The sequence below is a fragment of the Choloepus didactylus genome, chromosome 8, assembly GCF_015220235.1.
Source record: "Choloepus didactylus isolate mChoDid1 chromosome 8, mChoDid1.pri, whole genome shotgun sequence".
NCBI classification, from domain to species: domain Eukaryota; kingdom Metazoa; phylum Chordata; class Mammalia; order Pilosa; family Megalonychidae; genus Choloepus; species Choloepus didactylus.
This window is the reverse complement of record NC_051314.1, coordinates 55,526,901-55,594,496: the sequence shown is the minus strand read 5'-3', so window position 1 is coordinate 55,594,496 and position 67,596 is coordinate 55,526,901. Positions and strand designations below refer to the sequence as shown.

The 67,596-nt window shown below is 38.4% G+C and overlaps 1 protein-coding gene across 3 annotated transcripts; it reads left to right on the top strand.

The window, feature by feature from the left end:
* Nucleotides 1-8,615: 8,615 nt before the first annotated feature.
* Nucleotides 8,616-38,905, top strand: GLIPR1L2 (GLIPR1 like 2). Of its 3 annotated transcripts, XM_037845274.1 has the most exons (6): nucleotides 8,616-8,859; nucleotides 21,015-21,260; nucleotides 22,563-22,666; nucleotides 26,904-26,989; nucleotides 37,690-37,716; nucleotides 37,799-38,905. In XM_037845274.1, the coding sequence occupies exons 1-6, from the start codon at nucleotides 8,626-8,628 to the stop codon at nucleotides 38,125-38,127; spliced, it is 1,026 nt and encodes a 341-aa protein (XP_037701202.1). In that variant the 5' UTR covers nucleotides 8,616-8,625; the 3' UTR covers nucleotides 38,128-38,905. The 3 variants fall into 3 exon arrangements, with proteins under 3 accessions (XP_037701202.1, XP_037701203.1, XP_037701204.1); XM_037845275.1 differs by lacking the exon at nucleotides 37,690-37,716; XM_037845276.1 differs by lacking the exon at nucleotides 37,690-37,716 and having other exon boundaries at nucleotides 37,927-38,109.
* Nucleotides 38,906-67,596: the final 28,691 nt, after the last annotated feature.

Sequence of the window (67,596 nt, the reverse complement as noted above, 5' to 3'; positions counted from 1 at the left end):
CCTGATACTGAATACAGCCTCCTCCTGAGACCTAGGCCCATCTGGTCTTGGAAAATATGATTGGGGTAATCAAGGAAACCAGATGCCTAGACAAGAAAATTTATGAGTCACATTAGGGAAAACAAAGATATGACCCAAAGGAACAAACTTACACTTCAACTGAGATACAGGAATTGAAACAATTATTAAACAAATCTCCTAAATCATTTTAAAAATCAAATCAATGGGTTGAGGGAAGAAATGGCAAAAGAGATGAAGGATATAAAGAAGACATTGGGCAAACATAAGGAAGAACTGGAAAGTTTGAAAAAACAATTGACAACTTATGGGGATGAAAGGCAAAATACAAGACATGAAAAACACAATGGAGACATACAACAGCAGATTTCAAGAGGCAGAAGAAAGGATTCATGAACTGGAGGACAGGACAGCAGAAATCCTATACACAAAAGAACAGATAAGGAAAAGAAGAGAAAAATATGAGCAGGGTCTCAGGGAACTGAAAGACAACATAAAGCACATGAATATACATGTCACAGCATCCCAGAAGGAGAAGAGAATGGAAAAGGGGTAGAAAAAATAATGGAGGAAATAATCACTGAAAATTTCCCATCTCTTATGAAAGACATAAAATTACAGATCCAAGAAGCACAGCATACCCCAGACAATAGATCTGAGTAGACTGACTCCAAGTCACATGGTAATCATATTATCAAATATCAAAGACAAAGAGTATTTTTAAAGCAGCAAGAGAAAAGCGATCCATCACATACAAAGGGAGTTCAATAAGACTATGTGCAGATTTCTCAATAGAAACCACAGGGCAAGAAGGCAGTGGTATGATATATTTAAGATATGGAAAGAGAAAAACTTGCAACCAAGAATTTTATATCCAGCAAAACTGTCCTTCAAAAATGAGGGAGAGTTTAAAATATTTTAAGACATACAGACACTGAGAGAGTCTGTGGACAAAATACCTGCTCTATAAGAAAAACTAAAGGGAGCACTACAGGCAGATAGGAAAAGACAAGAGAGGGGTTTGGAGAAGAGTGCAGAAATGAAGACAATCAGTAAGGGTAAAAAGAGAGACAGAGGAAAAAATAAAAATAAAGTAAGATATGATGTACAAAATCCAAAAGACAAAATGTAGACAGTAGACATTATGTTGAGTGAAATTAGCCAGAAACAAAAGGACAGATACTGTATGGTCTCACTAATATGGACTAAGATTGATGAGTGAAGTTTGTGAGTTGAGAACACAGGTTATCAGGAGATAGAAAGAGGTTAGAGATCAGTCATTTGATGCTGAAGTAATATAGAGGTTCAACAGGATTGATTATATAGATCCAGAAATGGAATGGATAGCATAATAGTGTGTGACGGTAACACAATATTCTAAGTACTCTGAACAAAGATGAGTGTGAGTATGGTTGAAAGAGGAAGGCTAAGGGCAGGTATGACACCAGATGGAAAGATAGAAGATGAAGACTGGTATTGTATAATGCAGCAAAACCTAGAGTATTTAATGATGGTGATTAAATGTACAAATGTTTTCAATTGAGGGAGAACAAATTAATGTCAACACTGCAAGGTGTTGAAAATTGGACAGCATAGGGGAAAAATACAATCAATGCAACTCGAGTCTATAGTTAATGGTAACGTTAGATGCTTCCATTAATTATAACAAAGGCAATATACCAAAGCTAAATGTCTATAAGAGGTGGGTATAAGGGAGTGACACAGGATTTTGGTGGTGGTGATGTTCTCTGACCTTTTCATGGTATTTTATTTTTATTTTTCTTCTATCTTTTGCATTTTTCATTTATTTTCTCCTTTTCCTCTTTCTTTGGAGAAGAGATGGAAATGTCCTCATATACATTGTAGTGGTGAATGCATGATTATGTGATTATACTGGGAATCATTGATTCTTTACTTAGGGTGGATTGTATGGTATGTGAATAAAACAGTTAAAAAATAAACAGAGGGATGCAAGTGCTAGAAAAAATGTGGATAGAGGGATACTTATTCCCTGCTGGTAGGGAAGTAGAATGGTGCAGCCCAGCTGGAGGGCAGTGTGGTGGTTCCACAGGAAGCTAATGCTGGAGCTGCCATATGGTCCTGCAACCCTGTTACTGGGTATAAACCTGGAAGAACTGAGAGTAGGGACATGAGTGGACATTGCACAACTGGTGTCTATGGCAGCCATATTCAATGATTCACAATGGATGGAGGTGACCTAAGGGTACATCGACTGATAAATGGAATGGTAAACTGTGGTGTATACATACAGTGGAACACAGAGCAGCAGCAAAAAGAAATGAAGTCATGAAGTGTTCACCTATGTGAATGGAGCTTGAGGACAGTATGTCAAGTGAAATAAGCCGGAATCAAAGAGACAAACATTATAATGCCTCACTAATATGGACTAACTATAGTGTGAAAACTCTGAGAATTGAATCTAAGAACATAGGTTATCAGGGGAGGGCTTATGGTAAAGCTTCCTAGATTATAAACTCTTACAGCAGTCACATCTATTCATGAGTTGTAATGGTTATTTTTAAATTCTGAGATGATGAGCTGTTTGTGTTAAGCTGGTCAGTCCCTGGAACTTCAGGTATATGTGTGATGCCTGATTTCAGCAGCTATGAATGTCAGCATTACCCCATAAAGCAAATGTTAAAAAGCTGAAAAACAGATCAGACTTCAGAGCTATGAACAAAATGGACTTGACTTGAACTAAGGTAAACCAGACTAAAGGGAAAAGAATGATATTGACTGTGTTTTAAAACCTCAACTTCTGTGTAAGACCAAAGGAAGAGGTGTCTATTTGGTGCAAAATCTATACTTTCTGTAGCACACTATATAATTTAACTGGTATGGTCAGTTTATTCAAACACAGTAATTACATGGAACCTTGAATAGTGGGTGAGATCTGGTTGGTTTGTACAGATTAGCATGAAGCCCTGATACATCGCAGAGTAATTTGGGCAGAGAATAAAATGTATTTGCAAAGCCCCCTTGAAGGTCTGGGGAAAAATGTGGAAAAATTAACTTCCCCACCAGAGGAATTCCTGATATTCTCACAAGCATATCATATCTCACTACCATTGTGGTGGGCCAGGTCCTCAATCTTGGGGCTTGCCCTCATGAAACTTATTGCTGCAAAGGAGATGCTAAGCCTACTTATAATCTTGCCTAAGAGTCACCCCCAGAGAACCTCTTTTATTGCTCAAATGTGGCCTGTCTCTCTCTAAGCCCACTGGGCTGGTAAACCCACTGCCCTCCCCCTACGTGGAACATGACTCCCAGGGGTAGAAATCTCCTTGGCAACATGGGACAGGATTCCCAGGGATGAGCCTGGACCTGGCATCATGGAATTGAGAAAACCACCCTGACCAAAAGGGGGAAGAAAAATTAAAATAAAGTTTCAGTGACTAAGGGATCTCAAATGAGGGTTATTCATATGCATTATATAGATATCCCTTTTTAGTTTTTAGTGTACTAGAATAGCTAGAAGGGAATACCTGAAACTGCTGAACTGCAATCCAGTATCCTTGATTCTTGAAGATGATCAATAATTACATAGCTTATATGGTGTGAATGTGTAATTGTGAAAACCTTGTGACTCACACTCCCTTTATCTAGTGTATGGACAAATGAGTAGAAAAAAGGGGGATAGAAAGTAAATGAATAATGGGGGGTGGGAGAAGTATAAGATGTTTTGGGTATTCTTTTTACTTTTATTTTTATTTTCTTATTTTTTAGAGTAATGAAAATGTTCAAAAAATTGATTGTGGTGATGAATGCACAACTATATGATGATACTGTGAACAATTGATTGTACACTTTGGATGACTGTATGGCATGTGAATATATCTCAATAAAATTGCATTAAAAAATAAATGAAAAAAAAAAGATAGCCTGGTGAATGGCTTCCTTTGGTGAAAAGATCCCAAGTTATGGCTGCATATGTATAACTATAGTAAATTTATATAAGAGTAATATATATTTAGGAGTCAAAATTTCATATAAACATTTCCAGATTTATATTCAGTTTTATGGCTTTGACTTTAGGATAGAGACAGATTGCATCTTGGAATCTGGTTATAGGGAGTCCATTATGTTTATATTTGAAAAGAATATATGCAGCATGAATATTCCACTACTGGTTTTTGGCTCTTTTTTATCAGGCAGGTGTGTCAGTTGCCTGTTCATCAACTTCACCCATTTTTCCAATGGTGCTGTTCATTTCCTTGGGATTTTTTTTTCTTTTTTTTATTGTGGAATATAACATATATACAAAAAGTGATACCTTTCAAAGTAGAGCAAATTGCAAAGAATATTATGGGTTATGTCAGTTATTTCTAATAACTAGCTATTCTAATACCCTAACAACTAAGAAAAAATTATATAAAGAGTCAGTACTCATAATCCTTTATTAAATGCTATCTTGTCTGTTGCTACCCCTTCCTCTCATTTAGTCACTTTCTCAAACTTCAGGGATGTCTAGGCAGTGACCACCCTAACTTGTTCATGTTGAAAAGGGGTGTCAACATTATGGGAAAGGGGGACGCATCTGGTTGATGTTCCTGAAAAAGCTGTTGCCTCTGGGTTTTGGGACTTATCTGGCATAGGAACACTCTGGAGGATTTAAGTTTCTGAAGAATAAACTTAGTGAGTGAAACTTTTATAGAGTTTCAGATAGGGACCAGAGTATTCTTTAGGGTCTTTGGGATTACTGTTGATTTGGGCTTGTCATATGGTGGTCATTTGGCATATCTAGGTGAAGCTTGCATAGGCATAACCTTCGGGACAGCCTCTTGACTCTATTTGAAGTCTCTTAGCCACTGAAACCTTATTTTGTTGTCTTTCTTTCCCCCCTTTTGATCAAAAAGGCATTCTCAATCCCTTGATGCCAGGGTCAGGCTCATTCCTGGGATCCATGTCCCATCTTGCCAGGGAGACTCACTCACCTGGGAATTCTCTAGGAGTTTTAATGGATCTTAACACATCAGATATTTTAATCCTTTGACATTTATCTAGACAATTTCTTTCTCAGTGTTCCCTTATTTAAATTTTAATGTAGTAAAGTCAATATTTCCATTTTTTAATGTTAGCTTTTGTTTGAGGTATTATTTTGCTTTTCTCTTGTAGTGCTTCTCATGCACCATTATCAAAATTTAATAACTGAATTATGGACAACATCTATCAAGTATGGACTGATGGGAAAGAGGGGAGGATAGGAAAAAGAGTCAAAGAACTCAGCAAAAATCTATCCAATATAATCTGTAAAGAGAACAAAATAATTCCAGAGTCTTCAGCCTTATTGCAGGATCGTTTCATTCAGTTTACAGAAAAATGCTAGCTTTTATGAAAATAAGAAAGAGTGTGGAATTATTCTTTTTTCTTAAAATGTCAAAGAAATCCCACTGAAGTTGTACAGAATGGTGATACAAAATTGAGGACTTAAAGAAGTCCAAATTCAACTGAGATAAGCAAAAGGTTTAAAGTCTATTTCCTAAAATTGTTGGAAATGGGTATTCAAAACATAAATAACCAAGAGAATTTTAGTGCAATAATTCTTAATAATTCAATTATATTTCATTTTCTACATTGCTTGTAAAGAAATAAAAAATTGTGTCAATATCTGCTAACAATTCCATTGTCTTTAGGAAACTTAACGCACTAAATTGTTTCAATATTTTCAAAATTAAGAAAGTTAAAACATCTTTGAATAGCCAGAAAATTCAAAGGTCAAAGGTACAAGCTATAAAAATTATTAACATGCAAAAGGCAGAAACCAGTAGGTAAGTGGATAAACAAAATATGACATGTACATACAATGGAATATTGTTCAACATTAAAAGAAAGAAATTCTGATAATGCTACAACATGGATGAAACTCGCAAGCCTTATGCTAAATGAAATAAGCCAGACACAAAAGAACAAATTTTGTATGATTCCACTTATATAAAGTATCTAGAATAGGTAAATTCCAAGAGACAGAAAGTAGATTAGAGGTTATCAGGGGCTGGGGGAGGGGGGTATGGGGAGTTATTGCTTAATGGGTATAGAGTTTCTGTTTAGGGAGATGAAAAATTTTGGAAATACTGGTGATGGTTGCACAACATTGTAAATTTAATTAAATGCCACTGAGTAGTACACTTAAAAATGGTTAACTTGCCAAATTATGTTATAAATATTTAATCAAATTTTTAAAAATAACATTTATTACTCATAATTGTTTAATGATTCATCTGTATCCCCTTTAAGAGTTTTGCATGGGCTTGCTGTCATATGTTCAGAAGAAAGAGCAATAGATAATGGAGGATAGGGAGGGAGGGAGGAAAAGAAATAGTGATGTGACAGCACGTTAAAGTTGGTAGATTGAGCTATTGGGGGAAGGCGGTCAGGGTATGATGGAATTCTGTGTATGGGGTTAGTATCGTTTTTGCAACTGTTCCTATAACTTTGAATTTATTTCAAAATAAAAAAAAAAAGAAAAGAACATAGGCTTTTGTGGGGGTACATAACAGATTCAAACCAACACACATGTTAACACAAACAACATATTTTTATAAAAAGTAACTCATTTCCAAAATTAAAAAGTAAGAGTAAAAAAAAAAAAAACAAAACCTTAAGCTAAAAAATAGAAGTGGGGGACTGATGGGTAGGTCATGCCTTCCCTCCCAGGTATCTTCCTGGGTGATGCCTTCTTAAGTATGCCAATTTGTCTAGACCCATCCTTCCCAGAAGGAGGTGTGTGTTAAGAGGGGAGACTTTTTGAAAAGAGAAGGTCTGCAACTCGTAATTGCAACTATATTTACAAAAAAGGAAGTCAAATGTAAAAGTTCATTATAAGATATGTTCAACATTATCTTATGTGGAAATATGGGAAAATCCTCCCTTAGATATTTGTTTACTGTAAAATTTTAAAATATTTTCACACTTATGTCTGGAAAGAGCTGACTTAATTTCTCTCTATGTTAATTGCACATAATATGCTATTTCTTTATAACTGGTTTAGCATATGAATATGTCATGTTTCTATTAATGACAGGACTAGTTACACGGACAACGTTTCATGTGTGTTTCTCTTGTAAACTTGCAACCAGCAGCTGATAACCTCTTACGGAGCAAAACCAGAGCATTTATGTATTATATAATGTGCATAGAAGATGATATGGACAAGATTCAGAAATACAACCATTCCCATTTTATGGATCCAGGATATGGCAGATATCATATTTTGCTATAGTCTTTGCCAAAATTGGATAAAAGATAGATTTAATGAGACAAATGAAAAGTTATTTAACATAATACATTTCAGAACCCAAATATTGTTACATTTTTTGTTTATTCCCTAGAACTTGTTCCAGATTCAGGGATATTTTTAAAATATCCCTTAGTGGTTTTACTAAACTGTTCTAGATTATGTTGTTATTTTAATTTTTAACTGTGGAGTAAAAAGAGATGGATACAAAGTGGCAGATGCAAAGAACTACCATTAAAAGTTAATCTCTTATTTACTTTTACAATTAAAAGATTATTAAAATATTTTAAAAAAAGAATATAGGAATGAATGAAACCATTCTGCTTTTCAACTGTGTGCATCAAAAGTACTTTAAAAAACACATTTCTTTAAAAAAAATTTTTTTTGGCCAACTAGTTACAATGCTTTCTTTGTAGTAAAATTCTGTGCCAATATCAAGGATTGTGAATATCTCTTCAATGCTATTGAGCACATTATATGCAAATAAATGTGTACCCCAAAACAAATTCGTGCTTTGAATACTTTACATAGAACTTAAATGCTTCAAAGCAAGTTTTCCTTGAGCAAAATGTTTAGAAGAGACCAGGGGCAAAAATCTGCTAGGACACTGGCTATTTTTGACTGAAAGAAAGAAAGAAAAAGAAAAAGAAAAAAAATAAGGTTATTTTTCTACTATGAAAGCAGACAATATGTCAAAGGAGAATATGAATATTGATATTCCAGACAATCTAATAAAGGGATGATGATAGAAGAAATTGAAGAATTTTAACTTTATGAGAGTTTGATGATCCCTACTCTACGTCCTTAAATTCTGAGCTTTTCCACTCTTCCATTTATTTTGTTGTTTCCCACAAAGTTTCATTAATACAGCGATAGAAAAATCTCAACTAATGAAGCCCCCCTTAAAGAGGATATTTCCTTGTTATGTAGAAAATAATGGACATATGCCACATCAAATTCCCAATTCAAAAAGTTAATATGGGAAAAAAAATTGAATTTTATCAGTATTTCAGAAGAGTGATCATTACTCAGCAATTAGCATTTGCTGATATTTCATTTATGAACGATGGCATATCGTTTGGTGTCAGAAATCAACTCTGTATAATATTTGGCTACATTCGCTAACTGAAAAGCCTACAGTCGTTATTTAACTCAAGTTTCTCCTTAGGTAGTTCGACAAGCGTTTAAGAACCTTCCCTGCCCCGAAACGCAAGGTTTGTCTCACCCCTCCCCTTCGCCCCCAACACTTTCCCATGAAGTGAGGGCGTGTCTCGCGTACACCGCCAGGTAGATTGGCAGGTAACCGGGACGGGCCGGCGCATGCGTACTGACCAGACCACGGTGGGTCGCCCATGGAGGCCTCAAGGTCAGTCTCGGCTCAGTGGAGCGCGGAGCCGCTATTCCTGGCGCCAGGGGGTGTTTTGAAGCTGTGGCTTTGTGAGCTCTGTCTATTACTGCTGGGTTCTGGTTTGAATGCCCGATTTTTGCCACGCGAAGAGGATGTAGAGTTTATTAATGAGTACGTGAACCTCCACAACGAGCTCCGGGGCAACGTCGTCCCTCGAGGGTCTAATTTGCGTTTCATGGTGAGCCCGGAAGGCAGTTGCCTGAACCTCCCACTACCCTTGTCACTCCACTGGGACAGGCTGAGCTACTACCTTGAGGCTTAAAGATGGCAGAGAACCACACTTTCAGTCTGGGTTTTATAAAAACTGCATGTAACGTTTCCAAACTCAAGAAATAAAATGTTGCCATGATTTTGCACAGAACCCGGGACTAGGATGAGGATAGCGATGCACTTGCCTGGGATGCTAAATTTAAGGGGGCGCCAAAAAAAAAAAAAAAAGCAACAAAAAACTGAGTAATCAAGAAAATAGTACTTTAATGCAATATTTTTTAAAAATAAAAATAAATGCAAAACTATCCAAATTTTAAATAAAGAGCGGATCTTTGGGCCTACATTTAGGGGGAAGCAAGTGAGTAGCTCACTGTCTTGGTCGTACAAATGCAACATATACTTTTTTTTTTAAGCTTGAAGTTTTTTCATCATGGGCTTTTTCACATTAATTTTGGCTTTTAACGTATTGCATTAAAATGTTATTTAGCTTTATTATTGAGCTTTTTGGTGCTCCCCCTCTCCCTCCAGATTTTCCTCCTGAATGGGTGCCTCACTTGCCTCTAGTCCTGGCCTTGATTTTGCATTCCTTTACAATGTTGTTCTTGGTTCTTTCCTCATCCCCTCCTGCCACCCCCCAATTCCATTTAACATCACATGAACTGTTCCCTTGTTGTTACAGAGTCTTCATAATTATCATCTAAAATGACTGCAAAATCCACAGAGTAAGTAAGTAACTTCTTATTAGGCAGTTAGGACCTTCCAGATAACATTATAAATTATACTGCAAGGGATAGCTTCCTAGACATATGATTTCTTAGACATATTGTGTTTTTTTTTCTTTTGGATTACTTCCTTAAGAACAGTTCCAGAGATGGGATCGTTCAATTAAGGGTATGATATTTTTTTATTCATTAGATATGTAACAATTACTTTGCTAAAATAATGTGCCAAATTAAGCAAATAGCAGCAGTGTGCAATGTTCTGCTTTTACCACATTTTCACAGGCTTGGGCATTTTCAAATCTTTGCTAAAATTAATAAATTATAAAATGTTATTTTGTTTCAGTGTTAATTTTTTAAATGTAATTTTGATTGGACACTTTCCATATGTTTACATTTTGGTTCTTTCATGTTTAGTTTCTTTGCCTTTTTTCTTTAATATTTTCTCTTCAAGTTTATATAAGTTCTTATAGAAATGTACTACCTGTTAGTCCAATATGCTGAAATTATTTTTTTCCATGCCCATCTTTTACCTTTTGAATTAATTTTTAGAATTTGGGAATATTTGAATTTTAACTATATATTTGTGTTTATATTTCTGTTTCTTCCTGTTTGAAGATTAGTCTCCCTCTTGAAAATGCATAAGCCCACAATACTTGTTAATACAACTTAGCATAGGTTTCATAGTTCTAATCTCTAAAAATGTAAAATATTTCAAACACATAGATGAATGTAGAAAATAATATAACAGGTATCTGTGTGCTCAGATTCTATATTTTAAAATAAGAAGATTTTTTAAAGGAATAGTGTTTTGAGTATAGCTGAAAGCCTCACCCTAAACTTTTAACATTCTCTTCTTTCTAAAGTTGGTGTGTATTTTTCCCATGTATGTTATGTTTACTAGTACATAAATAGTAACTGTACATAATATAGTCTATTGCAATAGTACAGTCTACTGAGAACTTTTTCTTTACAAGTTTGGAAATCATACACTTGATTTTTATTGTTTTATTAGTTATTCTTAACATTTTAATATAGTGCATATTAAAAAGTCCAAAATTAATCAGTCTTTAACCTCCTTCCAAATATTAGAAAGATCTTAGAACCCTTAAATTTTGAATGCTTCCCTCCCATATCCATGCTGTTGTTGTCTACTGCTTTAGTTCTCTATCTTGTTAAAAAAAAAATTTAGTCTTGTTATTTTACTTTTATTATTTATGCTTATTTAGATTTGTGAACACTCTACCAATTTCCTTGACTACCATTGCTTCTTGTATCTCACTCCTTTTTGGATTCAGTTTCTTTTTTCCTGAAGTATGTCCCTTAATAACTCTTTCATCGAAGGTCTGTGAATCATAAACTGACTGTCTATATCTAAAATCATCTTTATTTTACACTCATCTTGAGTGATTTTGTTGTTTCTCTCATTACTATCTTCTGGCTTCCACTATGGCTTTTGAGATTTCTGCCATGAGTTGAATTTAGAGGTTCCTCAAGAACTGTGCCTGGACCGACAGCATCACCATCACCTGTAAACTTGTTATAAGAGAAAGTTCTCAGGCCTCACCGCAGACCTCCTTATGAGAATCCCTGGGGTGGCACCCAGCAATCTTTATTTGGCAGCCAGCAAGACCTCCACATGATTCTGAAGTGCACTAAAGTTTGACAGCCACTGGTGTCATTGTTACTTTTTAAAAGAACAACAGTTTTTACTTTCCAGTTTCCTTAACGATTTTCTTCTTGCTGTTCTGTAGTTTTACCATGCTGGGTCTATGAATGTGTTTATTTTTGTTTGTTCTATTCAGGACTTGTTCTTGAATCTGTATATTCATGCCTGTTGTTCAGTCTGAAATTTTTTAACATTATGTCATAGAATGTTGTCTCTTTCTCATCCTCTTTACTCTTCCTTTCTTAAGCTCCTATTAGATGTATGCTGGACTTTCTCATTCTTCTCCTTTTTGGTTCTTACTGTTTCCCCCTTATATTCATCTCATTATGTCTCTGTTCTTCATTCTAAGTCATTGTTTCAGAAGTGTCTTTCAATTTTCTCTTCAGTTTTTTGTATTAAATTTATCTAGCCCTTTGAGTTTTTAATTTCTAACAGAATGTTCTGTCTGATTTGTATTTATTATTCCCATTTTTACCCAGGGCCCTGTTCTTTTCTTATGATTTCTATTCCTACTTTCATATCTTTAATCATTTTAAACATCATTTAATATTTTCATAAAATATTTTTAGTATTGCGTTATTTAATTTCTTTAGGTGCTAATTCTCGTGTTTATTTTATGTACTGATATTCTGTCATGTTTATAAGTTTTTAGCATGTGATCATCTTCAGCAGAGATGCTGTGTGTATAGGAGAGAGTTCATGTTGTCCAAGTTGTGGAAGAATAAGTATTGCTTCAGAGTGGTTTTTCATTAGCTTTTCCTTGGTACCTCTCCTAGAATCAGTTTTTATATTGGGTATTCTTGGCTTATGCAGATCGAATATATCTGGTCTCCACCTGTACGCATAGTACGTGTTGAGGACTTAGATGTCTCAAGACTTTTATTTTCCACCTTACTTTTTGTCACTTCCTTGGGCCAGTGAGCAGAATGTTCTAGTCTCCTTCATTTAAGATGGAGCCAGGATCCTAATTTTTTACGGAGACCTCGTTCCCTGAACCTGCCTCATGTGGCTCTATGGCCACATCTTCTAGTCCCGTATTGGTGGGACTTATATCTGGACTGAACATCTCCTCTCTTCAGATTGGGCTTATGAGTTTACCATTCTGACTTTTAACTTCCCTCTTCATCTCTGTCTACTGAATATTACCTTTCTTTCCCTAGAGGATTTTGAAATTTTTTATTGTCTGTATGTTCGATTATATGAAATTACTGTTATTCAACCATTTTGACTTAGAAAACGTAAGATTTTTCAACTTCAATATTTTATTCAGCATTTCTATAAGTTTTCAGTATTAGAGTAATGTATCTTACTTTAGTCCTCTATGTTGCTGGAATCATCTTATCTTATTGAATATTAGGAACATAGAGTCCATCCCTTCTTTTTATGGACTCGCTTGATGATAGATGAATCCTATTTCTAACCTGACATGGTAGTGCACCTCAAGGGCTCAAGAATTGGACCTTGGCTTCCCCTATGTATCGGAAAGTGGTTTGTGGTTTAGTATATAATAACAATGTTTACCTTTTAACATTACAAAAAAAGCTTCTTCCTTTTGTTTTTAACATTACAGTTAAAGTTACCATCCTGTTTAATAGCCTCCTCATTCATATTTCCCTTTCTCTAACCCCCAGAAGCTACGAATTTCATGAATTTGATATGAGTCATTGAAATCCAGTTCTCAAATTTTTGAGTACATATATGACCAAAAATATAGTACTGTTGTTGGGGTTGTTTTTTATATTTCCATAAAGGGCATCTTGTAGTATGTATCATTTTCTTGTGTTTATTTTTTATTCAAAACTATGCATTTGAGATTTATTTAAGTTGGCACATTTAATCTAGTCCATTCAACTGCTGTGTTATTTTATCCCACAAATATACCATATTTTTAAATCTATTCCCTTATTTATGGGCATTTTGCTTGTTTAAAACAAATATATGAATAAAATAAAAATAGCCAGGAAAATTCTGAAAAATTAGAGTAACCAGCCCTATCAGATTTTATAGCATCTTATAAAGCCTCAGTATTTAAAACAATATAGTATTTGTATGTGAAAAACAGAGAAGTAGGAACATACAGAATTCAGAAAAAACCCAGCTATATAAGGGAATTTAGAATATGATAAAGGTAGTACCTTAAATCAATGGAATAAAAGGTAGACTTTTTGACAAAATGGTTTTTGGAAATCTGGATATTCATTTGAAAAAAGATAATGTTGGATACATTCCTCACTCACACACCAGGTATAAATTCCAAATCGGACCAGGGGTCCCCATAGGCTGGCCAACAAAATTATGGTTGAACTTTGTGGATTGTAAAAGTCTAATAGATGAGATATGAAATCATAGGCTGGTTTTAATTTTTTCCCCTCTTGCTTGAGCAAGGTTGAGCATCATTTCATGTGAATAAGGGTCTGTTCATGTCCATTCTTTCTGTATTAGGGTTTTAGTCTTTCTCCCCTTTACTTTATAAAACAGAGGCATTATCTGTGTTATGAATTGCAGTTATTATAGCCAATTTGTTATATTTCTTTTCTTTTTTTCTTTTAACTATAGTTTCTAGTTTGCATTGATTGCATTTTCCCCAGTATCACCCCATTTTTAACACCTTGCAAGGTTGACATTCATTTGTTCTCCCTCATGTAAAAACATATTTGTATGTTTTATCAAAATTGTTGAGCACTCTACATTTCACTGAGTTATACAGTCCCAGGCTTTATCTTTCCTCTTTCCTTCTGGTGTCCCACATGCTTCCAACCCTCCTCTTTCAACCATACTCACAATCATCTTTGTTCAGTGTACTTACATTGTTGTGCTACTGTTCTAGTTTGCTAGTGCTGCCAGAATGCAAAACACCAGAGACAGATTGGCTTTTATAAAAGGGGGTTTATTTGGTTACACACTTACAATCTTCAGGCCATAAAGTGTCCAAGGTAATGCATCAGCAATCGGGTACCTTCACTGGAGGATGGCCAATGGTGTCCGGAAAACCTCTGTTAGCTGGGAAGGCACGTGGCTGGCGTCTGCTCCAAGTTCTAGTTTCAAATGACTTTCACCCAGAATGTTCCTCTCTAGGCTTCAGCTCCTCAAAAATGTCACTCTTAGTTGCTCTTGGGGAGTTTGTCCTCTCTTAGCCTCTCCAGAGCGAAAGTCTGCTTTCCAAGGCCGTCTCCACAGTGTGTCTGTAAGCTGAAGCTCCTCTCTCAGTTCTAGTGCATTCTTAAAAGTGTCCCTCTTGGCTGTAGCTCCTCTTGAAAATGTCACTCTCAGCTGCACTGAGTTCCTTCTGTTTGTCAGCTCATTTATATGGCTCCACTGATCAAGGCCCACCCTGAATGGGTGGGGCCACACCTCCATGGAAATATCTCATCAGAGTTATCACCTACAGTTGGATGGGGCACATTTCCATGCAAACAACCTAATCCAAATGTTCCAACTTAATCCCCACTAATGTGTCTGCCCCACAAGATTGCATCAAAGAATATGGCTTTTTCTGGAGGACACAATACATTCAAACTGGCACAGCTACCATCACCCAAAACTAGCTTACAAACCTCTCACTCCTGTCTTTTCCTTTCTGTCTGCAGTGCTTCCTTTAGTATTTCCTATAGAGCAGGTATCTTGTTCACTAACTCTCTCATTGTCTGTCAAAGAATGTTTTAAACTCTTCCTCATTTTTGAAGGACAGTTTTGCTGGATATAGGATTCTTCATTGTTGGTTTTTCTCTTTCAGTACCTTAAACATATCACACCACTTCCTTCTTGCCTCCATGGTTTCTACTGAGAAATCCACACGTAGTCTTATCAAGCTTCCTTTCTGTGTGATGGATCGCTTTTCTCTTGCTGCTTTCAGGGTTCTCTCTTTGTCTTTGATGTTTGATAATCTGATTATTAAGTGTCTCTATTCTGTTTGGGGTACACTGTGCTTCTCGAATCTATAATTTTATGTCTTTCATAAGAGATGGGAAATTTTCATTGATTATGTCCTCTATTATTGCTTCTGCCCCTTTTCCCTTCTCTTCGCCTTCTGGGACTCAGACAACATGTACATTGATTTGCTTCATGTTGTCATTCAGTTCCCTGAGATGTTGCTTATATTTTTCCATTCTTTTCCCTATCTGTTCTTTTGTGTGCAGTATTTCAGGTGTCTTGTTCTCCAGTTCCTGAGTGTTTTCTTCTGCCTCTTGAAATCTGCTGTTGCATGTCTCCATTGTGTTTCTCATCTCTTGTGTTGTGCCTTTCATTTCCATAGATTCTGCCAGTTGTTTTTTCGATCTTTTGATTTCTACCTTATGTTCGCCCAGTGTTTTCTTTATATCCTTCATGTCTTTTGCCATATCTTCCCTGAACTCATTGACTTGGCTTTTGAATTGATTTAGCATATTTCTTTGGAAATCTTTAATTGATGGTTTCATTAAAGTGAAACGATATCTCAATGCTATCTTTTTTTAAATTCATTTTTATTGAGATATATTCACATACCATGCAGTCATACAAACCAAAGCGTATATTCCGTTGTTTACAGTACCATTATATAGTTGTGCATTCACCACCAAAATTAATTTTTGACACTTTCATTACCACACACACAAAAACAATAAGAATAAAAACCAAAGTGAAAAAGAACACCACAGTAAAAAAGAACACTGGGTGCCTCCCCCCCCCCCCATTTTTCTACTCCTCCATCCATAAACTGGACAAAGGGGAGTGTGGTCCATATGGCTTTCCCAATAACATTGTCACCCCTCATAAGCTACATTTTTATGCAATCATCTACAAGATTCATGGGTTCTGGGTTGTAGTTTGATAGTTTCAGGTATTCACTGCTAGTATTCCAATTTATTATAACCTAAAAAGTGTTGTCTATATTGTGCATAAGAGTGCCCACCAAGTGACCTTTCCGCTCTTTTTGGAATCTCTGCCACTGAAGCCTATTTCATTTCCTTTCACATCCCCCTTTTGGTCAAGAAGATGTTCTACATCCCACGATTTTGGGTCTAGATTCCTCCCTGGGAGTCATATTCCACATTGCCAGGGAGATTCACTCCCCTGGGTGTCAGATCCCATGTGGGGTGAGGGCAGTGATTTCACCTGCCAGGTTGGCTTAGCTAGAGAGAGAGAGGGCCACATCTGAGCAACAAAAAGACATTTGGGATGAGGCTCTTAGGCACAATTAGAGGCAGGCCTAGCCTCTCCTTTGCAGCAACTGTCTTGCCAAGGGCAGGTCCTGTGGTAGAGGGCTCAGCCCATCAAACCACCCATCCCTATGTCTGTGAGCACATCAGCAAACATTGACGTGGGGGAGCCCAACACCCCTGCATTCTCTACCAGTTCCTCAAGGTGGCTCTGCATATTTTTTTTCATTTTTTTTAATTAACTCTTTTTTCTTTAAATTAACTATATCAAAAAAATATTTTTTAAAAAGATAAACGATGAAAAAAATTTCAAACCAACTATAACAAGGGAGTAAGAAAAAGACAACTAACCTAAAATAACTACTTTACTTCCAACATATTCCTACTCTACCCCAAGAAAATAACATAATGTAGCAACATTTCTGTGAACTTGTTCCTACCATACCCATCAGAAATTACCAAACCATAGTCATTCCTGGGCATTCGCAAAATGTTAAATTTACCCATGATAGCTTATCTGTTCTTATAGGGTTATTGTTCCCCCTTCGTTAATTGCTCTCTATTGCTAGTTCCCCTACATTCTACATTGTAAATCATTTATTTTAGGAGTGTGTTGTTTAACCTCCAGGTGTTTGTGAATTTTCTAAGTCTCTGATGGTTATTGACTTCTAATTGTATTCCATTGTGGTCAGCGAATGTGCTTTGAATAATTTCAGATTTTTTTTTTTTAATTTTTTGAGACTTGTTTTATGTCCCAGCATATGGTATATTCTGGAGAAAGTTCCATGATCACTAGAGAAGAATGTGTATCCTGGTGATTTGGGATGTGATGTTCTATATATATATCTGTTAAATGAAATTCATTTATCAGATTGTTTAGGTTTTCGTTTTCCTTACTGGTCTTCTGTCTGGTTGATCTATCTATAGGGGAGAGTGATGTGTTGAAGTCTCCCACATTATTGTGGAAACATCCATTGCTTCCTTTAGTTTTGCCATTGTTTGTCTCATGTATTTTGTGGCACCGTGGTTGGGTGCATAAACATTTATGATTGTTATTTCTTCTTGGTGAATTGCCCCTTTTATTAGTATGTAGTGCCCTTCTTTGTCTCTCATTACATCCTTGCATTTAAAGTCTATTTTATCTGAGATTGATATTGCTACTCCTGCTTTCTTTTGACTGTAGCTTGGAGTGAAATATTTTTCCATCCTTTCGCTTTCAATTCCTTTGTGTCCCTGTGTCTAAGATGAGTCTCTTTCATGCAACATATTGATGGTTCATATTTTTTGATCCATTCTGCCAATCTATATCTTTTAATTGGGGAGTTTAATCCATTTACATTCAATGCTATTACTGTGAAAGAATTTCTTGAGTCAGCATCCTATCCTTTGGTTTATGTTTGTCAGATATATTTTTTCCCTTTCTCTCTTAATGTCCTTTAATGAACCAATATTGAATCTCTTTAGTACTGAACCTTTCTCCATCTCTCTCTCTCTCCTTTCTTTGTTTCTCTGTCGGTAGGGCTCCCTTCAGTATCTGAAGTAGGGCAGGACTTTTATTAGCAAAATCTCTCAGCATTTGTTTGTCTGTGAAAAATTTAAGCTCTCCCTCAAATTTGAAGGAGAGCTTTGCTGGATAAAGTATTCTTGGTTGGAAATTTTTCTCTCTCAGAATTTTAAATATGTCATGCCACTGCCTTCTCGCCTCCATGGTGGCCACTGAGTAGTCACTACTTAGTGTTATGTTGTTTCCTTTGTATGTGGTGAGTTGCTTTTTTCTTGCTGCTTTCAGAACTTGCTCCTTCTCTTCAGTATTTGACAGTCTGATCAGAATATGTCTTGGAGTGAGTTTATTTGGATTTATTCTATTTGGAGTTCACTGGGCATTTATGCTTTGTGTATTTATATTGTGTAGAAGGTTTGGGAAGTTTTCCCCAACAATTTTTTGGAATACACTTTCTAGACCTTTACCCTTCTCTTCCGCTTCTGGGACACCAATGAGTTTTATATTTGGACATTTTATTTTATCTATCATATCACTGAGGTCAATTTCGATTTTTTTTATTTTTTTCCCCATTCTTTTGTTCTTTCATTTTCTGTTCTGTGGTTCTCGAGGTCACTGATTCATTGTTCAGCTTCCTCTAGTCTTGTACTATGAGTATCCAGAATCTTTTTAATTTGGTCAACAGTTTCTTTTATTTCTGTAAGATCAGCTATTTTTTTATTTACTCTCGCAATTTCTTCTTTAAGCTCTTCTAGGGTCTTCTTCATGTCCTTTATATCCTGTGCCATGCTCTTGTTGTTTGTCTTTAGTTCTTTGATTAATTGCCCCAAGTACTGTGTCTCCTCTGATCTTTTGATTTGGGTGTTTGGGTTTCGGTTATCCATATGTCTGGTTTTATCATATGCTTTAAAATTTTCTGTTGTTTTTGGCCTCTTGGCATTTGCTTTACTTGATAGGGTTCTTTTAGGATATGTGGGATTATTCAAAGACGAATCTCTGATTTGTCAGATCTACAGCTTTGTGGCGTACGCTTTCTCTAACTAACCAGCCAGTGGTGTCCGCGAGTCACCTATTCCCCTCAGTTCTCCCTAACTTTGTCTTTGTGGTGTGTGGGGGTCTGATTCTTGTGAGGTCCAATTGGTGCACCAAGTTTGGGTGTGTTGTTGGTGCTGTCCGCTCTGAATGTGGGTCGTGTGTCTGAGCGGTTAGGGAGGGAGGGCAGCTTTAACAATCAAACCTCCCAGGTGTTCCTGGAGATTTAAGGCTGTTGCAAGAGTCTAAACCTTCATTTCAGTCTCACCACGGATTGTTTCTGCCACTGACCCACAAGTCCTTGGTACTGGCGTATGGTCCCTGGGATTTCCGAGTGGGTCCCTCTTCCAAGCCATGCCCTTCTAGGGCCTCTGCTGAGGGAAGGTTGTGTGACGTTACAAGTGCATGCCATCCCTCAAGGGAAGTTCTGGGCCATCAGGCAGAGTAGGAGCATTCCCAGCCTGCTGAAAGGATGGCTGAATGGGGCGTGTTAATTTCTCCCTTTTCGCACAGCTCTGCCTTCCCATCTCTGGGACAATTAGCTGCGGGTGCACAACAGACTAGTGTCCAAGCCTGATATTGTGGTGTGTATGTGTGTTGCTGGAAGCACTTCCTGTCACACTGGGTATTTTGGTGTGGCTCTGGGCTGTGGCTCTGGTGCCGGGCAGGAGCATTCCCAGCCCGCTGGGAAGATGGCTGCAAGGGGCGTGGTTTTTTTTCCCCTTTTGGATCACCTCTGCCTGCCTTGCTCTGAGACAGTTAGCAACAGGTGTGCAAAAGGCTATCTTCCACGCCAGATATTGAAGCATTTGCACAGCCTGTTCCTGTTACGCTTCGCTGTGCAGTTCTCGCTGCCGTATCTGCAGCCGCTTTTGGGTTTTTATAAAAAAGAACTGGTCTGCCTCCAAATGCCAATCCTTGGTTTCCCCACACTGCAGCGTGGCTGCTGGATATTCAGTGGCTTACTCACTCATTTCAGAATGCAGACTCCCGGTTTCACCAAGTGCACAGTCCCTGTGGATTTAGCAGACCTTGTCCAGCTGCTGCATCACTGGAACTGGTGTTCTGGGTCACTTTCTGGCTTTTATCTAGTGTTTTTCACGGAGGTGTTTTTTTGCCCTGTCTCTCCTAGCCACCATCTTAGGTTCTCTCCTTTATAATCACCTTTAATTTCCATATTTCTACCAAATGTTTCCTCAAGACAGCCTGGGCTTTTACATATCAAGTGCTTCAGAATTCTTCCAGCCTCTTTCCATTAACCAATTTGAAAAATTCAATCCATAACAAGATATCTCTTTAGCATATTGAATTGAAAACCATTTGTTAATTTTTCTCTGTGTATTGTTTTTGTTCCTGTCCTTATTTAAGCAATGAACTTAATGAGCTTCTAAATGATGATCAAAGTTCACATTTCTGAATATTTCCAGATAGCTAACCAGAGAGAAGCACCTTTTGATATTTTCTAAAATTTGGGGAAACTTTGATCAGATTTTACATATGCCTCTTTTATAACATTTATTGACTACCATGATATTTATTAACATTTATCAACTACATAATATGTTATTAAAGATTTTTTATGTATAAAATTTCCTAGGTTATTCTCTTAACCATAAACTCTTGGAGGACAAAATTTATGGGTGATTTTTCATTGTATTCCTTGCAATGCATTATTTTGCATATAATCAGTGCTAAATAAATAGTGCTTAAATGAATAATATTTTAAATTATATCACTACATATAAAAAGACAGTGGATTAAAAATATGTATTTCTAATTCTGAACAGACTATATTGTGATTATTTCAATAATTTTTATCATCTAACATTTAGATATTTTAGCTACAAAATATTTGCATAATCTTTTGTCACAAGAAATCATTTCATTTATGATTACCTCAAAAAATTTTCTTCCACAGAAATTCCAGAAAGAAAGCCCTTAAGTACAAAGTTACAATTCTGTTTTTCTTAAATCTAATGTGAGAATGCAAGGACAATAATTTAGAGCACACCCACAAAATTATTATTATTATTATATTGTTCGCTTTGCTTTTTACATTTTTTTCAGACTTGGGATGTAGCTCTGTCACGGACTGCTAGAGCATGGGGGAAGAAATGTGTGTATTCACCTAATATTTATTTGGAAGATATACAAATGTCCCATCCTAAATTTCATGGTATTGGTGAAAATATGTGGGTCGGCCCTGAAAATGAATTTACTGCAAGTATTGCTATCAGAAGTTGGTATGCAGAGAGGCAGTTCTATAGTTATGAGAATGACACTTGCTCTGGAGACTGTTCTCATTATATTCAGGTATCTAATTTTTATGTTGTTAATTAAATAGACTCCTTCATTGCTTTACTATCTAGTTTTTATTGATTTTTTCAAATTTATAAATAAACTCCATTTGTGAAATCATTACATATAATAGAATGAAAATTCCAGTCAGTCATAGATCTTCAAAAAGCCTGTAATTCCATCTATTATGTGAGCCATACAATTAAAGCCTCCTTTTAAATATAGTAAACTTAATCTCCATATCCAGAGATGAAAGGTGCTTTTCTCACCCTGGAAAAGGAACCAGCAAATAAAAATTATTTTTTAATTATTGACCATAAACGTAAGTAAAATTGTTAATTTTTTGCACAGATTAATAGATATGCTGCTATCTAGCATGAAAACACTTTAAATGCAATTTAATTATATTATTTCCCCACATCATGTTCTAACAATCCACCCTCACACTTCATACTCCAGGTGTACTGAACCACTTACCACTTGTTATTTCACGTATCACATTGTTTTATAATCATCTATTTATATATTTGATACTACATTGAGGGCAGTTATCACTAAGGTTTGAGATAAAGAAAAAAAGCAAAATGGAAATGGTTCCTCTCTCTTCCATAGAGAGATTAACGAAAAGCAAACACTTTTTTATCCACTTAGAAGTATTAGAAATATTAAAGCCAAATGGAGAATGCAGGAATGTCTTTAATTAGTCCCATCTTTTCACTCCAATTCAAGACCTGTTTTCCCTTTTATACAAACTCTTTTTTATTTCTTTTTTTTTTTTTGAAGTACAGAGTCCATTTTTTTTTTAATAATGGAATTTCCTCAAAAAGGAAAGATAAATGCTGACAGCATTCAATTACTTTCTACTCTTGTATCTCTTTTCCTTCCCTTCTATACTCTTACTGTCCCTTTTTTTCTCCCTTCTCTCCACAGCTTCCATTTTTCCAAAACATTTTCTTCTCTGCTTTTCTCTTTTCCTCCCTGCCTATGACCTAGAACTTTCAGGTTCAACCAGAGGTTCAAAATTGATTCACCAAGTGTTACTTTCTTTGACTCTGAAGCATAACTCTAGAACAGTGTTTTTCAAACTATTTTTCCTTGAAACATAGTCTTGGTAGAACCTATTGAAGTGTTTTTCTAAATGCAGTTTTGGAAATTCTGCCCTAAATTCATAACTCAATACTGATATCTAAATGAAGAATGGTACATAATCCTTGAGTTCCTTGGATTCTTTGTGGATGGAATGTATTATTAATTGTGATATGACAGAGTAAATGTTCAGAATTAAATTTTATGTTTTCTTTGAAAATTTTATTTCAGATTGTTTGGAACACCTCTTACAAAATTGGTTGTGCAGTTACTCCATGTGCAAGAATTGGATATATTAGAAATGCAGCAATTTTCATATGTAACTATGCACCAGGGTAAGTTACTTCAATTAATAAAAGAATATTAAAAATTGGGAATTTTTTACTGTTTAAGTTGTCCTAACTTTCAATACATTCTTCTAACATTTTTGTGAACCATTAAAGTAATAATCAAATATAAGGTATTGATTAAAGAATTTATAATGGAATATTCTTAAATTCTTTAATGAATCACAACTTGGGCATATTGATTTTACTTATGGAATATCCAAGTATTTCCTTCTAAAAAAATCTTAACTTTAGTACATTACCTATATTTTATAATATCTAGTCTAATTAACATAGATTATTTTCCACAATAGCTTATTCCCATATTTATAAAAATAGTCAATAGAAAATAAGACTAGATATGTTGAAATTTATGTCAGAAGAATTGTTTCAGGAGTACATCAGTTTTGTAACATGACGGACAGTGTTAACTGACCACCTCTAGCAGGTTACATTATTAATGGGAGATTAGCCTTAGATGGAAGGAGAAGTAATTCTTCAGTTGTTTTAGAAAAGAAGGAAAGTGTGGGTAGAAATGCTTGTCATATTTAGTGACAAAAAATTTCAAGCTCCAATCTAGTCCTTTATTTTTCTCTGTGCAGTAGGACAGATTATATCCTGAGAATAAAACACAGGTTTTGACAGGTGTATGTGAAGTAATATAGTGCAAGAGAGTTTCAGGTTTTGACTAGAGAATGTGTGAAACAATGGACCTGTGCTAGATAAAGAAGAAAGAACAGGATGGATAGGAAGAAGTTGGGAGAGAAAAGAGACTTAAGGTACCATTGAAATTAATGAATGAACAAGTGTGGCAGGAGAAAATAAGTAACCTGGAAGGATAGGAGATTGTAGTCAGTGAATGGAATGTCTGATTTTTTAAGTTCAGAGGTGGAGCAGTTTTAGCAAATGAGAAGATCCAGAGTAGGGCCTCAAGAATGGTTGACGATTATAGAGTATTGGAAAGTTTTATGACAGTGAGGACATCCGGTAACAGAGAGGCCAAATTATTGGATGAATCATCCATATGAATGTTGTAATCATCTAGGTCCCAGAGTCTAAGAAAATGGCAAAATTTGAGCTTGAAATGGAGCCAGTGAGCCAGGTGCCAAAGGTCTTCAGTGAATAAGGAGTGTGATCAGGAGGTAGATGATTATTTTAAGGGGGATTAGAGGTTGGTACAGCTAAATAATATGGACCTCAAAGGAGTTTTATCAGCGGTCCCAGACCTTTAGGAGAAGGATGTGAAAGTGAAGGGAGGAGACCAATTGAGTTTTACAGAAGGTAATCTAAAGTAAGGTAGTTTTATACAGACAGAAATAATTTGAGACGGAGAACTACTGGGTCTATACTTTCCTTGACCTTGAACAGGTCCACGATGTAATCAAGAAGTTTTGGGGAAAGACAGACATTAGATGTGTCAAGAAGGAGAGCTAGATGGGGTCTCTAACTAGATTATCTTCCTTGCTACTTATTGCATTGTATTTTTCTCCAGCTTATTGAAATAAATGCTTTAAGACTTCTTGGGAAGCCTACAGATACTCCAGATATGAACCAAAAACCAGTATTGTGTTATTTCTCAGTGATATGTTGAAGTAGTGAAAGTGAAAGGTAGCGTTGCAGGTGGTCTAGTTGTTCAGCTATATGAGATGGAAAAATTACGATATTCTTCTAGGATGTTTGATATGATCTGACCATTGTTCTATGGACAATGCACAGTGAGTCTGGACATGGAGAACTTTGAAAAGAAGAATCTGTCTACAAATTTTAATTGCTAGTCTGTTTTTAATCCATTTTAATCCAGTCTGTGGGACTGGATTACCTCCTTGACGAGCAAGGTGGAAGCAGATATGGGTCTTGTATAGACCATGAAATCATCCACCGCTACCAGAATTGTGCTCTTATTCTGGGACAGTGTTCTATTACAATATTTGAATAATGGTCTTTTATGGGACTTGGGGTTGGAAGTGGGTATAGTTGTCCATTAAGACATCCATGTACATGTCCTTATCTAGGACCTGGCCACATGTCCAACAGGTGGAAATGTATTATAGAAGGTATGACAGATATGAGGCTAAGAAAGGTTCCAGAGGACTATGTTCAGAGTCTTGACTTGGTCTCAGTAAACCACTGGGGCTGCTTCTTGGAAGAGTTACAGGCCTAAAGATAAGGGTGTTTCATCCATTTCTTCAGGCACTGCCAAGGAGAATGTGAAATTTCAGTGGACTTTGCTGGTTATAGATACTTATCTGTTGTTTTTTCCTAATATGGCCCAATAATTCCAATTGCATTTGTATTTGTGGAGCTGAACTGTAGTATTAGACTTGAGTTGGTTTATTTTCAACTTCTTTGCAACTCAGAATGACAGGATGATAACTATGGAAGAGTATTAGCCTGGCATTTCTGGCCATCTGATATAAATGGTGATTATGGAATTCAAACATTTGAAAAAGAGGACCCATTATATTCCACCATTGTGTGGGTGTTTGTTTTCTTGCCTTCCCAGAACTATTTCAGGTTATGGTTATCAAACATTATGATCACAGGTGATTGGCCTATACTCTGAACCCCAAAGGTATTCTTTATAGTAGGGAGGTTTTTTTTAAGATTTTATTGAGATATATTCATTTATCATATATTCCATCCAAATTATACAGTGTCTCAAAGTATCATCACTTAATTGTGCAATCATCATCACACTCACTTCTAGACCATTTTCTACTCCAAAAAGAAAATCATCAGATAGACAGTAAAAAGAAACCCCCAAACACCCCATATCCCTTATCTCCCCCTATTACTGACCCCTAGTATTGTTGTGATGAAAGAATTTTAAGGTATTACTGTTAACTATAGTCCATAGCTTGCAGTAGGTATCCCCCCCCACCTCATCGCCACTCTATTATTAACTCTTTTTACAAGTGTTGTACATTTGTACTAGTTCATGCAAGTACTTATTTAAATTTACAGTGTATTTAATCAGTAACATACATGACTCTAAAGAATCCTTTTCAACCCAAATCATATACAAAACAGCACTATTCCTTATATTCTCACTAACGAGCTACCTAGTGGAGAGCTTTTTGCATAGGTGCCAGGGCAGATGTCCTCCGTCTCTGAGGTCTTGGGAAAGGATCATCTCTACTTTTTGTGTTGGAGGGATCTATTTCAATGATAAAGGATTAGGGCAGGAAAAGTAGAGTAAGGTGTTGGTAAAGATGACTAGATCAATTCTTGTGATTCTGGAAAGCTGGTGCACTGGGTGGGATCTAAACAAAATGCATTTTTTTTCCTTGAAATGGTCTGATAGTGGAGTAATGAAATTGTATACATGATGTATGATCTGCTGATAACCACAAACCTTTAGATGTGCTTGATGGACTGAAAAGCTTGCAATTCAGGGGTATCTGCTACCTTACTGTGTATCATTAAAACCTCTGATTAGATAAGATATGACTCAGAGATTAGATATTGAGCTTTTTGACTATATATTTCTTAGGTTTGGCCTTTCTAGATTTAAGTCCAAACAGAGATTTATATGGCTAATATAGCTTCCAACTGCACACTGAGTATTTTAGCAATCCTATTTAAAGAACCAGGATTAGTGCCCCTCCTCCCACTCAAAAAGGTCTTTTCCCTACCTATCTTCCCTGTCTTTTTTATCCTCAATCCTTTGTATAAGCTTCTCTATTCATACCTACTTTCAGGCCTTTTTTCCTTATTTAGTTCTGAGTAGTTGATGTAATAATTTTTCATGTCTCTTTTCAGCTCTATACTGAAATTCATCAACTTTATAAAATCCTGTTTTCATTTCTTTACTTGTTTAGATAATTATGTATTTTTTTATTTAGACCTCAAAGTAACCCATGTAGCTGGGTCTTTTGGACAATAAGCCTTTCAGGATTTTGTAAACTCTTCAGATAATTAAGATATTTCTGCAAAACTTTTTATACATTTGTGCCAACCAGAAAGGAGTTAATGGTAGAACATTCTATAATATCAATTTTTAAAGCATAAGTTTTGCTATAAACTGAAGTGAAGGGTTTCAATCTCACTCATATTTAAATTACAATACTTTGTTTCATGGATGAAGAAATTAGTTTCAGAAGAGACTGTTTTTTTGTGGGGAAAAAGTATATCCTTTAGTCCATTTCCTTAACTAAATCACTTTTATGAAAAATCAGTAAATATATTCTTCAAATCACATGTAAAAATTGAGACTTTTTGTAACTAAATATTCTGCTTTTTTTAGACGGACTCTGACGCGAAGGCCTTATAAACCAGGAATATATTGTACTGAATGCGGCAAAGATGACACTTGCACAGATTTTCTATGCAGTAAGATATAGAAAATAACTTAACTTGAAAAGAAAAAAATCTATAATGTATTGAAGGACAAGAAAATTAAGTGATTGAACATTAGTTTTTCATTGTCATATTATTAGTGTTCCTTTTCATAGAATACTATTATTATATTATCAAAGGAGGGTTGAAACAGAATCATCTTTAGATTTTTCTGAATTACAGAGCCTCTTCTCCCCTCCCTTACCCCTATTCCTGCCCTTTAAGGGGGGATATCAGGATATTAGAAGAAATGAGAACTAAGGGTTATATTCTGTAAAAGCTTCACAGTAAATTCCTGAAAGAGCAGCCTATTTGAGAATGACTACTCTAAAAGATAGGATGTCCCAGAATATTTATGAAGAGAAAAGAAGTGAAGTAGCAAATGTTTAATAGCCTTTTCAATTATTTTTCCCCCAAAATGAAAATACCACAAAAACATTCAGAAAGAGAAAAGTGGAAATAAGTTTGATTACATTTTTATTTTAGCTTTTCTAAACATAAGAGCATGTAACTCAAAAGTGTAACTATACTCAGAATATACAATGCTTCGAGGAATGTGGTAAGGGATAAAGTCAGACAGTAGGTAAGGGGCATATTATGCTATTGTGCTAAAGAAACCAGGAGACAGTTTCATCATAACACCACTGCTGAAGTGAATCCATCCTAACATTTCTGCCCTTGCTTCAAGATGCAGAGTCTTGCTATTTTTCCTTTAGAAAAAATCCAATCTTAAAGTCCCTAGGTGGGTCAGAGCAACATAGGCATCCATACAGAGAGGCAGACAGATGTGGCATATTAGAGCATCAGGATGACGAGGAGCCACATGAGTTGCAGCAGGCATGGGAAGACAGCCTAAGCAGTGTGAGGACGGTGTCCACATGAGAGAGTGGCCTGGTATGGGGAATCAGACCCCCTTGGAGTGAAGTGGGTGTTCGTGCAGGAGGTCAGGCTTGGGGTATGAGCACCAGAGCAGGAAGAGTTTCTGAGCTCGGTGTGACAATCCGAGCCCAAGCAAGGTCAAGAGAGCATCAACCTGGGGTGGGAAGGAGCAGTGTGATATAGGGTGTCAGAGTTTGAGCAGGTGATGAAGGCATCCACAGAGGGATGGTCTGGTACTTGTTGTCAGAGCCGAACCAGAATGAGAGAAGCATTCACATATGGGGTGGCCTGGCGTGAGGAATAAGAGCCTAAGCTGGTAAAGGGGCATCCATGTTTAGGGTGTGAGGCATTGAGTCCAAACTAAGTGAGGAAAGCTTCAGTGGGGGGGAGGTGGCCTGACATAGGAGGAATCAGAGCCCAAGTGGGATGAGAAGGGAGTCTACACATTGGAGCAGCATAGAGCGGGATGTCAGTCTGAGCAGGAGTGGGAGGGTGTCCAAGTGGAGGGCCAGCTTGTAGGTGAACAGACTAAATACAGGGCTCCCAGTTAGATTTGAATTACAGATAAACAACAAATTATTTTATTACAAATATACCCCAAATTCTGCATGAGACATTTTTATACCAAAACATTATTTATTATTTATCTGAAATTCAGATTTAACTGTGCATCTTGTCAGAGCTCAAGTAGGATGAGGAAGGCATCTCTTGGGGGAGGGTGTATAGGCAGTGATTGGAAATTGGTAGCATACTGGGGGATTGATCAAATAGTAACAAATAGATTAAGGATAATGAGAGTCAGGTTTCTCACTATCAGAGAATGAAGATACAAATATGGAAAGGAAGAAAGCTAGCATTAACGTTGTGGTATTGAATTAGAATTATAGGTATCAATATAAACTTATAGATTTCCATAAATATAAATAGAAATATAGATGTAAATGTGTGTATATGCATGAATATACAGACATTTTTCCTGAGTTCTAAGATGGCTTTGGAGAATCAACCCTCTCCCCAAAATAATGCTGGCACCCAGATATTGGTTTTGAGATTCTCTTCTCCACTAGAAGGAACCAGGGCTCATTGGAGAAAAGTCTGGTTCATTGGAGAAAAGTCTGGTTCAAGGCAGAGGAAGGGAAAGTATAAGATGAACCCAGAACATCTTTTTGTACCCAAAAGAAAGGAGGTGTCAAAAAATAATGGGGACATGTCACAAAAAGAACACAGAAGAACACAGAGATCATCTTAAAGTACTCCCACTAGTCACATCTGAGACAATTTGAGCATCAAACTAATAATAATAATATGTAATTATAACCAACTGGATCAAATTTAAAACTATGAATTCATAGTGATATAAATTAATAAATGAATAAACTGAAAGTTTGATGAGGAACAGTGTATTTATCTAGTTTCAGAGTAACTTCCCATAAAAACACTTATAAATTACTGTCCTAGTTTGCCAGGACAGCTATGACAAATACCACACAAAGAGTTAGCATAAACAAGAAGAATTTATTGGCTTATGGTTTTAGATATCAAAAGTCTCAAATCAAGGTGTCAGGAAGGCCATGCTTTCTCCCAAAGAGTGATAGCTTGTTGCAATCCTCAACTTCCATCTCTGCCTCTATCACCTGGTGATTCCTTTGGTCTCCTGTGGCTTTTTCTGACTTCACCTGAATTTCCTCTTTATGAGGTCACCAGTAATACAGATTACGACCCACCTTGATTGAGTCTGACCACACTTTAACTAATAATACCATCTTCAAAAGGTCCTATTTACAAATGGATTCATACCCACAAGAACATGGATTAAGATTAAGAATGTGTCTTTTGTGGGGACATGATTCAATCCCGAAAAATCACTAAGGGGAGAAGAGTAACTTCACAATGGAGCAGTGAATGCTGCTGTTTTGCAAAACACAAGAAATAGATCAGCTTTTATAAAGGGGGTTTATTTGGTTACAAAGTTTATAGTCTGAAGGCCATGAAAATGCCCAAACAAAGGTATCAACAATAGGGTACCTTCACTGAAGAACACCAGTGGCATCTGGAAAACCTCTGTTAGCTAGGAAGGCACGTGGCTGGTGGCTGGTTGCTCCTAGGTTGCGTTTTCAAATGGCTTTCTCCCAGGACGTTTCTCTCTAGGTATCTGGGGGTACTCTCTTAGTTTCCTCTGGAGTAGCGAAAGTCTAATTTGAATGGCCGTCTTCAAAAATGTCTCTCATGGCTGCAGCTAACATCAGGCATGTCTAAGCATCAACATCAGCAAGCGTCTGGGTCTGTGTCAGAGTTTTTAAAGGACTCCAGTGAAGCATGTTAACATCTCCAACTATAGTTGTGGATATATCTGTTTCTGCTTTCAGTTCTATTTATTTCCCTTCATATATGTTGAAACTGTTGATAGGTATACACAACTAGAATTATGCTTCTTGATTAATTGACCATTTTATCAATATATTATGTCCCTCTTTATCCTTGATAATTTTCTTTGGTCTTAATTTTACCTCGTTTAACATTAATACAGCCACTTCAGCTTTCTTTTCATTTATGTTTGCTTTTAACACACCTGTATCATTATATTTGAAGTGATTGTTTTATAGATAACATATAGTCATGTCATTATTTTTTAAATCCATTCTGACAATCTCAGCCTTAATTGGTGAATTGACATTTACCTTTAATGTAATTGCTAATATGTTTGGATTTAGAGCTGCCATTTTGTTATTTGTTTTGTTTTTTTTCCTTTTTTTTTTATTGCTCTGTTTCCCTTTTGACTTCCTTTGCATTATTTGAACCTTTTTTATATTATGTTTAATTTGTCTATTGTGATTTAACTTTATCTCCTTGAATAATTTTTTAATGGTTGCTCTAAGGATAGCAACATGCAGACTTCACTTTGAACAGTTTATTTACATTCAACATTTTACCACTTCAGTTGGAATATAGAAATTTTATCACCATATGGATCCTCTTCTCTAGTGCACATGGGTCATTCTCCAAGATAGACCATATGATAGGGCACAAAACAAATCTCAATAACTTTAATAATATTGAAATGATATAATGTATATTCTCTGACCACAGTGGAATAAAGCTAGAAATAAATAACAGAGGGATAACTGGAAAATTTACAAATATGTGGAAATTAAACAACACCTTCTTAAATAACAAATGGGTTAAAGAAGAAATCACAAGGGAAATTAGGAAATATATTGAGGTGAATGAAAATGAAAAGACAACATAGCAAAACTTACCGGATACAATAGAGGTAATGCTGAGAGGGAAATTTGTAGCTCTAAATCCTTGCATTAAAAAGAAGAAAGATCTTAAATCGGAGTCCTAACCTCATGAGTGGAGAAACTAGCAAAAGAAGAGCAAACTAAACCCGAAGCAAGTAGAAAGAAGGAGACAACAAAGAATAGAGCAGAGATAAATGAAACAGAGGGAAAAAATGTATAGAGAATAACAAAACCAAAAGTTGGTTCTTTGAAAAGATCAATAAAATCAACAAACCTTTATCTAGAATGACAAAGTAAAAGAGAGTGGATGCAAATAACTAAAATAAGAAATGAAAGAGGGGACATTACTACCAACCCCATGGAAATAAAAAGGATCATAAAAGGATACTATGAACAGTTGTATGCCAGTAAATTAGATAACTAGATGAAATGGACAAAATCCTACATGCACAAACTACCTATACTGACTCAAGAAGAAATCGAAGATCTCAACAGACTTATAGCAAGTAAAGAGATTGACTCAGTAATCAAAAACCTTCCAACAAAGAATAGCCCAGAGTCAGGTGACTTCATTGGTGAATTTTACCAAACATTCTGTTTTAGCTTCCTTGCTTGTTTCAGGATTGGTATCTTCTGGCTGGCCAGCAATCCTTGGAGTTCCTTGGCTTTTCTGTCACATGGCAATACACATGGAGACATTTTCTCCTTTCTCTTCTGGATTCCGTTGACTTCCAGATTCTGGCTGTTTCCTGTGTTTCTCTTTCTGTGGCTTTCTTCTAATGATGCCAGTAATAGGATTATGACCCATCCTGTTTCAGTTAGGCTACACCTTAACTGAAATTACTTCATCAAAAGGTCCTATTTGCAAAGAGTTCACAGCCATGGGAATCGATTAAGATTAAGAACATATTTCTCTGGGGTACATAACTCCAAGCCCCCACAATCTACCCTCTGGTCACTTAAAAGACATGTTCTTCCCACATGCAAAACACACTCATTCCATCACCACATCCCAAAAGTCTTAAGCCATTTTAGAACAATGCTAAGTACAAAGTCTCATCCATATCGGTTATGGGTCCAAGTGCAAGGGTGGACCCACCCTTTCCACACATGTGGATGGACCCATTCTCTTGGCCCAAGGAGATCTCTTCAGTCTAGAACTCTGCATCCATGTTTCTGCCCTTGATGTCATTCTTCCTTCAATTTGTTCCTTCTCTGCCCCTGTCATTCTAAATTGGCAGTAGTTCTGCGCATCCAAATTTTGCAAAAACTCTGTTAGTTTTGTATGCAGTTAAGTGGATCTGAACCATCAGACAATAGAACATTTTCTTTCTGGATAACTGCTTTTCCAATCCTGCTTTCCACTGAAATACCTGAGGGAGTCCATGTTCAGCCACACCTTCTTTAGCACAGGGTTGTTCAGTTAGACCTTCACATGGAACACTGTTCTCTGAAAACTCACCTCCTGGATGCTCAGGGAGGTCCCTTAAAGAGCCAATTCTGGCCTTAGTCTCAGAACATGCTGTCTGCATAGGTTAAGAAATTTCCAAGTTATTAATTGCTGGTTTCGTTACACTTAATGGTTTAATCCTCAGTTTATATCTTTACTTTCTTGTTTCACTGTGCCCTGCAGAGAGAAACCAGGCTGTACCTTCCACACTTTGGTTGGAAATCTCCTCAGTTAAATATCCAAGTTCCTTGTTTACAAGTTCCACTTTCAATCCAACATCAAAACTGAGTTTTGCCAAGTACTCTACCACTTTCTAACAAGGATCACCTTTCTTGCAATGTCCAATGACACAGTCATCATTTCTTTCTAAGGTCTCACCAGAAGTACCTTTAATGCCCATATGTATACCAACATTCTGTTCATGAAGAATTACATATCATTCAGACAATACGAATGTTCTTTACAGCTCCCACTCATTTTTGGGCCCCCAGAATTCTTCCAGCCTCTACTCATTAACCAATTCCAAAGCTGTTGCCACATTTTTAGGTATTTGCAGTAGCAATACCCCACTTTCCTGTACTAAAAACTGTTTCAGTTTCCTAGCTGCTAAAACAAAATACCATACAATGAGACTAGAGAATAGAAGGCTTGCTTCTTCCAGGTTCAGTATCTTCTGGCTAGACAACAATACTTGGGGTTCCTCAGCTTTTACATCACATGACAATACACATGGTTGCATATTTTTTATTTCTCTTTTGGGTTCCATTGACCTCCAGGTTCTGGCTGCTCTCCATAGCTTCTCAGTCTGTGGCCTTCTCTATAAGACCTCCAGTAATAGAATTAAAACCCATCCTGATTCAGTTGGATCATGCCTTAACTAAAGTTACCTCATCAAAGGGACCTATTTACAAAGAGTTCACAGCCACAGGAATGGATTAAGAGTAAGAACATATTTTTATGGAGTGAATAACTACAAGCCACCACATTTTCAAGAATTAACACCAATCTTGCTCAAACTCTTCCAAAACATTTAAATGTCAAATGCCTTTTCTTCATCAATTGAGATGATCATGTAGTATTTATCTTTCATTCTACTTTTGTGGTATATTACATTAATTCATTTTCTTACACTGAACCACCCTTATATTCCTGGGATGAATCTCATTTGATCATGGTGTATAAATTTTTTAATGTGCTACTGGATTCAGTTTGCTAGTATTTTGTTGAGGATTTTGGCTTCTGTATTCATAAGAGGAGAGAACACTTCCTAACTCATTCTGAGGCCTGCTTCACCCTAATACCAAGCAGATAATGATATCACAAGTAAAGAAAATTACTGATGAACATCCCTCTTGTCCCTAACAGAAGAGGACAAGACACAAAGAGTCATACAGAGAGGGAAGAGGTGTTGTGAAGATGGAACAGAGATTAGAGTGATGCAGCCACCAGCTAAGAACACCAAGGATTTCCAGCCCCCATCAGAAGCTAGGCGGAAGCCAGGTGGGATTCTTCCCCACAGCTTTCAGAGGGGGCGTGGCCCTGCTGACACCTTGATTTTGAACTTGTAGCTTCAGATTGGTTAGACAATTTCTGCTACTTCTGTTACTTTAAACCAATTCAGTTTGTAGTAATTTGTTACTGTAGCTGTAGGAAACTAACACATAGCTGGAATAAGAAATCCCATAGAAGAGGATGTATTTGCAGTGAGGCATCTGTGCTAAGTCAAATAAGATTGTATTTAGGCAACCTTGCAGTTGCCAATCTCTGTCTATCAGGGAGAAGTAAAGGCTAAAAGGACCTCACACATACAATCTTATGCCATGAAAAAATGTCCCCGTGAACAAGGAAGAATTACAGTTAACCTGGAGACTGATCTGGCTCCTCCCTTCCCCCACCCCCACAACAACCTGCAAACACCTGTCTGGGAAAAACTGATTTGTTCAAAGGCAAGTAATGTAGCTGATGGACCCTAAGGTGACTCCCCACCCCATTATCCCTACCTTCTGATATTCATTCCCTTGTCTAAGTGTGAGTGGGACTTCTAACCAACAGAATACGGCAAAGGTAATATGTTGATCCACGGTTATGTTACATTATATGGTGAAGGTAATGGTGTGTCACTCCTGTGATTGTTGTTATGTATAACTCCGTCTTGCTAGCAGATTCACTCTGGCTCTCCTGCTGGCCTTGAATGAAGCAAGCAATTGTGTTTTGAACTACCTAGGGAAAGCTCCATGTGGCAGAGGACTACACGTGTCCTCTAGGAGCTAAGGGTGATCTTTGGCCAATAGCCAGCGAAATACTGAAGCTCTCAGTCCTATAGCCACAAGGAAATGAATTCTGCCAACACCTAAGTGAGATTAAAGGCAGATTCTTCTTCATCCAAGACTTCAAATGAGAACACAGCCTGTCGCTGCGTTTCAGCCTGGTGATATCCTGAAACAGAGGACAGAGGTAAACTCTGCCTGGACTCCTGACCTACAGGCACTGTGAGATAATACATGGGTGTTGTTTTAAGCTTTTAAGTTTGGGGTCATTTGTGATGCAGCAAAGAAAATTAATATAACTACAAATGAAAAAAGACACATGATCTTTAAAAAGAGCTTTAAGAAAAAGGAGAAAACAACCAAATGGCAAGAGAATACTGCTTACCAGAGTAACATTGCTATGTGTTGGGGACTGAATCACGTCCCCTACAAAAGGCATGTTCAGGTCCCAGAGCATGGCCCTGCGGGTGTGAATCTATTTGTAAAAAGGATCTTTGAAGATATTATTAGTTAAGATGTGCCCAAACTGAATGAGGGTGGGACTTAATCCGATATGGCTGAAGTCCTTAAAAGCAAAGGAAATTGGACACAGAAAGAGAAGCCATGGGGAGCAGCCAGAAGCAGGAAGTCAAAGGAACCCAGAAGACAGAGAAGATGCTGCCGTGTACATTTTCACATGACAGAAAAGTCGAGGACCAGTGATCACTGGGATCCAGCCCCAGGATGCCAGCGTCTTCAGGAAAAAAGCATCACTTCAATGACACCTCCATATGAGACTTCTTCTAGCCTCAAAACTGTGAGCCAATTAATTCCCATTGTTTAAGCCAATGCATGGCGTGGTATTTGTTTTAGCAGCCAGGAAAACTAATACACCATGGAACATATAGAAAATGAGAAAAGATATAACATCTTCAATTAAAAAAAATGTAATAAAACAGCTTGAAAAATCAATCAAAGCAAAGACACAAAGGTCACAGAATATAGGGCAAGACAACAGAAGAAGGTGAAACCATTGTTAAAACTCTGGAGAAACGTGTAAGGAAAAATAAGCCATTACAGAAAAAAAGATCACAGAAGCAGCACAAGGAACCAAAAATGTTGGAAAACATAAAAAGGGATAGGGAGGTCAGGACTGAGAAATGCAAGCAAGGAATTAAAAAGAATTAAGGAGAAAATTATAAAATATGCACTGATAAATCAGATTCAACATGTGAATAATTGGAGGCTTTGAAGAACAGAATCAAAATAACAGAACAGAAATTTAAATGACATATAGGTATAAAGATACTTAAAGACATAATAAAAACCTTTTCTGAAATAAAAATACTTGAATCCAAACATTGAAAGTACATACAAGCCAGGAGAAAGTGACAAAATAATCAACATTTAGACGTAGCCAAGTAAATTACTGTACTTCAGAGGAAACTAAAAGAATCCTTTAAGCATCCAAGGATAAGGGTAAAATTATGTTTTAGAGAATTAACAGTCTGGGTTGAGTCAGAAAGAATATTCTCGCAATACCATATTTAATACTAAAAATGCAGCTTGCATGTTGTAAACGTTAGGGAAGCAAAGGTCAGGGAGGATGCAATGAAAAGGCAGAGAAACTGTAGTCAGAAAATCAGAGAAGCAGACATTGAAGCTCTCTCAGTCTGAAGTACTAAAATAGGTGGTTCTCAAAAGCTTACTAGGAAATTGCTGCAGTTTTCAAGAATCTTTGAGAAAGCTCCAACCATCTCAGCATACAGCAACAAAATGTGAATGCGATAAATATTTGGCAATATAAAAAGTATATAATTAATAAAACTTGGGAAGAAAAGGAAGAGGTAGAAAAATATACTTATTTCCTTGTCTTTTATAGCCAGGGGCCACAAGGTAGTATTTAAAGCTGATAAGTCAAACAAAAGAGATAGAAGTAAATTTAAATGTATTTAAATGTTAAATTAAATGCAGAAGTAAAAGAATATATCAATGAAAATTGGTACTAATTATATCATTGCTCATACTAAGAGTTTAATAAACACAGAATGAAGTAGAAAAAATAGACCATATGGTGAAAGATTTTTTTTAAAAGAAGCCCTAAAATAGAAAGCAATACATAAGATATGAAGTTAGAGATAACACCATAGACAAAAGGCTAACACATAGACAAAAAAACACCATAGACAAAGATTCAATAGAAGATCAGTTCATCTCCAAGGTCCCTCAGGAGTGAGTTCTAAATCCCTTCCCCAGCCCGCCCATGGTTGCCATACTGTATGTGTATGAACTCATTCACCCTCCCCTTTCCTTCCTGTGGAAGCCAGGAATGGTTGCCCTTATTTTCTCTGTCCAAGTGAGCAGAAGACAGGGAATCTGTTTCCTGAAAAGTGTTCTGATGCTATTGGGCTAGACAGCTGAACACAGTGAATGCCATTCTGTAGTGTTAACTTTGTCATCTAGGAAATGAAAAGCAACTGAAAGCTTTGCAAAATAAGAATTAAATGGGGAAAGTAAGTAGATTCAGAAGATTAATTTGGAGTGGTCTGGGATAAAAAAATGAAAGAGTTGAAAATAAGAGGTGTAGAATCCTAGAATGTTGGAGCAGGAACCAATTTTAAAGGGCAGAAGTGAGATGACATATAAGGCGACACAATGATTTCGAGACAGAATTAGTACTAGAATCCATGTGTCACTCCTGTGCTTCCATGCTGTCTCTACAAGACTAGACTGACTTTTATTAAGAGTTGGCTACAGGTTGGAGGGGTGATGATGACTGCATGATGCTGGAGAACTAGGAGAAGGGTTGGAAAACTTATACTCTGAAGAAAGAAGAAATGTTATTTAATTCTTTAAGAATTTTGTTTTTCTTTCCAGGTAATACAAATCGTGAGGAAGCCATATGTATGTATTGTTGCCCTTTATTTCTTGAACAATTTAACTACTTTGTATGAAATACAGCTTTCAATTGCTTCTCTATTTACAGATTACCCATTTTGGTACCCAAGGTGGGAAGTGCCCCGGCCAGTTGTGTGTGATCCATTGTGCATATTTACTTTACTACTGAGAGTACTTTGTTTTATACTGTGTACCATATGTGTTCTGATAATACAGCACCGGTTTCCAGATATCTTATGGGAACAAATGATGATATTTACCCCAGAGGAATCTGAAACAGAAGAAGAAAAGGAAGAAATAAAAAGGAAGGAAGGGGTGGAAAAGAGAAAAGAGGGGAAGGCGGTGGTAATGGGGAAGGAAGAGGAAAAAGAAAAGGAGGCAGAAGAGGAAGAGACGGATGACGAAGAGAAGGGATAAGATTTACTACCAACAAAAGCTGACAGTATAATACAAATAAAGCCCCCAAAAATAATGAAAATAAAATACTGAGGTTTAACATGAAAGAAAATATACAAGCAACTATTGCAATGCCTTTTATTCTCTTCTCTTTACCATAAATATTCAACAAATTAAGTTTTAAAAACAAACAAAAGCCATATATTGTACAGTAAATATTATAAGACAAGCTCTTGGACACTTAGAATAGAAAAAGATGTGATGATAGAAACACTAAAAAAGATTTGACCAGTCTAATGAATCTTAACATTTCACAATGGTATCCTGTTAAAAAAGGGAATTTCCATTTTCAAATATGTTTGTATCTATGTGTTTTAAATATTTTTAAATGAGTTCATAAGTTTCTCTGGTATTAAATGTGAGGGACTTAGGAGAGTTCTTGGGTTCAGAATAACCATTTAATAGATATTAGTTTGGCTGTTTTGTTATTATTATTGTAGCTGTTATTAGTGGTGGTGATGGCATTTTTCATGTGATATTAAGGCATCTAATATCATTTACATTTTTGGTATATGTGGTGGAAGGATTTAAGTGGTACCTGCATATCCTCTTAAGAGAACATGTGTCATTTCTACTTCATGTTCACTATTTCATTAAAGCTTTGCTGTAATTCTTAACTATGCTATATGATTTGTTGCCACCAAGGGATAATAAGTGCCAAAAATTTAATTAGTTGTGATTGTGCAATCTGGCTGCTTCTGAATTTATGTGATGAAATAAAATAAATTCTAAAAATAGTTATTTACTTGTAGTTATTCAATAGGTGTAGTAAAAGTTCATACATTAGTAAGATAAATTAACTACTTGCCACTTGTAATACTGATAAATGAACTGAATAAAAGTATCTAACATAGCCAAATCTACCAAATGGTAACAACTCTGTCTCTATTTATTAACTCTCTTATTCTTTTATTGCAAAAAAAAAAAAAGCCCTGGAGTTTGAGAGTTTTGATGTTGTTGTTGTTTTCCATTTGCTTTGTTTGTTTTGTTTTCTCAAGAGCTCTGCTTTTTTGAGATTAAATTTTTTTGATTCTATGAAGTCAGTCTTTTTCCACCTAGCCTCCTGAGAAGCAGCCTTACATAAAGAAAAGCGCTGGTTCTCTACAGTGATTTTATTTGTTATCATCACACATTTATTTCCACTCCGTAGCTTCCAAAGTGCTTTCACAACATTATTCACTCTGTAAAGTTTGTATTACCTCCATTTTAAAATGAGAAACTGACCTTGGATTTGTGAAATGATTCAACCTAGGACTGAGAACAAATTCATTTCTGAAGATTCTGATGCATATATAAATTCTACATGATAACTTGTTTAATTCCCATATCTCACTAGCTTGTTATATATCTGTATGCCTAGCTTCTAATCTTCTACACCTAATCTTCTGCATAATTTCATGGAATATGATTACTATAGACTAATGGTTCTCAACTGGGGGCATGTCTATACCAGATTATGTGCAGGAATGTGCCAGCATTTGACTGAGCCTGGAGGAAGACAGATATGCTTCTAGTCCTTTGCTCATTTTAACTTCTGCAATCATATGTCTGCTCATGAGGTTTAGTACCAGGATGTTCACACTCCCTTGGCCCTGGAGAATGTTGCTGGTCTCTCTGCCTTATACCCTGATTTCCTTTCTGTCCTTCATGTGAGAAAAAAGTGTTTTATGCTTTCAAGGGTTTGTTCCTTGTTTTTCCATTAATCCATTTACATTATCAATATAGAAGTTGTGCTCATTGGTGGCAACCAGTGGAAATGACACAAAGACTCCAGACCCAATATGGATAAATCTCTGTAGGAAAGCTCTGGCATAATTAAAAGGACAGAGATGATATTGTAATGCCATGTTGTTTTTATGCTTGCCATTGGAATGAGTAAGGAGATATAAAACATAAGTGGAATGTGGAAATGATATGCTAAAACAAGGTTAAAAATTAAGGAAAAAATGGTGAAGCTGGCAGTGACTTGACCATGATTCCTGTCCATGTGAAAATCATGGAGCTATCAGTGGGCCCCAAGTATCCACAGATAAGCACAGTACAAGAGTAGCATGTTACAAACCCAGATCTGTAACAACCTAAGAGACAAACACATTTTCATTGAAATGCATTTTTTATGCGTGCTTGTTTGTGATTGCTAATGTCCCTCTGCAGAGATGATAACTACAGAAAGAAAAATGTGAAAGAATAATGACAGGACATTTAGGCAATAAATATCGGCAAAATGTTAGTGATCCAGTGCTGTCTTGAGTCCTCCATTTAAATGGTCAAGCATGAAACATTATTCCTTGAAAGCAGATAAACGTAAAGATTATTGGGTTTGCAATGAATTCCTCAGTTTCCCATAGCATGATCTACAGTGCTGAGTGGTAGTAGATACTTCACAAAGGGAGGCTGGGGGAGAACAGGAATGAGGAAAGAATGTTCACAAGGAACAACACACAGCAATTGGGGAAGAACTTGCTAGACGAGGGCTTGGTCATTCTAGGGGTGTAAGACCTGCAATCATTTAGTACAACCATGAGCCTTATCTATATCGTTATGTAATGTTGGTGAGAAACCGGGTTGGCCAGCAGTGGAGGGATTAGACTGGAGTGGGGGAAATGGATGGTACCTTTTCCTTCAACATATTTGTTCTGAAAGACAGAATTGCCAAAAGCATATGCCCACTAACAAACTGAAAATACCACCTGAGTGGTAGAAATGTTATCATGGGCAGTATTAGATAGATCCCTAAAAATACTTAAAATGTGAAGAATCCTTATGATGTTCCTCTTATGCAGATTTGGTAGGTCTCATAATTAGAGAAAACAATAATTGCTAACCTGACTCAGTCAAGTTTGGAAAGTGCAGAATTGATGGCTAGTTGCCCCACATAGCGCTGGGTCATTGGGAGTGAAGGTAATTTAGCCACTCCTCCTTCTACCCCTTGATTCCTGGTCCTGTGTATTCTTATTATTGGGGATATATCCTTGCATAGATTTGCCTCTAGCCTGGCACTTTAGTTGTTTGCAGCTTCAAAAGACCATCCCAATGCTTTATCAGGCCAGCAGTTTCTGCATGGTGTGGTATATGATAACAACTAATGGATTCTAGTTAGGATCCCCCTCCTGAAACTCCTTCACTGTGAATTGTGTTCTCTGATGGCATGCTATGTTGTAAGGGATTTTTAAAGGCAAACCCATACTCCAATATATGTTTATTCCAACGAAAACCATTGGGTTTTCCAGGATAGAAGGGTCCAATGTAGTCACCTTCCCATTGAGTGCCAGTTGGTCATCTCAAAGTGCATTTGTCTCTGTTGTTGACAGGTTGTATATACAGAGGTACTTACTAAATAGGCCTTAATATAAGTAAAAGTCCATGCAATTTGACCCTTGTGTAGCCTCCAAGCACTCCATTTGTCTGCCCATTGTGTTAATTCTGTGCTTCCAAAGGACAATAGCTGGATAAAATCAACCAGTTGAGTCATTTTGTCTACTTGCTTTTGTGGTTTCTCTTCTGTGGTATAAGTTGTCTGGTGGGCATTAGCCTGGGAAAAAATCTCACTCCATGTCTGCTCTCATAACCATCCACAGGCCGCTGTCCCAGAACCTGTAGTTTCTGATCTTCCAATCTTTCTCTTCTAAGCCCCTGACCTCTGGCCAGACCATTTGCCACTCTCCTTGTGTCCATATGTATCCTCACCTCAGGCCACTTCTGCTTCCTTACAAAGTAGATGACCAGGTGTCCCACTCACAGCTCCACCTTGAAGATACTCCCTCACCACTGTCTCTCAAGGTCACCCCTGAGTGTGACTGTAATGCAGTTGTTTCTAATCAGTTAAGTTCTATTTTAAATTTGGATCCTGCTAGAGGTCAGGTGTGACACAATGGGAAATTGAGGCCATATGCATGAGAAAATATGGTTTGTTACTCACAGGTCCCAGAAACAGGGGTGCCATGAGGGGTCAAAGAGAAGTGAGGTCGGCTCGGGTGGTTCAACAAACAGGGAGGAAACACACAAGGAAAGCAAGAGGAACCCATGAGCTTGTGCCTTTATTGTGGTCCAGGGGTAGAGGTTAGTACATGTCCAGCGGGAGTCAAGGATTGGTTATTTTAAAGCAAACATGAGAAAAGGGAAAGGGAGTGGGGGTCCAGAGGCAGTGGGGAGGATTAGTTTATTTGGGACCAGCTGTGGGATTTGGGTTATGTGTGTGGGTAGTGTGGGTGGTGGCTATAGATGCAGGTTTGGGCTTTGGGGGAGTTTTTGCCCCAGGGCTGGAAAGCTGCTTATTAACTAGGCCAAAGGTCAGTGTTGAGACAAGTGACTTAGCCAAAGTAAGATGGATGCCAAGGCAGCACACCAAAAGTTTTGATGATAATCTGTCCTTCGGTGCCTTGGCATCATTTATTTGGAAGATTAAGGCAGTTTGAGTGGCTGATATATTTACTTCCAGGGGCGTAATATTATCTAGCTAGTACATAAGGCACTTGAGGATATTGGTTATTGTAAAAATGCCAGTAAAGAGTAAAACCAAGAACTGGTGCCTTTGTGTAGCCATTCCCCTTACCCTTCGGGAGAGAGCTAGGAGGAAATGTCATTGGTTTTTTAGGGTCTGAGGTATTTATTGAGAAACCTTTGTTATATATTTGAAACACCTGGATCTCTTGAGCCATTCTTTGCAAGTTAATTTTGACCTGCCCTGAATTATTAATATGTGTGCAGCAGGAGGCATTTCTTATGGCACAGACATCCCCTTTTTTGGTCAAGAAGTAGTCTAAGGCTAGGCAGTTATCCAAGACTACCAGAGCCAGGGAATCCAATTGTTGTTGTAATAGCCCTTATTAGCAATATAAAGGAATGGGAGCTTAGGCAAAGGATCTGAGGGCAAACATGTGTGCCTCTAGAGGTTGGAAAGTTGTCCCTGTTGAGTGATAGTAAAGATAATAACATGTAGCTTGCCAGCAGGGGGTGGCAGAGTACAAGGCAGCTTTACAACCAAGGGGTGTGACCTACAACAACAAGCATCACATAAGGAAGAGGAATCCACGGTTAGGCAGTCTGTCATTTTAGCCAGGTGGCATTTTGATGGTTTTTCTTTTCATTTCTCAAGGCAGCATTTGAGTTCCTTAGCTGACTCAAGCATAGGGGTGGCTCTGGCTCATCTTGGTGACAGAAGTAGCAGTGGGTGACCTTCAGTGGTGGTCTTGGGAAGTGTCATCTCCTCCAGCAAACTCATGGGCTGGGGTAATGTTGTCTGAGACGAGGTGGTCACCCCCAGTGACCAACCCATGTAGCAATACATGAAGGATGGGGAATTTTACCATGAGCTTTTAAATATTATTGGGCAGCTCTAATCATGATATCCCTGTAGTTTTGTAAAATAGTTGTCGTCACAGATCTCCATGACTTCTAGCATATTCTCTAGGATACACCCAACAAAGGCTCTGGCTATGTGTACCCATGTGGCCCCTGCACTTTCCTCCAGAAGAAAAATATATTCTGTCCATGCTTATTTGCCAATTGGGTGTTAATTTTTTGTAGGGCCTTTTTATAATCTAAGCTCTTGTTTCAGAATAGTAGGTCCAACAGCTGGGGTAGAGAACAATTAGCCACTCAGGTTTGATTTGATTATCTTCGTGAGGCCATTGGTGTTGTATAAGAACCTTATTTAGGTTATGCCTGGGTAAAGAAACATTTGTTGCATTGGTGCCAGTGGGCCCATTTGATATATAGGTTGGATGGCTTTGGGTCATTAGCCATGCTTGGTGGCATGCTGGGCACAGGTAGTTGAGGAGCAACAGCCAGTAGCCTCCTCTGTCTCATCCCTGGGCACAATTTTAGGATTGGGAATTCCTGGGCCTGTATGGTGAGGTCTGTTGATTACTATATAAGTCTATGACCCATGCAGCCAGCAAAAATATTAAACCCAGAGCCAGGGTGAACATTGACATTGCACCAGTCAGCAAGGACTAGCTTCTGGGGCTGCTACTTGCATCGTCACAGTTGTACTTGGTGTTGTTTCTCCCTCTACTAAGAACCTGTATAATGCTTTCTCTCCAGGCTTGCTCTACGTGTGTTGTATTTGCCAGCCTGGGCATTGTGTATGGGTGATGGGCACTCATGGCAGGGTAAAAGGAGGTAATTTTTTTATGTTACTGGCATCGACCAGACGTAGCTTTCCTTTACCTCTAAAGGTGACTCAGACCATTCCACTTCTTCGTTTGGTAGAAATAATCTCCACTTCCTGGTGGTTCCAGCAAAATGTTCCTATGTAATTAATATAGCAATGGGAGAAGGGTTTATCCCCCCCACCCACCATGGAACATGACCCTGTCTATGAGATGCCAGTGTTTGGTTTTGGAGCACAAGTCACCGCCTTTAGTAACTATTTTGACCAGCAGTTGGCCTAGAAGCAATCCCTTTTTATGTACCCACTTCTCCAGGGCAGATTAGCCTCTGAGGCCTGAAGTGCTATTGGCTTAGATTGTTGGTAGGGGAAGCTTAGAGGCCCTGAGTGGGCAGTCTATGGGAGACCCACCAGATATGCTATGTAGGAATGAAGTTTAGGTAGATTATTGGCAGTGTACTCTGGTGTGGTGAGTCAATCACGTGTGGAAATGGTAAGGCTTTGAGATGTTTCCAAAGGTGGAGCCCACCACAAGGACTTCTCTTGTATGAGAAAATTATTTTGTTTCCATTGACTTCCCCCCCTGCCAGTCATTTGGCCATCACCAAAGAATCAGTGAAGATTTAGAGATTGGGCAACTGGAGGCTCACAGCATCCAGGAGGGCTAACTAGACCCCTTCCATCTCTGCCAACTGTGCAGACCCCTGTGCCAGTTTGAATGTATTGTGTCCCCCAAATGCCATTATCTTTGTGGTCTTGTGTGGGGCAGACGTTTTTGGTGCTGGCTAGATTTGCTTGGAATGTGCCCTACTCAGCTGTGGGTAATGATCATTTTGATGAGATGTTCCCATGGAGGCATGGCCCCACCCATTCAGGGTGGGCCTTGATCAGTGGAGCTATATAAATGAGCTGACTCAGAGAGACGAGACTAACTGAGTGCAGCTGGGAGTGATGTTTTGAAGAGGAGCAAGCTTGCTAGAGAGGAGCGTCCTGGGAGAAAGCCGTTTTGAGGCCGGAGCTTTGGAGCAGACGCCGGCTGCCTTCCCAGCTAGCAGAGGTTTTCCGGACGCCATTGGCCATCCTCAGGTGAAGGTGCCCGGTTGCTGATGTGTTGCCTTGGACGCTTTGTGGCCTTAAGACTGTAACTGTGTAGCGAAATAAACCCCCATTTTATAAAAGCCTATCCTTCTCTGGTGTTTTGCATTCTGCAGCATTAGCAAAGTAGGACAACCCCAAACAGCCTTCTTGAATAAAAGTGTGGTGTTTAAAGCTGGGTGATATGCTATTGTCCTTCAGTGTGCTGCACTGTGTACAACAACAGCATTACCATGGGTGCGATAACACCAACTCCCTTTCAATGTCAGAGAGTTGGTTCCAGGGAGCTCCCCACTTGGCTGGAGGAGGGGGCAATGGGGCTGCCATTGCCAGTGTCTCAAGATATGTGGGCAAGGGACTGAGCATGTGGGAAGCCACATCCTCCTGCAATTTGGAAAGGCCTCTCCTTTAGGTACCATTTCCATTTTACCAGTGAGGCTTCAGTGGCCATGCTGAGCTCCTACTGGGAATTATCTCTCACTCATTGCATTATGGGAATCCATGTGTACAGGTTGTCTGGTTGTGTCCCTGTAAGCACCTCCCTTTTTAGAAGAACCCAGTAATCAGTCAGGATTTGCCAAGCTTGGTCCAAGGACTCCAAGGGGCATATTCAGAGGTAGTCAAGGCTGTAATTTAAAATCTGTTCCTGGTGGGACAAAGGGTATGGCTTGGAAAACAGTCTGTTGTACCTCTTATAAGGTACATTTTTGGGGCTTCCTCCAGTGGAAAGCAGCAGATGTATGTGTGATTTTGTATATGGGCTGTAAGGAGAGTGAGAGACATGGGAAGTGTTAGCTCTAGAACTTGAATAAACCTAGTAGGTCCTGTGCATGCTTAATGTCTGAGGTAAGCTTGTGTTTGATGGTGGTGGGAATCTGTCTGCCCTTAGAGGACTTAGCTAATGCCCAGAATTTGAAATATTTTGATGTTCCTTATATTTTATGGGGTACTATTGCCCAGCCTCATTTTTGTAAATAATGTGTGAGTATGGCTAGATCCTCTCAGAGGCCCTGTTTACAGTTAACCAGTTAACCCTTAATTGAATGTCAGCCATATGGTGCCATTATTAAGTAGCTTTTTTAAAAAGACCAATTGCTAAGGTTTTAGCAGCAGTAGTTAGGTATTTTTGTTGTTGTTGTTTTGTTTTTTCAAATGTACTGGTACTGAATAAAACATGTTGGCCAAGTCAGTCACAGCAAAGCAATTGTCTATGCTCCTGTGTATATCTTTTATTAATTAGATTATGTTAGAAAGAGGAGCTTTGATGGGGAGGGTTTGTGCATTGAAGTTGGTATAGTTGTTGGTTAATCGCTCCCCATTGCTGGAGCCTTTAAGAACTGTCCAAGTAGGGCTATTGTATGGAGAGATGTAGGTATAATGAATGAGGAGATCTTAGATTATAGGGCAGAGTCCCACAGTACCTTGTTACTGTGCTATTGCTGTGTTTGATTATAGGGCAGAGTCCCACAGTACTTTGTTTCTGTGCTATTGCTGTGTTTATCACCTTAATTGTCAGGGGAAGTTCCATGGGGATTGCATTTGATGTGGCCCACCAAGGGAGCCAAGGATTTGCTCTCATTCCAGATGACATGTTAAAGCATCAACACCTATAGTGGGGAAAGTAAGAGCAAAATGTGTCACTACTGGGTGTAGGTGTTTAATAAGAATTGTTCCAATAGTCACAACTCCCAGGGAGGCAGGGAACTGAACGTTCGTTGGAAGAGGGGGCCTCCAGGGGAGGAGCCATGTGGCACCCAGTTAGGTGGCTGCCTGAGCCTGTTAAACCGGAATCTGTGACTCTAATTTGAGTCTTGCTCAAGTCTTGCCAATAACACCACCCTGTCCATAGACTTGCAGATAGTGTGAAGCATGCCAGTAGGACTGGACAAGGCTTCCCAGTAATTTGGGGGGGTGGGTGGGGGTGGGGGTGGTATCCCTCAGAAAATTTTCTGTGACTCAGTGTGAAAGAGGGCCTTCTTAGGGCTGAAGTTATACTAGGTGTCTTAGTTTGCTAATGCTGCAGAATGCAAAACACCAGAGACGGATAGGCTTTTATAAAACGGGGGTTTATTTCACTACACAATTACAGTCTTAAGGCCACAAAGCATCCAAGGTAACACATCAGCAATCAGGTACCCTCACCGGAGGATGGCCAATGGCGTCCGGAAAACCTCTGTTAGCTAGGAAGGCAGCTGGCATCTGCTCCAAAGCTCCGGCCTCAAAACGGCTTTCTCCCAGGACGTTCCTCTCTAGCAAGCTTGCTCCTCTTCAAAACATCAGTCCCAGCTGCACTCTCTTTCCTCTTTGAATCAGCTCATTTATATAGCTCCACCGATCAAGGCCCACCCCGAATGGGTGGGGCCACGCCTCCATGGGAACATCTCATCAAAATTATCTCCAACAGCTGGGTGGGTCACACTCCAAGCAAATCCAACCAGCACCCAAGGGTCTGCCCCACACAAGACCACAAAGATAATGGCATTTGGGGGACACAATACATTCAAACCGGCACACTAGGGGTCTCTTTTTTCTGAATGCTCAAATAAATGCTGGTTGCAGGACATCGTCTCAATCTTTTTAAGTAATATTCAGTCCTCATTAATTGTTTGCCAGGAGGCATACACCTTGGAGATAATTCCTGCAATGGGCACTATGTGTGTCTCTGCTTTGTTTTTTGTTTTTTGTTTTTGCTATAAATATTTAAATCAATAAGGGTGGTACTCAGAGTTTTTTTTTTTTTTCTTTTTGCCTCATTTTTTGGAATGAGAGTGCCAACTAGGACCCCTTCTTAAAGACTCTTCCACAACTAATCTGCCTGTTTCTCCCTATCCTATTGAGCAAAATCTTTACATATGGTTTGGCTCTCCAATCAAGTAAAATTTTGAATTTTAGTTTCCAATTTGGGTTTTCTTTTGGGGCCCTGCTTGACCTTACTCATGGTGGTGGGGAGGATTTGTTGTTCTTGCTGACCAGACCCATGAACAACCATCTCTCTCCTAGCATGTTCCAATCGACCTCATGGGGGTCAGTTTGTTTTTCCCAGCGTGATGGTGGCAGGATCATCAGACATAGCCTCTAGACCTTGGGAGTGCAACACCAGGGCTTTGGGTGCTGATAGGCACAGCTCTGAGAGGGGCCCACGTAGATTGCATGACAGTTCCACATTTCTTAAGCAACATAGAAATTTCCTCTGGTGTCTTGGCGGGGGTACTGGCACAATATCCTCAGGCCCCTTCTTCCCCCCACCCAGTGGTTCCTTAGTCACTTCACATGAGGGATTAGATCTTCTATATCCCATGGGGTCAGGAGACAAAGACTGACAGCAGCAGAGGCAGCAGCAACATAAGAATTGCAGACCCTGTCAGCTCTGTTGCTTGCAGGGTGCCATTATGCCTCCAGTGGGTGGGTGGAGTGCCCCTTGAGCAAAGACCTGGACAGAAGGTCCAAGTCACAGGGTTTGGAGTCTCCCACAGCCGTCTCCCAGTTGCTGCAGCCCAGGTGGTGGGAAGTCTAACATTTCCTTTCAGCCCACATACATTTAGCCTTGGATGCCTCACACACGAATCACAGCTCTAGGGGGATAGGGGGTAGGGGTTGTGCCCTCTACTTGCCTTGTGGGCTCCTACTGTCAGAGCCACCACAGGACCTTCATTATGTGGTCAATGTGACTCAGTGTTGGTGTCAACCAATGCCAGTTGTTTCTTTTAGGGGGAGTGCTAGAAACCATAGGTTTCTTGCCGTATAAGGGCTGGCCATTGGCAGATCCCAGGGAGGACTCGGATCTACAGGACTGCCAATTTGGGGATGGAAGCTTAGGCAACATCTGGCAGAGGCAACAGGCAGTGGTGCAAAGTAGCACAGAAGTATGTCAGCAAGTTATGGACCCTTTCCAGATAATATTAGGTATCTGAGAGAGCCGGTTAGTAAGCCAAAAGGCATTTTGCCTCCTTTCCCATGGTTATGACCAACACACCCTGCTTGTGGTGCCACTTGTTTCTAACTGGTGAAGTTGGATTTTAAATTTGGGTCCAGGAGGTGGTCAACACAATGGGAAACCATAGTGCATGAGAAAAAATAGTTTGTTACTCACAGGTCCCAGAGACAGGGTCTGCCATGAGGGGTTGACGCAAAGGGAGATCTGCTCAGGTGGCTCAACTAGCAGGTGGAGAGCACACAAGCAGAGCAAGAGGGACCTGTAGACTTATTTGCTTTATTGTGGTCCAGGGTAGAGGTTAGTCAATGTCCAGTGGGAGTCAAGGATTGGTTAGTTTAAAGCAAACGTGCATAAAAAGGAAAAGGGACTGGGAGGTTGAGGGTAGTGGGGATGATTAGCTTATCATTTGGGACAAGCTGTGGGTTTTGGGTGAGGTGTGTGGATGGTGTGGGTGGTGACTGCAGATGCAGGTTTAGGTTCTGGGAGAGTGTATGCCCCAGGGCTGGAAAACTGGTAATTAACTAGGGCCGAAGGTCAGTGTTGAGGCAAGTGGCTTAGCCAAAGAAAGATGGATGCCAAGGAAGCACACAAAAATATAGATGCTCCCACCAAGGGATCCAAGGATTTGCTCTCATTCCAGATGACATGTTAAAGCATCAACACCTATAGTGGGGAAAGTAAGAGCAAAATGTGTCACTACTGGGTGTAGGTGTTTAATAAGAATTGTTCCAATAGTCACAACTCCCAGGGAGGCAGGGAACTGAACGTTCGTTGGAAGAGGGGGCCTCCAGGGGAGGAGCCATGTGGCACCCAGTTAGGTGGCTGCCTGAGCCTGTTAAACCGGAATCTGTGACTCTAATTTGAGTCTTGCTCAAGTCTTGCCAATAACACCACCCTGTCCATAGACTTGCAGATAGTGTGAAGCATGCCAGTAGGATTGGACAAGGCTTCCCAGTAATTTGGGGGGGTGGGTGGGGGTGGGGGTGGTATCCCTCAGAAAATTTTCTGTGACTCAGTGTGAAAGAGGGCCTTCTTAGGGCTGAAGTTATACTAGGTGTCTTAGTTTGCTAATGCTGCAGAATGCAAAACACCAGAGACGGATAGGCTTTTATAAAACGGGGGTTTATTTCACTACACAATTACAGTCTTAAGGCCACAAAGCTGTAAAGGAAGCACTTTCTTCCCCAATATGTAAGATTCTGGTGCTGGCTACTGATGATCCTTGAGGTTCCCGCCTTGCATCACTTGGCTATGTCTTCTTTCTCTTCCAGGTTGCATTGAATTCCAGCTTCCAGTTCCTCCTCATGACTTTTTCTGACTCTGGCTTCTGGTTCCTTTCTCTGTATATGGCCTCCGGTAATTTGTATTAAGAGCCAACCCCAATCAGATAGGTCACACCTTAACAAAAAAATAACATCTTCAAGAGATCCTATGTTCACACCCATAGAAATGTGAATTAAAATTAAGAAAATGTCTAAACTGTAGCACATCATTCAATCTATATTACCCAGTGGGTCTGCAGACCAAGGAATCTACTGTAAACCAGACTTTAGCCAGTAATCTGTTACCTGGCTCCATATGCCCCCTTCTAACAGGGGACCATGATGATGCCTTGTATCTCTAAATATCAATGTCAACTCAGATCCAGTGTCCAGTAGTTCCTAAAATGTTACTTTCATTCCCAAATGTATGTTCACCCAAATAAATATTCAGGAATCCCTTTTGATAGGGATTAGGGAAATCTTTAAAGTATATACTAACCTTTAAAGTACATAGGGAAGGGAAATATTAGAGAAATCTTTAAATTTTTAAAGTACAGTTTTCTCTTGGGGACTCAGCCACCTCTTCCAGGCCTGAAAACTGGCTCAGGTCCAATAACTAAGGAAGGTATTTCTTTTTTTAACTTGAGCAACCGCCCTCAGATTCCTGTACCTGCTTTCTCGCCTTCTTTTGTGTGTATACATTAGCAGCATTCTTATGGGCTGCCTGTCTATTTTTCCTCTATCTGCACCAGGTTCTATTATCTATCTGCACAGCTCCCCAGGGGTAAAGACCCTTTAGCTGTCTTTGACCTGTCCTTACAGTAATTGCAGCCCTGACTGCTGGATGTTGAGCATCTGGCCTTTATTGCTTTAGGGCTCAATATCCCCGTCACTACTTTACTATGTGTGTGTGTACTGCTTTTTTAAAATTTATTACAGAAGCTGTGGGCTTATTTACAGTCATGCATCAAATACAGGGTTCCCATATACCACCCTTTTATTAATACATTGCATTGGTGTGGAACATTTGTTACAATTGATTTAGCACATTTTTGTAATTGTACAATTAACTATAGTCCATGGTTTAAATTATAGTTCACTGTCTCTGTAGCATAGTTCCAAGGATTAAAAAAAAAAAAATTGTTGTTACCATATATACAATCTAACATTTCCCCCTTTTATGACATTCAAATATATATTTCAGTGCTGTTAATTAAGTTCACAATATTGGGCTACCATCACCACTACCCATTATCAAAACATTTCCAGCATTCCAAATAGGAGCTCTGTACATATTAAGCCTTAACTTCACATTTCCTACCCCCTCTCCATCCCTGGAAACTTAGATTCTAGATTCTGACTCTGAGTTTGCTTGTTATAATTATTTTAAATCAAAAAGATAATGCAATATTTGTCCTTTTGTGTCTGGCTTATTTCACTCAACTTGATGTCTTCAAGGTTCATCCATGTCACATGCTTCAGGACTGCATTCCTTTTTACAGCTGAATAATATCCCATTGTCTGACTATACAACATTTTATTTATCCATTCATCAGTTGATGGACACTTGGGTTGCTTCCATCTTTTGGCAATTGTGATTAACGCTGCTATGAACATCAGTGTGCAAGTATCTGTTTAAGTCCCTGTTTACAATTCTTTTGGGTACACACCTGGTAGTGGGATTTCTGGGTCATATGATAGTTCCATACTTAGCTTTCTGAGAAACCACCAAACTGTCTTCCACAACAGCTGCACCATTTTACATTGCCACAAGTAACGAATGTGTGTTCCTATTTCTCCACATCCTCTCCCAACACTTATTGATTTGTAGTTCCCTGATGGCTAATGATATTGAGTGTCATTTCATGTGCTTTCTGGTTGTTTGTATATCTTCTTTGGAGAGATGGCCATTCAAGTCTTTTGCCCATTTTTAAATTGGATTGTTTGTCTTTTGTGTTAAGTTGAAGGATTTCTTTATATATTCTGGATATTAATCCTTTATCGTATATGTGATTTCCAAATATTTTCTCCCATTGGGTAGGTTGTTGTTCAGCTTTCATGATAAAATCCTTTGAAGCACAAAAGGTTTTAATTTTGATGAGGTCTCATTTATCTATTTTTTCTCTTGTTGCTTGTGCTTTGGGTGTAAAGTCAAAGAAATCATTACCCAACACAGAGTCCTGAAGATGTTTTCCTGTGTTTTCTTCTAGGAGTTTGGTAGTACTAGTTCTTATATTTAGGTCTTTGATTCATTTTGAGTTGATTTTTGTATAAAGTGTGAGGTAAGGGTCCTCCTTTTTTTTGCAAATGGGTATCCAGTTTTCCCAGCACTATTTGTTGAAGAGACTGTTCTCTCCTAATTGACTGGTTTGCCCCTTTGTCAAAAATCAAGTGCCTGTCAATGTGAGAACTTATTTCTGAGTTGTTAATTTAATTCTATTGGTCTTGATGTCTGTCCTTGTACCAGCACCATGCTGTTTTGATTACTACAGCTTTATAATAAGTTTTAAGATCAGGAAATGTGAGTCCTCTAACTTCATCTTTTTTTTCCAGATGGTTTTAGCTACATGGGACCCCTTACCCTTCCATATAAATTTGATGATTGGCTTTTCCATTTCTGCAAAGATGGTGGTTAGAATTTTGATTGGGATTGCATTGAATCTGTAAATTTCTTTGGGTAGGTTTGACATCTTCATGATATTAGTCTTCCCATCCATGAACACAGAATGTCCTTCCGTTTATTTACCTTCTTTGATTTCTTTTAGCAGTGTTGTGTAGTTTTCTGTGTACAAGTCCTTTACATCCTTGGTTAGATTTATTCCTAGGTATTTGAGTCTTTTAGTTCCTATTGTGAATGGATTTTTTTTCTTGCTTTCTTCTTCCAATTGTTCACTGCTTGTGTATATAAACACTAATGATTTTGGGGTGTTGATTTTGTACCCCACCACTTTGCTGAATTCATTTATTAGCTCTAGGAGCCTTGCTGTGGATTTTTTAGATTTTATATATATAGGATCATATCATCTGCAAATAGGGAAAGTTTTACCTCTTCCTTTCCCATTTGGATGCTTATTATTTCTTTTTCTTGCCTAATTGCTCTGGCAAGAACTTCCACTACAATGTTGAATAATAGTGGTGACAGTGGGCATCCTTGTCTTGTTCCTGATCTTAGAGGGAAAGCTATCAGTCTTTCACAATTAAGTAGAAAATTAGCTGTGGGATTTTCATATATTCCCTTTATCAGGTTTCCCTCTATTCCTAATGTTCTGTTTTTTGTCAAATGCATTTTCTGCATCGAGACACTCATGTGGTTTTTTTTCCTTCATTGTGTTAATATGGTGTATTACATTAATTAATTTTATGTTGAACCAACCTTGCATACCAGGCACAAATCCCACTTGATCATGGTGTTTAATTATTTTCATGGGCTGTTGGATTCAGTTTGCTAGTATTTTGTTGAGGAATTTTGCGTCTATATTCATAAGAGATATTGGTCTGTAGTTTTCTTGGGGTATCTTTTTCTGGCTTTGGTATGAGAGTGATGTCGGCCTCCTAGCATGAATTAGGGAGTGTTCCTTCCTCTTCAATTTTTTAGTAGCATTTGAGCAGAATTGGAGTTAAGTCTTCTTGGAATTTTTGGTAAAATTCCCCTGTGAAGCCATCTGGTTCTGGGCTTTTCTTTGTTGGGAGGTTTTGATTACTGATTCAATCTCTTTACTAGTAATTGGTTTGTTAGTATCTTCTATTTCTTCTTGAGATAATATAGGTAGTTTGTGTGTTTTTAAGAATTTGTCCTTTTCATATAGATTATGTGATTTACTGGTGTAAAATTGTTCATAGTATCCTCTTAAAGTCCTTTCTTTTTTCAACAGAGTCAGCAGTCATGCTCTCCTTTCATTTCCAATTTTCATTATTTGTATCATTTGGTTTTGTTCTGTCAGTCTAGCTAAAGATTGTTATTTTTAGGACTCGGGCAAGATAGCAGCATAGAGAGAAGTGGAAGCTAAGTAGTCCCCCTGGAACAACTACAAAAAACCAGAAACAACTAATAAATAATCCAGAATAACTGCGGGGGGACAAACAAGACCATCCATTCATCATACACCAACCTGAATTGGGAGGAATGCCCGAGAACACAGCATAAAATCTGTAAGTAAAACCTGCGGAACCAGGTCGGGAGACCCCCTCCCCCACAGCCCGAGCTGTGGAGCCACGTGGTGCCCCAGAGAAGCTCTCTCCCAGCAAGCGAATACAGCTCAGCTGAGCTCCAACTGGGGTTTTAAGTAGCGAGTGTGAACTGCTCACTACAGGTACGCAGCCCCAAAAAACAGACAGAGGCTTTGGGTGACGACTGACCTGGGAGAGCCGGAGGGTTGCCTTGGACTGGGTCTGAAGGGGACTATCTGTTTCTTTTTTGGCTCAGTGGAGAAAGCCCCAGTCATTTTCAGTTTCCAGGACTGTGACTCTGGGAAGGGTGGAGACACCACAAGCAGAGAGCAAGACCATTGAAATGCTAATGACCTCCACCTGAGGGGTCTGTCTTCTCTAGGAGGAAAGGGATGGGGCCCTTTCCATTCAGAACCAGACCCCAGAGCCTGGGGGAACACGGCCATACCTCCTCACACCAGTCAAGAATTATAGGCTAACAGGCGTCACCTGCTGGGCAGAAAAGCACAGTGACCCGAGGCATCAAAGGGTAGAGCAATTTTCTAAGACACACCCTCAGAGAAACCAGATACTGAATATTTCTTCCCTCTGGGACCTGAGCCTATTCTGGTCTGGGAAAACCCGATTTGGATAACCAAGGAAACCATGCCTAGACAACAAAAAATTACAACCTACACTAAGAAAAACAAAGTTATGGCCCAGTCAAAGGAACAAACTTACACTTCAACTGAGATACAGGAATTTAAACAACTAATGCTAAATCAATTCAAAAAGTTTAGAGAAGATATTGCAAAAGAGATAGAGGCTGTAAAGGAAGCACTGGACATGTATACGGCAGAAATCAAAAGTTCAAAAAACCTACTAGTAGAATCTATGGAAATGAAAGGCGCAACACAAGAGACAAAAGACACAATGGAAACATACAACAGCAGATCTCAAGAGGCAGAAGAAAACACTCAGGAACTGGAGAACAAAACACCTGAAAGCCTACACGCAAAGGAGCAGATGGAGAAAAGAATGAAAAAATATGAGCAACGTCTTCGGGAACTCAAGGATGAAACAAAGTACAATAATGTATGTATCATTGGTGTCCCAGAAGGAGAAGAGAAGGGAAAGGGGGCAGAAGCAATAATAGAGGAAATAATTAATGAAAATTTCCCATCTCTTATGAAAGACATAAAATTACAGATCCAAGAAGCGCAGCGTACTCCAAACAGAAGAGATATGAAGAGGCCTACACCAAGACACTTAGTAATCAGATTATCAAATGTCAAAGACAAAGAGAGAATCCTGAAAGCAGCAAGAGAAAAGCAATCCATTACATACAAAGGAAGCTTAATAAGACTATGTGCAGATCTCTCAGCAGAAACCATGGAGGCAAGAAGGAAGTGGTGTGACATATTTAAGATACTGAAAGAGAAAAACCACCAACCAAGAATCCTGTATCCAGCAAAGCTGTCCTTCAAATATGAGGGAGAGCTCAAAATATTTTCTGACAAACAGACAATGAGAGACTTTGTGAACACGACACCTGCCCTACAGGAAATACTAAAGGGAGCACTACAGGGTGATAGAAGACAGGAGTGTGTGGTTTGGAACACAATTTTGGGAGATGGTAGCACAACAGTGTAAGTACACTGAACAAAGGTAACTATGAATACGGTTGAGAGAGAAAGATGGGGAGCATGTGAGACACCACAAGAAAGGAGGAAAGATAACGACTGGGACTGTGTAACTTGGTGAAATCTACAGTATTCAACAATTGTGATAAAATGTACAAATATGTTCTTTTACGAGGGAGAACAAGCAAATGTCAACCTTGCAAGGTGTTAAAAATGGGGAGGCATTGGGGGAGGGATGCAATCAGCATAAACTAGAGACTGTAACTAATAGAATCATTGTATTATGCTTCCTTTAATGTAACAAAGGTGATATACCAAGGTGAATGCAGATAAGAGGAGGGGATAGGGGAGGCATGTTAGACACTTGACATTGGTGGTATTGTCTGATTCTTTATTCTACTTTGATTTAAGGTTATTTTTCCTTTTGCTGCTTCCTAGCTGTCTTTTTTTTTTTGTTTCCTCTTTCTTTTGCCTCTCTACCTTCTTTGACTCTCCCTCCTGCCTTGTGGAAGAAATGTAGATGCTCTTGCTTAGTATGAGCAGAATGTTCAATTAGGATGAACTTAAATGTTTGGAAATGAACAGGGGTGTTGGTAGCAAGATGTGAGAATAACTAACAGCACCGAATGGTGTGTGAATGAGGTGGAAAGGGGAAGCTCAGAGTCATATATGTCACCAGAAGGAAAGTTGGAGGTCAAAAGATGGGAATGTATAAAACTGAATCCTATGGTGGGCAATGTCCATGATCAACTGTACAAATACTAGAAATCACTTCATGAACCAGAACAAATGTATGACAATACAATTAGAAGTTAATAATAGAGGGGCATATAGGGAAGAACTATATACCTATTACAAACTATATACTACAGTTAGTAGTATTTCAACATTTTTTCATAAACAGTAACAAATGTACTATATCAATACTAGGAGTCAACAATTGAGGGGGGTTGGTTAGGGATAGGGGAGGTTTAGAGTTTCCTTTTCTTTTTTTCTTTTTTCATCTTTCACTTTATTTGTCTGGAGTAATGAAAAGTTTCTAAAAATTGAACAAAAATTAAGTGTGATGGATGCATAGCTGTATGAGGGTACCCAGGGGCAAGTGATTGTACACTTTGGATCTTTAGATAATTGTATGGTATCTGAACAGTCTCAATAAAAATGAAAAAAAAAATACATAGGGGGGATATTCTAGTATGATAGGAATATCCCAGACAACCAGCTGTGTAATTTACTACTTCTCTGAGCCTCTATATTCTTATCTGTAAAATGGGATGCAATGGTCAGTTTTAAATGTCAACTGGCTAGGCCACAGTCGCCTTTATTCAACCAAATGTTTCTGTGAAGGTATTTTGTAGAGGACATTAAAGTCCATAATCAGTTGACTTTAATTAGGAGATTATTCTATAAAATCCAATTAACTGAAAGATCTTAAGAGCAAAATTGAGACTTCCCTGAAGAAGAAATTCCTCTGTGGACAGTAGCTTCAGCCCTTGCCAGAAAGCTCCACCCTGCCCTTCCTACAGGCTGCCCTATGGACTTCCGACTTGCCTCGCCAGCCCCAACAGTTATGTAAGTCAATTGCTTGCAGTTCCTCTTAATATATGTCTCCTGCTGGCTCTGTTTCTCTGGTTGAACCCAGACCAATACATGGGGATAATAGCACCTATCCTGCAGGATAAGAAGAAAATGAGGTTGTGTATGTAAAAATTATTTTAAAGCAAAACAAGTGTGAGGAAGTGTATATAGTACTACTGTTTGATGTGACTAACCCCAATCCAGCTAATAAGTCCAAATAAACATCTGCTCTTTCCTAAAAAAAATAGATTGTTATTTTTATTGCTCTTTCCAGAGAGCCAATTTTTGGTTTTGTCAAGTCTCTCTATTGTTTTTATTTGTTTGCTATTTCATTTATCACTACTGTAATCTTTGTTATTTCCATCCTTTTGTTTACTTTTGGAATTGTTTGCTTGTCTTTTTCTAGTTCTTCCAATCTTGAGGTTAGATGTTTGATTTGAAGTCGTCTTCTTTTTAAAATTAAACATTTAGAGATACAAATTTCCCTCTCAGCACTGCATTCACTACATTACCTAAGATTTATTATGCTCTATTTTCATTTTCACTCACCTGACGATACTTCCTAATTTCACTTCTGATTTCTTCTTTAACCCATTGGTTGTTTAAGAGTATATTGTTTAATTTTCACATATTTATGAATTTTCCATTTCTCCCTCTTACTGATTTCTAGCTTCATTCCATTGTGGTCAGAGAATGTACATTGTATGATTTCAATATTTTAAAATTTATTGAGACTTGTACTGTGACCTGACATGTGGTCTATCCTGGAGAATGATTCATGTGCACTCAAGAAGAATGTGTATTCCATTTTTGTTGGGGAAGTGTTCTAAATATGTCTGTTAGATCTAGTTGGTTTAGAGTATCATTCAAGTCTTGTATTTCCTTATTGATCTTCAGACTAGGTGTTCTATCCATTATGAAAATGGTGTATAATAGTCTCCTACTATTAACATAGAACCATCAATTTCTCCCTTCAAATCTGTATTTGCTTCATATATTTTGGGGCTCTGCCATTAGGGGCATATAAACTCATAATTTTTGTATCTTCTTGTTGGATTAACGCTTTTATCAGTATATAATGACCATCTTTGTCCCTCATAACTGTTTTTTTATTTAAATCCTATTTTATCTGATATTAGTATAAATACCTCTGTTCTCTTTTGGTTACTACTTGCACGGTATGTTTTTCTCCATCTTTTTCCTTTCAACCTACTTGCATTTTTGAATTTAAGGTCGGTTTCTTGCAGACAGTATATAGTTGGGTCATGCTTTTTTACATATTCTGCCAATCTCTGCCTTTTGACTAGAGAATTTAATCCATTTACATTTAAATTCACTACTGATATTTTGCCATTTTGTTATCTAGCCTTTGTATGTATACCTTTTTCTTCCTCAATTCTTCCATTAATGCCTAATTTTATATTTATTTGTTTTTTGTATGTTGTACCATATTGAGGATGTTTCTATGTAATATATTTATCATCTATTTTCCTTTTGGTTACCATGGGATTAAAATTTATCTAAATATATAACAATCACATTTGGATTGATACCAACTTAATTTCAATAGCATGCACTTATATTTTTCCTATACCCCTCTGTGCCCCAACCATTTTTGTACTTATCACTTATATCTTTGTACATTTTATCCCCCAAAGCATAGATATATCATTAATTTTTGAGCATTTGCATTTTAGCACCTGTATGAAGTAAGAAATGGAGTTACATACCAAACAATAAACTGCAATAATACTAGCATTTATAATTACCCAAATGGTTACCTTTACCACAGATCTTTATTTCTTTATGCTGCTTTGAACCACTGTCTATTGCCCTTCCCTTTCAGTCTAAAGAACTTCCTTTAGCATTGCTTGTAAGGCATGTCTAGTGGTGAACTCCCTCAGCTTTAGTTTATCTAGGATTGTCTTAATCTCTCCCTCATTTTTGAAATAAAGTCTCACCAGATATAAAATTCTTGGCTGATAGTTGTTTTCTTTTAGCACTTAAAATATTTCAGCCCACTGCTTTCTTTCCTCCATGGTTTCTGATGAGAAATTGGCACTCAGTCTAATTGAGAGTCCCTGGAACATTACACATTGTTTATCTCTTGTAGTTTTCAGAACTCTGTACTTGTCCTTTGCATTCAGTTGTGTGGTTAACATATGACAGGGTGTATTTTTCTTCATGTTTATCCTAGTTTGTGTTCTCTGGGCTTCTTGGATGTGCATATTCATGTCTTTTGCTAAGTTTGGGAAGTTCTCTGTCATTATTTCTTTGAATATTCCTCTGGCTCCTTTCTTTCTTCTCCTCCTGGGACTTCCATAATGTGTATATTCTCATGCTTGATGGTGTCCCAGAGGTGTGTTAGGCTGTTTTTGCTTTTGATGATTCTTTTTCCTTTCTGCAACTCAGCCTGACTCATTTCAAGTGCCTTGTCTTCAAGTTCACTGATTATTTCTTCAGCCAGCTCCAATCTGCTCTTAAAATTCTTCTGAGAATTTTTCATTTCAATTATTTTGGTCTTCAACTTCAATAGTTCTGTGTGGTTCCTTTTTTTAAAAAAATTCAATTTTATTGAGACATAGTCACAAACCATACAGTCATCCACAGTGTACAATCAGTTGTTCACAGTACCATTATATAGTTGTGCATTCATCACCACAATTTTTTGAACATTTTCATTACCACAAAAAATTAAAATTAAAATTAAAGTAAAAAAGAGCACTCAAGACATCCCATACCCTTCAACCCTTCCCTTATTCATTTACTTTTGTCCTCATTTTTCTACTCATCTGTCCATACACTGGATGAAGGGAGTGGGAGCTACAAGATTTTCACAATCACACGGTCACACAGTGTAATCTATGTAGGTTATACAATCATCTTCAAGAATCAAGGCTACTGGGTTGCAGTTAAACAGTTCCAAGTATTTTCTTCTAGCTATTTCAGTACACTAAAAGCTAAAAAGGGATTTCTATATAATGCATAAGAATAACCTCCAGAATAACCTCCATGATGCCAGGTCCAAGCTCATCCCTGCAAGTCATGTCCCACATTGCCAGGGAGATTTACATCCCTGGGACTCATGAATGTGTGGTTCCTTTTTAAAATTTCTCGTTACTAAGATTCTCATATTGCTCATTCATTGTTTTCCTGATATCCTTTAGTTCTTTCTCTGTGTTTTCCTTTGTCTCCTTGGGCATTTTTAAGATCATTTTTTAAAGGTTTTTTTTCCCGTATGTCTATATTCTGGTCTTCTTCATTAGTGTTTTCTGTATTTTTATCCTCTTCCTTTGGATGAGCCATCATTTTTTGTTTTTCTATTGTTTTGTACTCTTTGTTGTACACTGCACATTTTAATATTTTTTTAAAATGAGATGTCTGTTTCTTGATTTTGTAACAAGCTGGTGATAATACAGAGATTTTCTTGAGCTTCAGCCCTCCTAGCAGGAAGGTCTGCCCAAGGGGAATGCAGTGTGCATGATTTTCCCAGTCTTTCTGGGCCTGTGTCTTGTCCTGGTTCTTTTTAAGAACCTATTTAAGGAGTTTGGTTGTCCTCTCTGTTTCCCATTAGGCAGACCTCCTTCTCCTGGGTGTTTGAAGCCCACAGGCCTTTTCCCCCAGACTGTCCACCTCTATAATTTCTTACACTCATTTCATTTTCTCTAGCTGCTTTTGCCTGGAGGAAAAGTTCTGGGAGGAAAGGCACACAAGAGAGGACTCCCAAGTCTATCTTTCCCAGCCAAAACAGGGCCAGGGACCTACAAAGGGGGCACAGATTGTCTCCAAAGTGCCCTGGGGAGAGGATCAGGAAGGGTGCCAAGAGTTTCTTTGATGGTTCTCCAAAGCTGAGCTTTCCTGGCCTGCCCAGCAAATGCAGCCCTTCAACTAATTCTCCCTCACAGCTGTCTGAGAAAGCACAAGGTTCTTAAGTCTCCACTGCTGCCACTTCTGTGTGGGACATTTTGAGACAATGGCTGCTGCCACTTTTGTCCAGGGTGGGTCAAAACAATGGCTGCCTTCAAAGCTGGGCCGCCAGCACTCCGAAGTCACTACTCGAAATCCGTGGTCAGTGATTGGCCATGTCCACACCTGGTCTTGGGAAAGAGGATTTTTATGTCCTTTCTTTCACCAGTGAGCTAGCCAGGGGCTGGACCCCATGGCAGGCTGCCACAAGAGTGGGGGATGGACATCAGTCACTGCTAGTGTGGAGAGTACCGTTTACTATTCTTTTCTGTAATTTATCAGCCTCTTCCTCCCACTCTTCCCTGGATATTGTACAGTATTTTTCTGGCCTCCAGAGTTCCAAAGTTCCTGCCCGTTAAATAGTTGTTCCGGTAGAAGAACTGAGTCCTAGAGCTCCCTACTCCACCATCTTCCCACAGTCCTCTATTAATCCATCACTATTAATCCTTCTTTAAAGGCCTCTCTTAACCTTTTCTGCCAAGGGGTACCACCATTAACTTTTTAGTGATACTAGTGTCCTGCTGGTGTACTCTGGGCTCTCCTATGGAATGCAATTCTCTAGTGAGCCTTCTGGCCTCATATAATATGTCCATTCCAGCAGTCCCACTTCCCTGAGCCTGTCAGTTGTTTCTTACACTGTCTGCCATAGCAACTAACACATTTCCACTTCCCTGTGTGGGTCAGCACCTTTTTCCGGATTGCTAAGAGCCACCTGGAAGCAAGCAAGTTTGTCCCATCCACTGAATTATTTTCCAGGGTGTTAAATCCCATCTCCTGAAAAGGCACCTTTAAGTCATCAAACTCTTGTTTGTCCAGTCTTATGTTTATTGTCCCTAAATCAAGTATCTTCAAAGTCCAAATCCAGGGGTGCTCCCCTGGTTCCTAAAGATACATGGCTAGGTAATATTTGAAACTCCTTTGGAATTGAATCTTTTTCCTCTCTTATCAAGCCCAGCATATCTGCAGTCTAGTTATGCTTCAATATAATCCTATTTATCAACTTGCCAGCCAAAAGAGGAAGTGGGAGCATCACTTGACAGGGTCACTTTTTGACATGTGGGGAATGGACCTCTGCAGTGCTTCCAACATGGGGAAAGTGCTCTTTTTTTTTTTGAAAAAATATGCATTTGGCTCATTCTTAATAGGGAAACGTAGACCACTTTTTCATGTTCTGAGAGTTCAGGGAAGTCTTTGGAATTAAATCTTGGGAACGTCTACCCTAATGTCCATCCAATATTTCAGGGTTCCAGGCTTTCTTAACAGAGCCCTGACTTTAACATAGCATACCTGCCTTGGCTGAGCATTTGATTGTCTTTAAAGCTCTGTAACCCTAACTATTACATCTTAAATTGCTCCTCTTCTGAGCAGATGATAGGAGACTCTTTGCAAGATACCAATGCTAGCCTCTAGCTCTAGTTCTGTTTTTAACTATTTGTTAAACACCTTCAGTTTTTTATTATCCTCTCTACAGTGCCAATGCAACTTAATAATAACCACCTGTTTCAGTTTGCTAAAGCTGTCAAAGTGCAATATACCAGAAATACATTGGCTTTTACAATAGGGATTAAATGACAGTTTTACAGTTTTAAGGCCAAGAAAATGTCCAGACTAAGGTATTAACAAGAGAATACTGTGCTGGTTTGAATATATTTTGTACCCCAGAAAAGACTTATGTTCTTTTAATCCAATCCTGTGGGGGCAGACCTATTGTTGGTGGGACCTTTTAATTAAGTTGTTTCCATGGAGATGTGACCCCACCCATTCAAGGTAGGTCTCAGTCATCTCTACTGGGGTCCTTTATGAGAGGATAAAAGGCAGAGAAGCTAAAATATGTAATCCAGAATTTGCCCCCGGGGGCAGCTAAGAGAGACATTTTGGAGAGAGATTTTGGAGACAGCCATTTTGAAGCCAGAACCCAGGAGAAGAAGGAACATCACCATGTGCCTTCCCATGTGACAGAGGAGCCCTGGATGCCATCAAGCTTTCCTCAGAGAAGATATCTACCTCTTGTTGCCTTAATTTGGACAATTTCTTGGCCTTAGAACTGTAAATTTGTGAACTAATAAACCCTCATTGTAAAAGCCAACCCATTTCTGGTATTTTGCATTCTAGCAGCTTTAGCAAACTGAAAAAATACCTTCTCTGAAAAAAGGCTGCTGGCTTCTGGGGTTCCTCTATCACATGGGAAGGTGCATGGCAATGTCTGCTTGTCCTTCTCTCTTAGGTTCTGCTTTCAGTGTGTCTCTCCTAATGTCTCTGGGGTGTTTCTCTCTAAACTCTCTCTCTCTGTTTCTGCCTTTTATCATCTCATAAAGGACTCCAGTAAAGGATTAAGACCCACCTTGAATTGGGTGGGTCACATCTCAATTGAAACAGCTTAACCAAAAGGTCCCACCCACAATAGGTCTGCACCCATAAGAATGGATTAAAAGAACATGACCTTTCCTGAGGTACATAATAGATCCAAACTACCACACCATCCAATTCTATTATCCTTATACTCATTGTTCTCCTATACTTTCCAATTGCCTGAATCGTTGCCCCAGCCGGGGAGTTCTCTTCCACTGGAGCATTTTGTCCAGTCACCACCAGGGAACTATTTAGCAGTTGAGCTACCATCTTGTGCCAGGGGGTATCCATGCCCCACAAAATTCTTGGGATGGGATCCTCTCTGCCAGTGAGGCAAGTGCTCTCATCCAAAAACTCCACCTTACCACTGCTTCCTTGGACCGTAATTGAAAAATTGAGTCCAAGGTCCTCCTATAGGCAGATGCCAAGATAGAGTTATATGTGCAAGAGATTTATGAGGGATGATTCCTGTAAAAATTGAAGGGGTTATCTTTCCAAATAGTGCAGTGTGGAATGGAATGGGGGAAAGAATAACTTTACAGTGGAAAAAACTAACAAACGCTATCTCAACCAAGGGATCTAAGTCAACATTAACAGTGATAATTCATGCCAATAGTAAGTACCCTTGATATGTTGTGATGAAATTTGTACTTTAACTCTGTGGTCTTCCTCCTAAGAATACATAATCCCAGTCAAATTCTGAGAAAAACATTAGACAAATTCCAATGAGGGACATTTTACCAAATACTGACCAGTACTCCTAAAAACTGTCAAGGTCATCAAAAACAAGGAAAATTTGAGAACCCATCACAGCCGAGAGGTGCCTAAGGAAATATGACTACTAAATGTAATATTGTATCCTACATGTGATCCTAGAACAGAAAAGGACATTAGGTAAACCTTAAGGAAATATGAATAAAGTATGGACTTTAATTAATGATAATGTATCAGTATTGATTTATTAAATGTGACAAATGCACTGTGCTAATGTAAGATATTACTAATTGGGGGAAATGGATGTGGGGTACATGGGAACTTTCTGCAATATTTTCATAGTTTTTCTGTAAATCTAAATCTGTTCTAAAATAAAAAGGTTTTTTTAAAAAAAATCAAAAGAAGAATGTTGTGGCATATGAAAATTATATGAAATTCAAATGTCAGTATCCATAAATAAAATTTTATTGAACACACACAAAATAAAGGGCAGGGGGAGAAAGAGCAGGTAGGGAGAACCTTCAGACCATGATGCATATTTGACACTTGTGAAGAGAGAGGGGAAAGGACAGAAGATTGAGTAGGAAGAGGCTCAGAATGAAGTGCAACACTGAAAAAAATCTCAACCCTTACAGCAGGGAGCTCTGGCACAAAGGCCACCTATGAGGAATCTTGTATTTGGCAAAAATGGCCCTAGTATTGACATCAAACTCAGTCATTGGCTGAGACTGTCCAGGAAGAGTGTGGCCCTGGCTGAAATGCTGTGGCAGACTCTGAAGGTGTTGCAGTAGGAGGCTCTCGGCTAACTGTACTCCTTGTGGGAGGTTTTTTCTTGAAGGGAAATCTGAGCAGTGAACCTCCATGTTGCCACAGGAGGTTAAGAAGATTTGCCTACAGTAACTGACACTTCACATGGGTCAAAGCATAGAGGTTAAACTCTCCTCCATGAGGAAAATAGTTTTTGGAGGATGAGGTGAAAATTCCAATTGATTGGCAGGCCAAGAAGATCTGAAGCTATATGATGAGGTTATGGGTATAATGGGCTGAGGATAAGTAGCCATACTTTCCTGGACTTCTGGGTACTGGACTCCATGCACATTATAGCACAGATGTTGGGCATGGGCCGTGTATCAGTTTTGAGGGGAAGATACAAGGGTGAAAGAGTGAAAGGTGTTGGACTAGCAATTCAGTAACAGATTCTTTTCTGAGGCTTTGAAGACATTATGTTGAGTGAAATAAGCCACACACAAAAGGACAGATATTATACGATCTCGTTAAAATGAAATAATTAGAATGAGTCAATTCATAGAGTTAGAATCTAGAATATAGGTTATCAGGGGTTGGGTTGGGGTAGGGAAAGGGGAGTTAATACTTAATTTGTACAGAATTTCTATTTAAGTTGATTCTAAAGTTTTTGAAATGGATGGTGGTGATGGTCATGTTATCAGGCAAGGGCTTGTTGCCTGATGCACACAGAGATCAATGCTGTGAAACCAGGATTTTGAGGAAAGAAAGAGTTTTATTACATGGCAGCCAAGTAAGGATACAGGAGAAAATAAAAGTTAAAATCTGTCTCCCTGAGTCTAGAGTTCAGAGTTTTTATGGGATTTAGCCAAGGGAAAGTGGAGTTATTACTGAGTAGTGTTACAAATCACTCAGTTAAAAGAAAATAAACTAAGGTAGCCATTGCAATAACAAGTATAAATCACTCAGTTAACCTAAGATAACTACAGTAACATGTAAGGGAATGGAAATAAACTAAAGTAACAATTACTGAAGTTGGCAAACCCAACTTAGGGTTCAACGGAGGGCATGAGTTATCATTGAAGCCCACTGTAGAAAGGTGTTTGCTAGGGCACTATGGGCAAAAAGAAAAATGTTTATGGGGAATAATAAGGGGTAATTACATGCTAGAGATCCACTGGTTGATAACAAGTTACCCATCAGAGGAACATTATGGGGAGGTTTTAAAAACCAGATATTCTCCCTCTGCAAATTTTGAGTTTCTTTTACCAATACATTGATTGTCAATCTGGGCATAAGATGGGTGCACTTAATTTTTCATAAAGTTCCTGTGGGAATAGGAGGCCCAGGATTGGCAATAAAGATTTTAACAGGCATTTAGGTTTTATTACAATATTTTGGGTAACTCCTATTCCCCAGGGTCTTGGAATTCCTAACCAATGAGGCTTCATAGGCCAGTACCAAGGCCAAAGGATCTCATTTTCCCCATTTTGAATGGACTGAGGCACAGGCAACAACAAGTTATTGCCATTTCCCCTTTTGGGCTGTAAAGTATCTGGCTCTTTAATTTGGATTCTCAGTGCTTGCATTGGTCCTGCTATTAGCATTTCAATGGGGGCAGGTGCAGCAGCCCACTGCCTTGTATTTAAGTGAGTTGAGGCCTGTTAGAGCCTTTAATCCATTGTTGTAGAGATTTTATAGTCCATAACCCATGCTTGGGTCATTTGTCCAGTGAAACAGGTTCCCTGTTTATTTGTGTAACTATGCTATACAGAATGCACACTCTTTTTAAATAACAGATCATGGTCCACTGTTCAGCCTTCCCCACCAGGAAAGCTAACAAAATCCTGTAGCCATGCCCATGGCAGTAAAGGCATACCTCAAGAG

Bases quoted from the DNA above. Each gene is read 5' to 3' on its own strand.
- GLIPR1L2 (XM_037845274.1), top strand. From the start codon at position 8,626: ATGGAGGCCTCAAGGTCAGTCTCGGCTCAGTGGAGCGCGGAGCCGCTA. The intron at 26,990-37,689 runs GTAAGATATAGA...TTTTCTTTCCAG, and splicing joins TTGCACAGATTTTCTATGCA to GTAATACAAATCGTGAGGAA. The intron at 37,717-37,798 runs GTATGTATTGTT...CTCTATTTACAG, and splicing joins AAATCGTGAGGAAGCCATAT to ATTACCCATTTTGGTACCCA.